Source organism: Anarhichas minor, unplaced genomic scaffold (assembly GCF_050575085.1).
Source record: "Anarhichas minor isolate MPS153535 unplaced genomic scaffold, ASM5057508v1 ptg000007l, whole genome shotgun sequence".
Classification (NCBI taxonomy): domain Eukaryota; kingdom Metazoa; phylum Chordata; class Actinopteri; order Perciformes; family Anarhichadidae; genus Anarhichas; species Anarhichas minor.
This window is the reverse complement of record NW_027466453.1, coordinates 2,243,051-2,312,500: the sequence shown is the minus strand read 5'-3', so window position 1 is coordinate 2,312,500 and position 69,450 is coordinate 2,243,051. Positions and strand designations below refer to the sequence as shown.

General features: G+C 40.4%; 4 protein-coding genes across 7 annotated transcripts in view; all 4 read right to left on the bottom strand.

Moving 5' to 3' along the window:
* The window catches only part of mpp2a (MAGUK p55 scaffold protein 2a), a 39,131-nt gene extending 24,996 nt beyond the window's left edge, over window positions 1-14,135 (bottom strand). Inside the window, exons 1-3 of one of the 4 annotated variants that reach the window (XM_076082470.1) lie at window positions 14,055-14,112; window positions 4,300-4,365; window positions 3,891-3,939 (exon numbers count right to left, since the gene is read on the bottom strand). In XM_076082470.1, coding sequence (XP_075938585.1) covers window positions 3,891-3,921 — 31 coding nt within the window. In that variant the 5' untranslated portion in view covers window positions 3,922-3,939; window positions 4,300-4,365; window positions 14,055-14,112. Of the gene's footprint in view, window positions 1-3,890; window positions 3,940-4,299; window positions 4,366-14,047 lie in introns of all 4 variants that reach the window. The other 3 variants (XM_076082461.1, XM_076082444.1, XM_076082454.1) reach the window with 3 other exon arrangements.
* A 6,500-nt stretch (window positions 14,136-20,635) lies between these two features.
* On the bottom strand, window positions 20,636-25,202 carry pyya (peptide YYa). The gene is made up of 3 exons (XM_076080027.1): window positions 25,024-25,202; window positions 20,774-20,854; window positions 20,636-20,660 (listed from the first exon to the last, which is right to left on the bottom strand). Exons 1-3 carry the CDS (start codon window positions 25,200-25,202, stop codon window positions 20,636-20,638), a joined length of 285 nt encoding a protein of 94 aa, XP_075936142.1.
* Window positions 25,203-50,012: 24,810 nt separating this feature from the next.
* Window positions 50,013-57,451, bottom strand: lin7b (lin-7 homolog B (C. elegans)). Its single transcript, XM_076082435.1, has 6 exons — window positions 56,721-57,451; window positions 55,551-55,669; window positions 54,430-54,501; window positions 53,109-53,318; window positions 51,382-51,545; window positions 50,013-50,651 (listed from the first exon to the last, which is right to left on the bottom strand). The coding sequence occupies exons 1-6, from the start codon at window positions 56,794-56,796 to the stop codon at window positions 50,630-50,632; spliced, it is 663 nt and encodes a 220-aa protein (XP_075938550.1). The 5' UTR covers window positions 56,797-57,451; the 3' UTR covers window positions 50,013-50,629.
* Window positions 57,452-57,573: 122 nt separating this feature from the next.
* snrnp70 (small nuclear ribonucleoprotein 70 (U1)) lies at window positions 57,574-68,733 on the bottom strand. Its single transcript, XM_076082424.1, has 10 exons — window positions 68,537-68,733; window positions 68,008-68,161; window positions 67,849-67,911; window positions 64,995-65,049; window positions 64,836-64,900; window positions 64,680-64,742; window positions 64,004-64,085; window positions 60,255-60,356; window positions 59,087-59,186; window positions 57,574-59,002 (listed from the first exon to the last, which is right to left on the bottom strand). The coding sequence occupies exons 2-10, from the start codon at window positions 68,152-68,154 to the stop codon at window positions 58,201-58,203; spliced, it is 1,479 nt and encodes a 492-aa protein (XP_075938539.1). The 5' UTR covers window positions 68,155-68,161; window positions 68,537-68,733; the 3' UTR covers window positions 57,574-58,200.
* Between the last annotated feature and the right edge of the window lie 717 nt (window positions 68,734-69,450).

Sequence of the window (69,450 nt, the reverse complement as noted above, 5' to 3'; positions counted from 1 at the left end):
TCACGTCTACACATGGATACATGTAGTTAATTCGCGACACGTTTGGTGTGAACGCAGCATTAGGAAAGATTTGATTGTAGACATCCTCAGGCCATGAGTGTTAATCAAGCATGAGAAGTTTGGGACCGTTTGGAGCAAGTCCAGTGGAGTTACATCAGTTTTTTTGATGGGGAATCACGTAAAGTAGCCACCCGCTACGGCTAAGCTATTTGGTCAAACGTAAAGCTTTTGATAACTTTTAATCACAACGGTCTTGAGATTGAACTGACAAAATTTTAAGTGGATCTGACAAAGTGTCTAGGAGGAGTTCGTTAAAGTATAGCGACTAGAAATAGGCCAAAATCGATCGAAAAATGACACAAAAATCAAAATGTCCGACTTCCGGTAGGGTTTAGAGCATGGTCCCAAGAGACTTTTCTATATCAGAATTATGACTTTCTATCATAGTTATGACTTTCTGTCTCATAACTTCGACTTTCTATCTCATAATTTCGACTACGGGGATATCTTTATTATTAAGTCTAACTTTTAATAATTGTTTTTTTAATTTAATTAAATTTTTTTTTTACTGGCGGATTCGCGGGCCACATAAAATTACGTTGCGGGCCGGATTCGGCCTGCGGGCCTTGAGTTTGAGACCCCTGCTCTAGGGGATACATGTAGTTACCAAGTTTCATACATGTAGGTGAAACGCAGAGCTGGGGCTGCTCCACATTGATGTATGCTCAAGCTTGAAGTAGCATCATGCATATGTAATTTTTTGCAGATTGAATAATGTACCTTGGACTTATAACAACTTTACTGTTCATGCCGAATGAGGCAAAATGGCCGCCACGCCACGTGAAGGTTCTTCCATGAAAACTCACGAATTTAATAACTTTTCATCACAAAGGTCTGAAGAGCATCCTGACCAAATTTGAGGTTGATCCAATTAATTTTGTAGGAGGAGTTCGTTAAAGTACAAAGGCTGAAAACCCCAAAAAGTGACAAAAAACAAAAATCACAAAATGACGGGTTTACTGTCGTGCCCCCTAGTGGGTGAATTAAATTGAAATGTCAGGGTATGTTACAGGATGCGATGTGCATATATGCTCGAAATGCTCGGGCCCTAATAATAATAATACCCCTTACAATTTCAATAGGGCCTTCACTGGCCCGACGTTGTCGGTTGCTCGGGCCCTAATTAAAGCTGCAAACAGCGATGAACGGGCCCTCGCACCTTTGGGCACGTCGGGGGTACTTGCGAGACCTCGGCTTACGCGGCCGAGAATGTCTGCGACCATCGGACAACGCTACCAAGAGTTAGACGTTTTTTTTTTTGTTACTGCATGGAGTATTTGATCCTGGAAATTATGCTTTGCAAATAGTCCACCACTTCCTGTAACCACTGTGTGGCGCTAAACAACACGCGTCAACATGCATTATGTTGCTCTATATCAAATGTAGACAACATCATGTAAATGTCATGTGAATCGGATATTGTTTTTCAAATAACGCTGATTTTCCTACTTAGATGGAAAATTGGCTTGTAGACATCCTCAGGCTATAACTGTTATCAAGCATGGCAAGTTTGGGACAGATTTGAGCAAGTCCAGTGGAGATACATCAGCTTGCTGTTTCATGGGGAGTCACGTAAAATGGCCGCCCCGCCACGAACAACGGTTACACGATTGTTCAGAAACCCTCACAAGTGCTGCATTTAGCATGAATAAATATGCTCAAATCATAACATGGCAAACTAAAGCCCATCAGGCAACAGTGGTGGGCCGTCAGGGCCTTCTCTGCTGGCCTAAACAGAATCACAAAGCTATATCTATTTTATAATTTAATAATTTCTTAAATACACTACATGTATTATAATTTATAAAAATATTTTCCCATTATCTTATTTTCTCATTGCACAGCTACTGTCTTCCTCTGTTGCTCTGCTTCCAGTGCAGCTTGTTTTAAGTAGAGCTTTTATCCAATCAGATTTCACCTCTGTGTCTCTAGGTAAGAAGAGAGGCCCGAGGCCTGCAGACTCACAAGTGCATCCATGTGCAGTTTAAGTGAATGGGGACGATATTGTTGATTGTCATATTCTTCAACCAATCAGATCTTTAGTTTGACATGTTGGGCGTATTCTTTGACGTATCAGAGCCTGCTAGCTGGCCTATAATGACGTCAGCATTACGTGCAGCTCAGTGTCCATCTACAGCTCTGCCGCGAGGTGCAGAGTGTGCTGTGATTGGTCAGTGGGCGATCACGTGACTATCGTGAAACGAAACTTAACAGCAGAGGCATGTCGGGTAGTGAATCACATCACGTGATGCAGCTCAGCCAATCAAATATGGGCATTCTGACTGAGTGAGATGTACCACACACCATGACACAGGGGACTGAGACAAGGAAAGACATTGCAGAGTAGTACGTAAAATGTTCAAGTTGTGAAAGTAAAATCATAAGACTATCTCTTTGGGCCGCGACTTGTTATTAAGGAATGATGGTGGGTCCCACAGCCAGACCAGCTGAGAACCACTGTCCTCCATGAGCGCAGAAAACATTCTATTTTCCTGAATATAAGCTTCTGCATTTTCCAAAGGCTCTAGTACTATTCAAACGTATTATAAGTCTCGTACTGAACGGTATATACATTTAATACGTACATAGTTACAGCCTTAGAAACGAATAGTAACTGTGGCGCCATCATGTGGTTATAAGGTGGTATTTCAGCTGCAGGACAACAGTGAAGGCCTAGGTATAAAATGCACGGCCTGCCACTGTCAGGCAACAACAGTTTGTCGGCATGCTAACTTCATGTTCAAGGGCTGTACCAAATATAATTTTTCTTTACATTCATAGCTTTTATTGAGGTTTTCGAATGAAGATTTGATTGTCTGTCATATTTCATGATGTCAACAACCTTAAAAAAATAAGTAAAATAGGATTTTGAGTTATTGCGGTTATATAATTTATGGTGCTATTCGATTGGTGCAAGAATGCCCGTTAATACTTGCCTCTCTTCAAATTCTGACCTTAGTGAAACTGTTGTTTTTGAAAGGCTAAACACCCACACATATGGAATAAAACATTATTTCGTTCGATAAAAACTTGATATGAATTTTAGATACGATTATCTTTTTTCCCCATTCAATTTTGACTAAGGACTGAGACAATTGAGAATGACAAGGTTATGAATGAAGCTTCAAAGCTGTGAACTATTGGGTACAGCCCTAGGTCAATGTTCCACTGCTTTGCTTATTGCTTCAGCAGAATGCCTCTCCTCTGTCTTCATAACAGTTGATGTGTTCCCAATGCTGCTTGCTGATGTAGATGTTTGACATTGTCATCATAGGTGGAATCATCATTGTGATCAGCTCTTTTATCATATATCTTACCCATATGTATGGTTTTATTCTCAGTGTTTCCTATTAATTAACTAGACAGCATTTCCTCTGCGGCTCTAGTTCCGCATTGACGAAGAAAGTGGCCTGCGCACCCCCATGTCAGCTTTACAGCTCCCCTTGCCCAGACTGCTGGGATTGATGGAGCCCCGTTTCCCGGCACGACTGTTGCTGTCATCAACATTCATATTTACACAACCAATATGTTAATAATTAAATGATTTACTCGAGCACAGTGTAAAAATACTTTTCTTACAAATAAAAGTCCTCCATTACAAATGTTACATGAGTAAAAGCCCAATAATATTAGCATCAAACATAGATTAAGTTTCAGAGAGAAACCCTACTCTCATCATTTAAGTAAAAGATGACTTTTGAACTTAGTCAGATATTCTTGTTCCTGTTTTACCCATTGAACAGCCCTTTGGTAAATTGGATGTGAGGTAGGAGGTACAAACAAACACATTGGTCATAGGACATAATGAGGAGGAAGGTGTCTGATCTCACCAGGCTCTTTCCTGGTGGAGGCAACAGGCATGGTAAAGCTCCAGTCAATCTGAGAAAGAAAGGAAAAATAAAGAGTGAGAGAGGGGATAAAATAGTCCATCTATTACAGTAAATTAAGTGTTTAGTTTTAGCAGCTTAACCATCACACTGCTCCAGTACAGCTATAGCACAGTGAAACAAATAAAACCTCCACTGTTTTACCACAGTTAAGGGAGAGGTTTGTTCATAGTTAAAGGAATGGTTCAACAGTCAACACCACTATCATGTATGTACTGTGAAGATAAAGCTGCAGCCAGCAACCAGCAGCAGTATGTGTTGTTGCAGTTTGTACAACTGTGTACAGCAGTTGTATGTAAAATCCTCCTTTTCCCACCACAACATGGGACAATAAACACATTCACATACGTACTGCAGGCAGTGATGCCAGCAAAGGAGGGCGGAGCCCCAGCAAATGTTCTGAAATTGAGCCTTCATACTGAAAGAGCAAGAGAGAGATGTGAAGAGAGGGGAGGGGAATGTGGGCGTAACTAATCTATACATCGCCATGACAACAGACACAATACAATTGCAATTTGGGGAAAGAGAGGAGAACAAAGGGGGAATACCAACCATTCAACTCTATATGAAATCCCTTCTACTTGTAAAGCTTTAACACAATCTATCTAACTGTCTGTCTATCTGACAAAGCTGCAGCTACAGCTCGTGGCTGCCATGGAAACCTGCCCTCCTTCAGTTTGGCCTTCACACACACTTCCATTGTTGCTCACGCTAGAGTACACATTACACAACACGCCAGGCAAGAGCACGAGAGTGGAAGAGAAGATGGAGTAAAAAGAAAACCTGTAAAGACTTCAACACATGAAGAGGATGTAAATCATGATATCTGAAAAATGGCATTAACATCTATCACCCATTATTACTATCACTATTTTTTTTTCACTGATTACATGCAAGCTGATGACAGCAGGTGTGGTGGGAAATGCTTCAAGATACTACTTCTAGGTACAATCCAGTTGCAAAAATGTTAGCCATGTCAGGATCCAAGAAACTAGAGTTTTCAAAGAGATGCAGCCTGACATAGGAACACTAAAGCCGGCTAAAATGGAGATTCATCAAGCCGTTACCAATATCAGTATGAAGGGTTCACATTTTTGTAGATGAAAATATACTTTTCAGTGCTTGCTTTCTTGTCAACACTGATTCTATCAAACACATCTCGAGGATTTATTGTTGCTCACACTCTTACTAATTGGCCGACATATACACTTACACCAATATATCTGTGGTAAGCTAAAATAAAATGTATTAGTGAGGGTTTGCAAAAAATATATCAGTTTTGTTCTCTAATATATTCAATATTGCAAATGGCCTACCTAACCCTACAATATTTAACAGTAATGTGGCCTAATTTATTTTATTGTAATTCAGGATTATATTGGGCATCACTCATTTTACTGATTTAAATACAAGCCTTAAGAGAGAATTTAATTTGTTTTATTACTAGGTAATTCAGATGTCTCATTGTCTCAAAGTCAAAATGTATTATTTGTACACACATGAAAAAACACAAATTGGCACTCACAATTCAGGGTAGTTCAATAGAGCAGGTTATAGAAACCAATATCTTGGGTATTACCCTTGGTGAGAAAATGTTTTGGTGCGGTCTAATGGTTCGAGGTGCAATATTAAAAAGGCATCACTCATGTCACCAAGCACATTACAGCAGTTTGGACAATGCTTGGTTTTGGCCCATCTAGACCATTACCCTACACTGTAAGAAAAGTCAGTGAATTTTACAGTGAAAAACTGTAATTAGCTTCACAATATAGTTGCTGTTTATAAAGTTATTTACCGTAAACACGTTTATAACATGGCTGTTATTTCTAAAGCAAATTACCGTAAACAGGTTTATGAAATCTGTTTTTTATAGTAATTTACCGTAAACAAAAAACAGTTCTCAACTGTGAAATCTACGGTTGCAAAAAAGATATACCGTGATGTATTATACATTCTCACTTTATTTTTTACGGTGAAGTTCTGGCAACCACAGCTGCCGGTAATTTACCGTATATTACACAGAATTTTTTTTACAGTGTACAATACGGCCCAGAGCAGCATAAAAGCATCTGCTGTAGCTTCAGGTCATCAAGAAAACATGTCTGGTCCTGAGCTGTTCATTCATGTTCTTCTGTGGAATGGGTACGTTCTAAAATAGGCCAAATTGTCTGTTCTCAAAAATAACTTTTACTACGAATAAGCAATACAAAACTAGACAAGTGACAATGGATAAGCTCTCTCACAAGAACAAAAAATGTAAAGAAAACGTATAATAGTTTTATAAATTGTATAAAATTGTGTTTTGTATTAAACTGGGCCTAGTGCTATGTATAAACATACCTCTTTATTGTGCATTGCGCTAAGCTATTCAAATAATACACAGGTTAATATATTCATGTTTTTATTTTAAACATGTGCAAGGTACAGTGAGTAGGGAGGCCGTGCCACTGCCATTTATAAACATACCTTGTCAGCTGATACAAATGCCAATATCAACATTGTCTGTCAATTGCATGATAATCAATGCTACAAGCATCAAATTGATGTTTTCATTTTAAACATAAATGTGGAAACAAACATTTGTGATGGCCTATTAGTGCCACTGCCATGCATAAACATACCTGTTATCTTGCATACAATACTGAACTATTACAATAATGGACAGATTCATGTTTGGAAAAAAATTAAATAAAATTGTCTAATCAACTAATCATTTCACGGACCCCCTGCAGTACCTCCGCGGACCCCTAGGGGTCGACGCAAATAATTCATAAATAAGACGATCGCATTCCGCCGGTAGAAATGGATCCTGCGCTTATAAACAGAACACAGGACACAGTTTGTTAACAGACTACAGAGAGAAAACACCTCTACAGTGGTGATTACTGTGTCTTTATTAGTTATTAGTATAGTCACTATTATTAATTACAGTGATCATGTGAACAGACACAAACTTCTCAAAAGTCTCTCAAAGCCGACTGACAGCTGATCCAGCTGTCATCATCAGCCACCGTCATCAGAAACAGACGTCGCTTCACGTGACGCAACTGAGGAAAGGAGAGTCTTAAAACATATTTCCTCGTTCCTCTCTCCTCACATGGTTTCCTCCATGCATCCCTGGTGGGAGGGACTAAGACGCAAGGAAAGGACCCAAGTGAGGGAAACGGGGATGCAATTAAGAGACTTGGGATGTACCCGAGGAAAGAGACCGAAGAGTAGGAGAATTACGTGAGTCAGAGAAGTTATTTCACATGACGTTCTCCAAAAAGAGAAAAGTGGTCAGAGAGACCAGAGTCTTTAACCAAGAATGGACAGACTCTTATAGGTTTATTCTTCCCACGGACAGTTCAGAGACTGTGGAGATTATTAAAAGCGGTAATATGAAGTGTCACTACCAGACAAAGCACAACTCTTTTCAGCAAACGTACCCACTCGCATCTGAAATGAAGACACAGAAAATAAACCTATGAGCCCAATATGATCAGAATCTTAACACATGAATTCACTGACCAACAATGATGTTAACAGAGAGGAATAGAGCTGAAACAAGTAGTTTTATAACCACAGATAAAGTCCATGCTCACTAATTTCTCTTTTTAGAAGATGAGAAAAATATAATATTGTGGCTTTTTTGATTGACATCACTTCACGCCTGAATGAACTGAATTTAAAGCTGCAGGGCAATTCAGTGAAATCATTTTTAAGTACTTCCTTTTTAAAGATGCACATTTTTCAAAAGCTTTCTGTTGTATCTGTTATTATTTAATCCAGCCATTATTTTACTTGAAATCAGAAGAACATTTATTTATGTATGTCTATGTATTATTTATAATCCATCCAGTTAAATTTGAAAACTGAGAATATATATATATATATATATATATATATATATATATATATATATATATATATATTCGTTTCTAGGGCTGTAACTATGTATTCGTATTAAACCGTTCGGTACGAGGCTTACAAACCGAACAATACATTTGAATAATACTAGTGCATTTGGAAAATGCAGAAGCTTAAATTGTGGGATCCACCATCACCCCATAATGATAAGGCGCGACCCATTTTTCTCTTTTGGAGACCATTTTATGATTTTACTTTCACAAATCGCGTCATGATTGTACTGCTCTGCTGTCTTTCCTCGTCTCAGCCTCTTGTGTCACGGTGTGTGTACGTCTCACTCGAGTCAGGAAACTTGTCAGAATACTCATATTTGATTGGCTGAGCTGCATCACGTGATGTGATTCACAACTAGGGTTGGGTACCGAAAAGCGGTGCCAACACTACTCTGATGACTCCGTCCTGGCAGCAGGTAACGATAGACTCGGTCCTCCGCTCCTCACTCATAGTATTATTACAACGGGGTACTTAGCGCTGCCGCTCATAAGCACAACATCCACAGGCACGCGAAAGCTTCTTCTTCTTCTGCGAGGAGTAGTGGCGGTTGGCAAACGACGAATTGGCGCATTACCGCCACCAACTGGTAAAATAAAATAAAATAAGTCAGGAGAGCTGTCGTATTTTGCCAGAGAAGGTAAATATGCTCATATTTCTGCAAAATAATTGCTGAAGTTTGAAGCTGTAGTGTGTGTACAGAGTGTGTGTGTGTTTTGTATTTATTTATATTTATTTAAGTATACTGTAAACTGTTAACAGTTAATATATTGTTCATAGTTTGAAGTTAAAAAGTTTGAAGCTGTAGTTTGAAGCCAAGTGTTTTGTATTTATTTATATTTATAGTATAATTTAAACAGTTAATATATTGTTCAATTTGAAGAAAAAAAGTATCGGTTCAGGCACCGCTTAGGCACCGGTATCGTTTTAAAAGTATCGTTTTAGCACCGGTATCGGAAAAAACCCAAACAATACCCATCCCTATTCACAACGCATTGGTCGGTGTTTTTCCTGCACCGCTGAACAAATGCCGTAAATGCTGGAATAAGTCCGCTGCATAAAAAATATCCTCCAAAATAAAAAGGACTACATTATTATTTTTTTGTCAGGCAAAGGGGGTCCACCAGTGTAGAATCACTGATGTAGGAGACAACGGTCTGTGTGACCTCTGAACTGGAACAAAAAAAACCACAACAAAAAACAGCTGGGGCTCCGCAAGTGTTCTGGGAGGCTACGCTAACTAGCTTAACGGGAAAACAACAGCAGCAACACGCATTCTGCTACACACTCAAGGGCACGGGCCATTCAGATAGTAGATGTAAAACAATAAACGCAGTCGACTTACCAAACTCCATCCTCCTTTCTTTGTTGACAAAGAGTTTCATCCCAGTTAAATCCCAACTCACAAATCAGTTTCTCCTCCTCCATTGAGTGTTAAAAAAACAAAGCTAGGTAAAAAAATAATAATAATCTACACCGAGCAAAATGCAAAAAATGTCATAATTTCTTCCATATCTTTCGATTTGAACTCTCACTACTAAGCCTCTGATGTTAAGTTTCGTTTCACGATAGTCACGTGCTCGCCCACTGACCAATCACAGCACACGCTGCACCTCACTGCAGAGCTGCACATGGAAACTGAGCTGCACGTAATGCTGACGTAGTTGTAGGCCAGCTAGAAGGCTCTGACACGTCAAAGAATACGCCCAACATGTCAAACTACAGATGTGATTGGTTGAAGACTGACAATCAACAATATCGTCCCCATTCACTTAAACTGTAAAGGGATTCACTTGTGAGTCTGCAGGCCTCGGGCCTCTCTTCTTACCTAGAGACACAGGGCTGAAATCTGATTGGATAAAAGCTCTACTTAAAACAAGCTGCACTGGAAGCAGAGCAACTGAGGAAGACAGTAGCAGTTATTGCTGTTAAAAATAACCTTATTTGTTTAAAGTGTTCGCAAACCAAATGTTATTGCACTTTTGTTCATATAGCAGTACTTTTAAAATAAAAGTGCGCAATACACTACTTTTGAATTCATTATTGAATGTTGAGCATAACAATGAGATTAATGGCAAAAAAATAATGCGATTAAAAATTGTAATTGTTGCCCAGCACTAATATATAGATTAGTGCTGGGCAAGTTAACGCGTTAATTTCGCGTTAACGCATTCATTAATTAACGCCGACAATTATTTTATCACGCGTTAACGCATTTTTTAAATTCATTATAATTATTATTTTTTTTTATTGAAAGACAAGAGACAATACATAGACATAACAACAAGAGGATGAAAGAACAGTGGGATAAAAGCCAGCAAACATCCTATAGTCAGTTGTGTATATGTGTGTGTGTGTGTGTGTGTGTCCTTGAGCCTTTTGAGATGGGAAAAAATAAAAAATTAAAATTAAAAAACAACAAAAAAAAACAGGTAAGTATTTTAAATTTATTATTGACAAATAAAATATCTGCAGCAACTTTCCTGCACTTTCAGTCCACTCTGCACTCTGTGAGGTTAGGGTTAGGGCAGAGAGGTCATGGTAGGGTTTCTACAGTATTACAGCAATGCCTATAATATTATATATGTCACGATCAGGCTTTGCCCTGTGTGTTCTGTGTCTTTGTGTTTCTTTCTGTAGCTCTTCACTCACCTAATCAGTTATTGTAACAGACTGTCTCATGTTTATCGTTTTGTATTGGAGATATGATGTTGCCGTAGAGAAAAGGCGACTTCCGCTTCTGGTCGAGGGGGGCAGAAATAAAGAGAGAAGCTGCACCAGCTGTTGCTCTCCCTGGAGACTACTGGACATCGCTGCGGTAAAGTCAGCAGACACTCAGATCTCCGTGGTCAACTCAGCAGACACTTACATTTTAGTGCACCTATATGCTGAAATTCACGGTAAACGTATTTAAATGGCACAGATCGGGAGCGAGCGAAGGACTTTGAAAGTTAGCGGAAAGATTAACGTGAGACAACATCCGGTTTCTTCAGACGAACATCCGGTTTTCAGAATAAGATGCCAACAAAGTATGAATTATATTCACATTAAGTATAAAACATGCTACCTGCATCTCGTGAACCAAACGTTATTGCCCTTTTGTTCATATAGCAGTACTTTTAAAATAAAAGTGCGCAATACACTACTTTTGAATTCATTATTGAACTTTGCCATAGCAATGCGATTAATCGCAAGAAATCCATGCGATTTAATATTTTAATCGTTGCCCAGCACTAATATATATATATATATATATATATATATGGCACTAAATAGCGCAAGTTAGACAATAGTGTAATGTTCCGGACCTTTGCACGAGGAGATTTTCTCAATCTGGACCTTTTGGAATTGTAATTGAATACCCCTGCTCTAGACCTTTATTATATTGCTTTCTTTACCACTTTTGGAATAAAAGGAAAGTTAATTACCAGCGCACCACCTTTACTTTTTCTGTTACTACAATTGCTACACCGGCCTCCTGTCATGTGCTAGAGGGGAACGAATACTGGTGCTGGTCGGTGGAGCAAGTTACGGTCAGTGGCACAGGTAGCCGCCGCATATGACCGCAGCATGCTACTACAATAGCCAACAGCAATACCATTGATAATCAATAACGTTATAGACCACGGACCCAGACCTTTACTCAAAAAAAAATAAAAAAAAGATAGCTTACTGTGGGCAGACCATGGATGTGGTAAGAAGCAGGGGCCGACTGCGTTGGTTACCACCTTAGTTTATGCTAGCAGTCGAAAGCTAATGGCCTGGTCTCTGTGTGCAGCCGTCAACGAGTGAGTTCACAGGGTTGATTCACCCCATCCTTGTCAGCATATGGCAAAATAAAATAGAAGATTCTAGTAATAGTAGACAATGTAGTTACAGTAAAAGAAAAAGTTTGGGTGCTGGTATGCGATCATTTTATTCCAAAAGTGGCAAAGAAAGCAAGGGTGTCACAAACCGGGCTGAACGGCCATGACAAAAAAGGGAGACTCATTCAATGAAGCAGTTTTATCAATTATTTACACCGTCACGCGCATGCCCAGTGTACGTTAATGGTCACGTGCTGTCTGTCTTCGAAGGTTGCCTTGTGGATGCAGATCAATTCGAAAATGATGCTGAAACGCCCGTGTGGACGGAGATAGTTTCTATTTGACAAATCTGCTTCCAAATAGAAACGGAGTAGTATGGATGTAGCCTCAGTTTAAAGAAATATAAAAGACAAACATAAACTAACAGTGATATGTGAAGTAGGGCTGCACAATTAATCGAATTTTAATCGCGATCACGATTTTGGCTGCCACGATTAAATGAGCATGATCGTCAGCGATATTGACGTTTAAAATGCGTGCTCTGCTACATATCAAATCAAGCGCTTCCTCAACTAACAGTCTGCCGACCACCAGGGGGCGAACGAGATGGGAGGTGTCATGCGCGCACCCTGCAGACTCCACTATTAGTAGAAGAGTAGAGAGACAGACAACAGAACAGAGAGCAGACGGTCACGGGTGTCGTGTGAAAGCTAAATCAAATGTCAGGAGCAGAAGGTGAGGAGCTAGCCCCTCGAAAAGGATCATCATCCGTTGTCTGGAAGTTTTTTGGATTTAGGCCAAGTGATGTTAACCAAGAACAAATCATATGACAGAGTGCGTTAGAGTTGTGTCTGCGCAGCATAGCAATACAACTAACTTGTTCAACCACCTGAAAAACCACCACAAACCACAGTACGATGAATGCATTAAGGCCAAAGCTAACGTTACCTCACTGAATCTCCGTCCATGTCCAACGTCAACCCAGAAAACCATAACAGCGACCCTGCACAGCGCGACAGCGTATCATCCACCTCCCAAAGACACGCTGAAATAACGGATGCAATCGCATTTGATTTGGCCAAAGACATGTGTCCAATAAATACTGTGAGCAACACACATATTTATTTTTAGTTAGCCCTTTATTTTGGGTAAAAATGTTATTTATATTTTGCTTCAGGTGAATAAGAACCGTATAAGTTTTATATTGATGTAAAGACGTGTACATTAGCTGGAATGTAGCACAACATGGAAGTGAAAGCAGTGCTCTGTTGATTTAATTTTGGGTAATAAGCCTTGAAATGCCAGGTTAAAGAATACCCGCCCGTTAGGGACACTTTAAAAAGTAAAGCAAAGGCAACGAGGCATTGGTTAAAACCAAATCTAGCATTCTATTGGTTGGGGAACTTTGACATGAGTTATTGAAAACACCAAGAGCAGAAGAGAAATCTGAGAGCAGATGTTTCACCAGAACACAGAAGCATGCTTCCTTCTTCCTTTCCTTCTACCTCCATCCTCCCCTCCATTACTCTCTAATTTATTCCACCGCCTCCATCACTGCCCCTCCTCCCTCCATTCCCCACCATCATCCATCTGCTCACATGCTCCAATATGTAAAAAGATACACAGACATACACACAACCCATTACCTACATTGTACATCTTGCAGTGTCTCACAAACATAATATGGTAGCAACTGTGTAGTTGCCATCAATGCGTGGAAACAATTTGTTTTAAATAAAAGATACAATGATCCCCCCCCCCCATATTTTCTCACCTTTTTACCCCATAATATTTGATATGTAATAGGTAGAGTGTTTGTGTCTGAGTGGGTAGAGGGTGTCAAGAGCGTGGACACGGGTTTTTTGACGTCACCTGAACCCAGTCAGTACTGTTTGTAGATATGTATCATCGGCTCCTCTTTGTTAAACATTGTCGAATGTAAACTTTTGTATTATTAGCATGTATGCCTCACCTAATAGGCATACACATAACTTACAGACACATACATATATACATACATACATACATACATATATTAGTCTCAGGGGTCACATATAACAAAGCATGAGCACACACGCGCGCGCGCGCGCGCACACACACACACACACACACACACACACACACACAGCCCGATTAACAAAATGCTAACAATACACAAGTTGGCTATCTTAATACTGTCTAAATCTCCTAGCGTTCTAATACAAACAGTACCGCTTGCACTACGCACCATTGTCATGGCAGTCCAGTGTGTAGCGTTAGCTGCTCTCTCACTAACGTTAAACGAGCGTCAGTGGGAGGAGAAAGAATAAAAGAAGCACAATGTGCTCCACAATAACAGTAATAGATGTGAATACAGCCGCCATGTTTGTGTTGGATAAATTGCAGTTCACCTACCGTTTACCTCAATTAGACGAGCTTCCCGCTGACCTGTTTGTGATGTCTCGTGCGCTTCTTGTTGTCGTCTGGCTTTCCCCTAACCGTCAAGATATAAAGCCGTCAGTGGCGTAGGACTTCCGAGAAAATTTCAGAATAAAACACTTTTGGCAAATATGCCAGTATATAAAGTTTCATTAGAAAACTAAATTTAAACTACTTATTGTTGTCACGAGATTAATCTTGTATGGACATGTAAGACCATATGGTATACACTATGAAGTAGGCACTAGGTGGGAGTTAAACATGTTAAATATATCATCTACATTTTGCAGGCAGATTCAACATGGGCTTATTTCCGGTTAAATTCAACAAATTCCTTGGATGTTGGCACCTATCGATGTGGTAGTATTAAATGATTATTAAAGGGACAGTGCCTTGTTTTGTTGTTTTTTCTCCTCATTTAAAAAAATAATTAAAAGTAGCCTAACCAAAGCCATAACACAAACTCACAGATTGGACTGGAGCGAATGACAGCGGTGGTCTGATCACCTCGAGAGCACAGTTTTAAAACCGTAATCTGACAAATTGAGATTCGAGGCATTAACATTTCCTCTCATTGAGCAGTTAGAGTTCTTTGAGTGGGCCTCAGCCAAAAGAATCACTTGTGATAGGTCTGTTGTAAAATATAAGCCCAAAGTTTCTTGAGACATTTTGGGTCTGAATAAAAACTCAATGTTGTAAAAAAATGAAGAGAAAAAAAGAGTTCCTAGGCAGCTCTGAAGTTGGAAGGATGCTGTAGCAGTATACATAGTTCTGACCTTATGTGAAACCAGTGCAACAGCAGCCGGCAGTGGAGAGATTTGAGTATTACACTTGAATTAAATCAACTTGTGTGTCAGCTGTGGTGATTTGATGGGCTGCACAGTGATGGGTGTTACTTCATGTTACAGCTAAGTAAAAACATGGCAATATGGGAGTAATATCTTGGGAACAACAGGATAGTACTAGGGTACTTGATGGTAACGTCGGGGTTTTTTTTAGATAATGGGGCAAAATATGAGGATAATAATGTGTAAAGACATCGCAAGGTAATAATAGGGCATAATTTATACCATGGTAATAATGGGGTTATATTTGTGTTTCCTCCTGGTATTTGCCTAGTATTACCCAAACAAACCAAAGAAAAAAAAATATTGTAGTTTTATCTGGGATTTGTGCGGGATAAAAATGTGTTTCCATACCAATGACAGACAGGCCATATAAGAAGCCAGTCTTATAGATGATCCCAGCTGACTTTGGGCGAGAGGCCAAGTCATCACAGGGCTGACACATAGAGACAGACGACCATTCACCATCACGTTCACATTCACCAGCAATTAACCTCACCTGCATGTCCTTAGACTGTGGGAAGAAGCAGGAGAACTTGAATAAAGCCCGACCCTGCTACTAACACAGGAAGAACGTACTCCACACAGAAGGGACCTAAGCCCAGAACCACCTTGCTGTGAGGCAACATTGTTAAACACCACCGTGCCACCTTTCGAACATGTCACCAGATAATTAGACAATTATTTCGTTTTTGAGCTGTTAAAGAGGACCCAGAGTCTCTAGAACCTTAGATTGTAACCACTTAGAACATGGTTCCACCCATGGTGGCATTTAAGGTTGGCAGCTTCTGTCTCCACCTAGCATTAATGTTAATGCTAGTGTTTCTGATCTATTGTTACCCCCTGAAGAGGCTAAACGTACTGCAACTAATCCGTCCATCAGCCTGTCCTTCTACTGTCTGTCTAGACCCTAAATCTCTCTCACTATGCTGAGGAAGAAGCATGACACAATACTTTTATGTGCTGTATAGCGTTATTGGTTGTACAAATTAATGATCAATTGATATCAAAATATTCAACGGTAATTAATAACTCAATTATGAATTATCAACCCTTGAAGCACTCAGCTTCAGCTAGGACACAATTAGTTAAATCCTAGCCCTATTTTTAGGCCTCTGCTCGAAAATTGCATACCCATACTTAAAGACTGTAGATCTGAAACTACAAGGTCTATTTTAATAATTTTGATGGTATAATACAGGTAAAACTTGTGAGAGACTTGTTCAGATGTGTGAAGATGTGTATATGTTACTGGTTAATAGTGAATGAAGATGGCACACAGCTCAAATTGAAAAGTTTCAGGTTCGCCTGAAAAAAAGCACTTTTATTGAACATTGTTTTTGAAATAATGCAGATTGAAGCCTAAAAATACTCCACAGTCATAGCACAACAGGTTTGTGGTCTCTCCAAGCTAATTTTACTTAGATTGAGTGAAGCAGGCCAGCATAATAGGAGGTCTGAGTACAGAATTTCAAGCCAAATTCTCATTTCTCTCTCATGCTCTATTCTAATTTTATATACTATATAACTACATATTAACTATATATTCACTTGCTTTATCCCTAAGAGTGTTCAATACATCATAATAAAGCAGTTTGGCATAATTTTCAGCCATGTTCAGCCATGTTCAGATGTCATATGTCTCATCCATGAAAAAATCTCCTCTTAGTCTGTAGCTGTGTCTCAATTCAGGGGCTGCATCCTTCGGAGGACCCAGCCTTCGCGGTCTACGTGGGCCGCGTCCTTTGAGGACCGCAAAGGCTAGACCGTGCGGTCTCCGAAATGAGAAGGCCTACGCAACAGAGGACTTCCTGTTTGCGTCAACAGCTGTTCCCGCCCCGCCCCCCTCTTGCTGCTCCCGTCCCTAAAATCCCTGCTCAACAGGATTATATATATAATATATATATATAATATACACACTATAAATATAAATATATATATATATATATATATATATATATATATATATATATAATCCCTGCTCAGCAGGATTATAAATATATATACATATAAATACATTAAACTAAAACCTATTCAGTATATATACTGGAAAGGTTTTAGTTTAGTGTTTTAATCAGTTTTTTTTATCATATATTCAATAATTAATTCATAGATCTTTTTCATAATATTGTTTTTCTATATTAATAATCAGTTAATTAAATCAGTTACTAATAACTAATTTTCAATCAGTTATAGTTCTGGTAATTAAATTAATTTATCAATAACTTTATTTCATTTCATTCACACATACATATATATTTACATGTACATACATATACATATATATATATACATGTACATATATATATATAGCAATCCTAAGGCAGAGGAAATCAATCAAGACAGTTAACATTAACAGCAGCAAAACAAATGTCAGCAAACGTGTTTATTAACTCTCAGTAACACATGTGCATATACTTTATATTTTTTAAATAAGTTGATGAAAAGAGAAACATTTATCAATAATGTTCACACAGGGATGCAAACTTAGAAGATTGACACATTTTACACAGCAGAATATATACATATTCACATAGAAATCATTTACATGGATGTCTTATGTAAATTTAAATAAATAAAATAAAAAGGTGACATCACAACTGTCATCTCTGTGACAGCAACATGAACACATGAGAAGGATCTACTGGTTGTGTTATTAGTGAAGGCTTTGTACAGGATGAGAGCTCATGTAACTGTAACCTTAAGTACAGGATGGTCAAATGGAGATATTACAAATGGACTAATGTCTTAATTCAAAGCTACGGCTGCTGAATGTTTGTCCATCGTTCTCCCCTCAGCTCCTGGCTCTCTGTAACAAAACATGAACAGAATCAGCAAAATACTCAAATTCAGTGTATTCGTGTAGTTAATCTCAACGTTTGAAACGTTACAGCACTAGTCGCAGCGCTGTGACGCAACCGGTCTACGAATGCAGCCTCCGAAGGATGCAGACCCTGAATTGAGACACAGCTCGTGACTCGACTCCGTATCGAGCACTACTGCGGAATCATGTATTCATCCGCCATGGTTGCTGCCGGCTTTGTGATGAAAGATGAATTTCGGGTGCATAGTACGCCGATTTTTTTGGAGAAAAATCCTGATAATGTGATAAATCTTCTAGTTTATTGAATTAGTTTGTGTATAACTGTGTATAATTGTGTAAAATGGCTGGCATGATGATTTTGGCCGGACTTTTTTTTTTAATTCAGTATTTTATATGTCTGGAGCATTTTTGATATTTCTTGATGAAAAGTCCATTCGGAACTTCGGTACCGGTACTCGACCCCCAAATGGGGTCGCTCGTAACCAGAAGGATTATTAAGTAACAGATTTTAATTTTAGAATTACATTTAGGAGGCCACCCAACTTCCAAAATGTTCATTTTACAATTAAGTCTCAATCTCAGGGTTGCTATGAAGTTTTTGACATGGTCTGACATATTATTTAATTTACACAAAAACAGATGAATACGTTTTTTTATTAAAAAAACATATTTATTGATTTATTACACACTAAACAAACAAATAAATAAATAATTGAGGAATAAAATGAATGATGATTTCTTATAGATGAATGATTCTATGAATCATTGTTTTTAGATTTTTTCTACAGAACTGCAACCAGAGTTGATTATCATGAACTTCTATACTATTTATAAACTCACATGCTTTCAAATTTAGAGATTTGGTAGACCTCAAACTTTCACTATTAATGTATTAAGGAACAATATATTTAGTGAGTCAGAAACCCAAGATGAATTTTGTATGATTACAAACCACAGATTATAACAAATGCTTAACAAAATTAATAACAGTTAAAGAGTCAATTTTAAAATGTTTTACAAAAGAAAGGGAAAATGTAATTTAAAAATATATCAAAAATACAAGGATTAACTCAGACATGGCATTAGTGTGCATTCACATTTCTATCTATGTGCCAGGATCTTATGAATGATTAATATAAAAGGATAGCCCTACTTAAGGCTTGATCTACAGCTTAGCTCGATACAAGGTCCAAAACCACGTCAAAGCACTTCTTTACATTATTAAACATGTTAGCTCATCATGACAATTAAAGTGCATTATAATTTGGTAGAAACATCAGTTTCTTTTGGTGTTTTATTCACAATTGGATGTGTCTCTGTGTCCTATCAGCTCCTCAGAAATGTAGATGGTTGTAAAAGGAGAAAGGTGGCCTCATAACATTTAGGTTTAGCCCTTACAAGGGTCTAGGTATACTTCATAAACCGGCTCGGGTGTCAACAGAGACACTGTCCCTCCTCTGAGTTTATCCAGGCCATGAAGTAAATTGAAGGGTTTTCTCTCAGCACTGTAAAGATTCTCGAAGAAGTTCAAAAAAAATAAGAAAAAGGTTCATCATCATCCTCATTATCATGTTTTAATGCTTGAAAAATAATTCTAATGTTTTAATGCATGAAAATAATTCTGAAGAAACATCCCCATATGTCACAATGTGAAATGCAAGAAGCCCGTAGAGGCGGCCTGTCCTCTCAACAATAATCATAAGTCTCAACTGTAATGTGCTGATGAATGCTTAACAAAGAGGAAGGTTATTTACTTTATTGCACTTTATAGTAATAATCCTTCATGCCATAAAACAATCCAGATTATCCACTGTGTTTTTTTATTCAAGATTTTTCTTGTCACTAAACCCATGAAAGGACCAAAACCTACAATCAAAGTCTTCTACTAACAAGTATTGTGTGTGCATCCAAAGCCTGAAATATCTTCTTCCTACAAGAGTGCAATAGAGCTTCATTGTTCAAAATAAATTATTAAAAGCTTGACTCAAACCCACATAGACCGTTCTTCTGCAACAAATAGTCAGTAAGGAAACAAACGTGGATTAATCCGCTGTTTAAAAATAGTTCCAGAAAAATGCAGCATTTCCTCCTGTTTAATTAAGTAGATTTTCTAAAGCTTGCAGTAACCTGCTGTTTCAGGAAATTATATAATTATATATAATATATAGATATTCTTTTTCAAATTAAAATGACACTATATATTGAGAGCTTTATGACTTTAGGAGGAGCCAATGGGCTTGGAGCTGAATGACACACAGCGTGTAGGGAGATCAGAAAGTACTGAGAGATGGACTAACACATTGTTGGTTTTGGTCTTTTTGTGGTATTTGTAGACAACAAAAAAATATAAAATTACACCAGCCATATCATTTAATACACGAGTAAGAGTGCCTTTCAAGTTTCAGACTATATAAAATGAGTACAACACAGCATCAGTACATTAATCCCCAAACAAAATTTTGATTCATCAACAAATTTTAATCACACAGAACAGTTTTTAATCATTTATTCTGTTACTTTTTACAGTAGCAACAGTAAAACAATAATTTTCTCCTCTAAAAAGAGTTGGACAGTAAAGGGACATTAATCGAACACACACAGACACAGGTCCACCTTTCTGATTAGTAGCTCTGATCTCATATATATATATATATATATATATATATATATATATATATATATATATATAAATAATAAATTATGTACAATTGTGTTGAGAAAGATGTGAGACAGTGACAAGAGAGACAAAGACAGCTTGTGATCCGGTCAGTGATGGTCTTCAGTTCAGGGTCGGTTTCAGGGGTCAGAGATGAGAGGCACATGTCGGCCCCTCCAGGTGCATTGTGGGATGCACCCTGAGGGAATGCTCCATGAGGAGGGAGAGGGGCGGCGGAGTCACCACATGTAGGAGTTGTCGTATCTGTGGAAGAACACAAGGAAGTATGTGTAAGTGCTTGTATAAATCATCAATATTTATATGGATTCCTTACAGGTCACATGACTCCTTCAGCTTAAGTGTTTGAAGGTCTTGACCTTGATCTCTGGTCTCTGTTGCTGTCGCCACCAAACAGCAGCTCTGCAACCACATCCTCCTGAGTTGAACGCTTTCCATACCTGGGTAAGGGAAAAGGAGAGCAGTCTTTAGCCAAGCTAACGAACTATTGGATAGAAAGCTGAGAAATTTGGTACATATTTCTATTTTGACCAGACGATGAATCCAACTAACTTTGGTGATCCCGTGACTTTTCATCTACAGCCACCAGCAGGTCAGACCTTTTAACTTATCCAGTTAATATCTCAACATCTTTTCGATGGATTGGTATAAAAGTTTGTGCCTTCATGGTTTCAAGAGGATGAATCCTAATGACTTTGCTGATCCTTCTCTGACTTTTCCTCCAGCGCCACCACAGCGTTCACATTTGTCGTTTTGTCTCAACAACTTTTGGATGGATTGTCATGAAATTTGGTAAACACATTCATTGTACCCATTCACGATGAATTTTTGATCCCATCACTTTTCAACTATTGCCACCATCAGGTCAATTTGGTAAATTTCAATTACATCTTATAGGAACAGTGTGTAACATTTAGCGGGATTAATCCAAATGAATCACTACGTTTTCATTAGTGTATAATGACCTGCAACTAAAAATCGTTTTGGTTTTGTTCGCTTAGGAAGAGCCTTATATATCTACATGGGAGCAGGTCCTCTTCCACGGAGTCCATGTTGCACCTTCATGTTTCTAGAGCAGCTCAGAATGGACAAATCAAAACCTAATAATTGGGCCCTGGTACTAAATTATTGGAGACACTGAAGTGAAAATTACTTGAGTTGACGAAAAGTTAGCTCGTAAAAGTAATAAAACAATTGCGAGTAAAAAGCAAATTCTATCAATATATTTGTTCAACAAGTATGAAGATGTTAAACGGAAACGATACCTATTTCAATCGGCTCTGTCCGCAGTCTCATCCACTGCCTCTATGTTTACACAAGCACAGCACACTAGCTTGGCTCATAAGAAGTTTTACAAACAAGCTAAAACAAAAGCTGTCTGTCTGTAGTCCAACTGTTTATCTTAGTTTGTTCTAGTAAAATGCTCTGCTAGTTGAAACAAAGCAGCCCCTCCTTTGTCCGTGCTGCTGGATGAGGTGATTGTGCTCTTAGTGATGGCTATGTAAAACTGAAGTAAGAGGCTTTATGTTACTTAGAATATTTTGAGCTGTCACATGCTGAGTGGTACTCCTCATGACTAATATACTGACATTCATGTGTAAAAACCAGTTGAGTTCCCCTTTAAAGATACCTGTCTTTGGTTCAGATAAATGAAAGCAGCATCCTTTTTCTAAATCAAGACTTCTTTTCCCATAACACATTGCTTCCTGTCTCAAACAGGACACCACTTCTCTGTTTAAAACCTTGGATTTTGGTGATCGCAGTAGCCCAGTGGGAAACTAAGCGAGTTTAGAGAGATTATATTTTATATTTTGAGTCATTCAAGACAATATGTCTTTATGTCCTCTTTATTGATTTACCAATCCTCCATTTGATCCTAATGCTTCAATTTCGCAGTCAGATTCCGACTGTGCATGCAAGAGTGTGTGCGTTCAAATGCGGATCTGGATGAGTCTTATCATTCTCACGATAAGGAAACCAAGAGAGCTGCAAATGTAAAACCACAGAGCCGTTTCACACAAAGTTTACTTCCCAATGTGTGTGTGCGTGTCTTTGTTTTTGTGTGTGCGTGAAACAGTGCTTTTCAACACAACCCCTGCGGCGCCTGCAGTTCCTCTGATTTGCCATTAACCACCTGTTCCACCTCCCACTATGTCCCCAGCACCCAATCTTATGCTTCGTTACACACACAGGAAGGTGTGTGAGTGTTGCCCTGTGGGAAAGCAATCAAACAACTGTGTCTCAGCTGTCGCACAGTGCAACACATCAGGATCTTTCCTCTCTGATAATGGCCCATCAGCACACATATATCTCCCTGGTCGGTCCTGCTCTTATTTTCTATTTCTCTGAATGTCTTTCTTTCCATTTGACTATCTTTCCCCATGTCCTATCCGCTCTGACTGTCTTTCTTGCTCTTTCTAACCAATGGTCAGTTTGACTCTTTTTGTCTTTTCCTCTCTCCAATGCAGTAATCTTGATCATGTTTCTTTTAATAACCCCAGTTTTTACTTCTCCTGTATTACCATTACATCTGAGTCACAAAGCTATTTGAGTTTCCATAAAATAAATAGCCAGCCATCTTTTTCTCAACCATAACTTCTGCTAAATGTATTTAAATTCAAAGCAGTACGTACTTTCAAGAAATTTCCTCTGAAAATCAACAACTGCTTATAAAATGAACTGAAACTATAACAAATAATTTATTTTGCTATTTTCTTTACAATTAGTACCTTGTTTCATATAGAAACGACGAGGAAACTATAAATGCCTCAACTATCTTCAGAAAATGAATTATTACAGGAGCAAATACAGGATCAAATCTGATACAATTTGAATTGTATATCTGTGAGATGTTGAATGGGAGCTGAAGCAGTTGAAGTGTTAGTTGATGCTGAATCACAGTAAGTGCTCTGATTTTCATGTCTTCAGTAAGACACTGTAAATTTCTCCATTTATACAATGCTATGAACTGCAGTATATAGTTATGCACCAAAGGCACTTGACTACCCAAATCCATACATTTTATCTGGAGTGCCCAGCCTAAAGCTGACAGCCATCACATTCCCCATCACGTTATTTTATACAGTCAAACCTTCATAAAACCATTAGTTACCTTTATCACATATATGTCTTCATCTGCAACTCTCCAGTGAAATGTGAAAACCTTCTACCTAAACCAATTGACTTTTTATGGCGATGATGAGTCTTCTTTAAACCAAGTATCTAAATATCAACGATCTATTTGGCTTTCATGAGTAAGAACAGATAGCTCATGAGCCAGACTGCTTCAAATCAGAAAATATAGCATCTGACAAGCGACTTTTATACCTGAGAGCAGCAGGCCTTGGCTCAGGCCCTGCTAACTGAATTTGGGATTCTTTCTTGGGTTCATCTGTGCCGATTTTATTGCTCTGGTCCCGTTGATTTGGAGGCCTGGCGGTTTTGGAGAGTGGCCAGTAATCTAATTTATGAAGCTGCCCTGTGTGGGTAAAGGGTTGGGGATGGATGAGGGGGGACTGCATCACAGAGCTTCAGGTTTTAAGTACGAGCGGGAAACTCATGCAACTCATTCCCTGTAATGACTTGAATCAAACAAAATTAAATACAGACTAAAGGAGCAAACGGGAAGAAGTAAAAAAGGCAAACTCAGTTCAGCTGCTGTTACACTTTTATTAGCTTAACGCCAGAAAGTCAGTTTGGGGAAGGGTTCGTTTAATTTTTGGGGATCTAAATTTGGAGAAGGATGATGCATACATGCATCTATCTTCATGAGGACCCTCCATAACTTTAAAGGTGCATAATACGAGATTGGGAGCATTGCGATTGCCTCTCAACGTCTCTCAAGATGGCAACGCCTGAGCCTGCGACTTGTAGCTAACGGCGCAAATAGTACAAACTATGACTAACGTGCTGACAGGGCTAACGGTGTTTACATGAGGGGGAACCGGAGGGTGGACAATACACTTCTGTGACGACGCTGTCGATAGAGATGTTTTTTATCAGCTGCAACTGTATATGAGAGCAGTGCAGAGGGGCGGCATGAGCTAACCAGTGAGGCACGCTCACATGCACGAACATTACTGTAGTCATAGAAGTGCCCAGTTTACTTCATATAGATTAGTCCTTTATTAAATAAATACATTAATTGTCTGTAGTTGATTTGTTTGCCATTGATTTGGCTTTTTTTCACTTGCAACGTGTTCATAGGTGGCTACAGTGAAAATGATTCAATTTCGTTATTGAGATCTAAAATGGGCTACACTACCTTAATGTTGGATTTTACTTGAGTCAATAAGTCAAAACATTTTGGAGGATCAAAACAAAAAATCATTAAGTTTGTGGAGTGCCTTGCTTTATCAAAAATATTACAGTATAATAATATAATTAGGATATCAAAATGTAATATCAAATATCCAAGATTCAGCCCTCCTCCCCACACCAATATGTTATGTACAGTCCCTAATCTAAACCAACCTAAAAGCTACACCCTGATGATGTTATTTAGCTGTCAAAAATACAGAAATACAAGACGAAACAAAAGGAGTGCAGGCTTATGCAGCACAAATACCTGTACAATGTTTATGTACTGTATGTATGTGTGTGTGCATACCGCTGCCTGGTGATCAAATTGATGTAGTGTCTCAAGGCAGTGTAGTACTTGACCAGTTCCTCGGGGGGAGCGTCTTCACCGGGGTTCTCAGGTTTGGGGGGGTAGGCGTCCGCCAGTGTTCCCAGACACACCAGCACACACAGCACTAAGGCCACCAGCACTGTCCATGGCTTCAGCATCACGGCCTTCTGTAACAGGACAGCAAGATTAAGACGACTTTTGAAAGTTAAGGATCCAAAGTTTTGAATCAACTCCAGTAGAATAATACCTTGACCATTTTGGATTTCTTTAAAAATAAATTAATTGGTTATTTCATTTTTTTTTAATCAATAGTTGGTTTTGGTAATTGTAGTATGCCAAATTCTTATTTTTTATTATATTATTGGTCAAAATTAAACAAGTTGTGAAAAGGTTTTATGAAAAAATCCCTGATTATCTGATGAAAGATGTCACCTTTTATCTTAGAATTAATCCCAGAAAACTCTAAATAAAACAGAGAGTGAAGGAGGTATGAGAGTTGATAAGGACATTTTCCATTGTACCATTGTATCTATCAAACCTCTCCTGAGGGGTGCGGGGTGGAAAACAGTGTCATTTGTTTTCCTAGGGAATGCCTGTTCAGGCTAAGTAAATAGAGGTGTGTGGAGGAGCTAAACAAGTTATTATGTATCATGTAACAAAAAACTCTTATGCTTTGGATTGACTTATTGTCACAGTGGTGTTTACTTCCTGAGGAAGATGAAGAAAATGGATTGACTCCAGATGTGGAAACTAATTTCACACATAAGGGAATTGGATGTTTGTCATTAAATGGACATAAATGCTACATATTTAAGATGATTTGATAATAATAATGATGTTGCAGCAGCTTAATTTCATGTGTGTATATTATGAGGCAGTTATATTTTTCTTTTATGTGAGCGTTACAGCTATTATTATTATTATTATTATTATTATTGTTGTTGTCATTAATGTTAGCATTATCATTAAGACTAAAACACCAAATTTGACATATCTCCAAATAGAACACATGATACTCAATTGAAAAGGAAACTAAACGAGAATCTCATAATGACTGGGCTCGCTGCTCAGTAGATTCAAAAACATCAAAAAGAAAGCTACAGAAAAACAGAAATTGAATAAAAGCTTGCAAATTTACCCCGGCTGCTCAACAACTAAACTAAATAATTCCAAATATCTATTTCACTTCACCTCAGGAATAACGGGGCTGAGTACCGTCGCGAAACAATGAATTAGGTGTAGATACAACTACTCATTGTAAGTATATCCGCAGGCAATAATAAATACAACTGCAGACGTTTTTGAGATTAAGTAAATTTGTGAGCATCAAGGGGTATACTTTATTGTTTTGCTGCCCCTTTATCTGCTCTAATGCACTCTTAAATTAATTCTCATTATTATAGGCTATTGCAGAGCGATCCAGGTTCACGGGGTGATGTCTTTGCGCTTCTTTCTACTGCTGCATGTGTGATATTTTAAGAAGAAATAAGGCTTGTTTAACTGAAAAACAGCAAGTCAGCTACATGTCTGCAACAATGTAATGTCAATATATTACAAGGAAGAGCAACTATCAAGATTTGATTAAATATGCTGTCATGTGTCATGTGACGGCGGATACGGTTTGGATTTGTTTAGAATCCCCGCGGCGCTGTCCGAGGTGCTGAACTCACTCCCTCGTGGAAGTGATCTTACTTCATCTGAAACTGAATGCACAAACAAGACCTCGCAGCTATTGGACATTTAACACGGAAAACTTACACTAAAGACGAGGCTTAGCATAACATTGGAGTTAGCAGTTTTTAGATATCTGAGAAACTGCGTATTCTGATGTAAATAAAGTTGAAAAACTTATATTACTCTTAAACAATTATTCCGATTTAAGGTATGTGAGCTTTTCAGTAGGCTACTTGACGGCGTGCGCTTTATTTTATGTCTGAAAATGTAATGAAAAATACATAGGCTTAACAAAACATTTTGACAGAGCAACAGTGTTTTTATTTAGAAAAGAATTGCTCATAATAATTTAAATGTGTCATTATATTTTAGGGTCTACATGTATTTCTCTACAAAAAAAAACAGTGTTATGATATAATTTCTTCCAATGCAATTGAACTTCTAATAAGGACCTTGCGCATGATACGGGAAGTAAAAGTGTCTCAAATACGCTTTTTGGTATTGGAATCAAATGCACACAGCTCAACGTAGTGAAAACCTGTGAAAAGGGGTGCATGAATGAGAGTAAGAAGCGTGAAGACTTACTTTGAGGAGACTTTGAGGTTACAGGTAGAAGTCGGTCTCTCACAGCAGAAGAGGTCTGTCTGTGCCTTTGAAGATTGGTTTCTTCTCTCTCCAAACAGTTTTTGCTCTGCAGGTGTCTTGGTTTCAAACTCCAACAGAGGGGATTTATATAGTTTAGCGGCACCGGAGGAGGGAGGGGTTACATCATAGTGTGTGCGTCCTTTTGTGCGCGTGTGTGCGCATGCATGTGTGTTTGTGAAGCAAAAGGGTGCGTGGAGAGGCAGAATGCGTCAGATGGTGATGATGGTGGAGATATTATGCGTCACGCAGTCAGTCTTGTGTTTTTGAAAGAGTTAACAGATTATATTTTGGTCCACAACACTCAAAAGCTGCTTCAGTGAGGAAAAAGCAAAAAAAAAGTAAATTGTTGATTTCCATCTGCTTCCGCAGAATACACAAACTCATGCATCATCAATCTCAAACATTGTCCATCCTTGCTGTATTGTCCTTTACATCAAGATTCCAAATTCCTACCACCTCTAGTAGTTTGACCTTCCTAACAAGAAAGGAGAAAAAAGCAAAATCTAGATGGAAAATAAATGAAACATCTCTTTACATGTCCAATCACTCAACCAGCAAGTCTAAAAGGGAATATTTCATGAACTGCCATCCTTAGCTGCTGCAGAGGGGGATGGTGTGTTCAGCAATGCAGGAATAAATCTCTGACTAAAATCATTGTTCCTGGTCAGCTTGACTATCTGTCTACTGTGAGAACATTTTCAGTTTGATTGAATTAGATGTGGAGATGTCAGCCTCTGTACCTAAGTGCCTGAATTGAAATATTTGATCTAAAAATACGATACAGAGGTTTCTCAGTTTGGCAAAGATGATAAAACATGTTGTTTCAAACTGGTCTGCGTCCTGCCACTAGATGGAGCTCAGGTATTTATGCGGCAACAGTGAGGCTGAATGACAGACTGACATCAAGTTATTTCATTGGAAAGGGGTCATGGTGATGCAAAGTCTCAGCTCTCTGAAGCTTTGACGCACAAACACTGTGCACTATGACTTTACACATCATTTGACTTTTGTTACTTTCATAAAAAACCCTTCCCAGCATCCGGCTCAACCTCAAGGGCACTAGAGAGACAGGCTTGGTCTCCTAGAGAGCATGGGATTGGGAAGGAATGATACATGAATAAAATACAATACAGTAGAAAACGTTTATTGTGATCACTTACAGGGACAACATATGGAAAAAAAATGATTTAATCATGATACTTTGCGTCGTGGTAACCTGTTTACATCCGGCTGGCTAGGCTGGTGCTGCATGCACATTAAACACGAGAAAGTCATTGTCTCCAATGAAAATTTTAGTCTCCTTGAAGATTATGACAAACTGGCAAAAACAAGCTAACCAGATGCAGCAGCAAAACTTGATTTTCCTCAGGCTACCTTGTGTAGTCGACTCAAACTACGAGAAACAGTCATTGCTGCTGGTGATGGAGACAGACAACAGGGTTGAAGCCATCCTGCAGCGCATGTACTGGCAAGAACTAGTAAAAGAGATCATATTACTCCCGTATTAGCTTGTCTGCACTGGCTCCCTGTAAAATCAAGAATATATTTAGAATCCCTCACCTCACCTACAAAACCCTAAATGGTCAGGCTCCACCATCTTAAAGAGCTCATAGTACCCTTTTACCCCACTAGAACACTGTCCTCCCAGAATGCAGCGTTACGGTTTGTAGAGTCTTCAAAACTAGAATGGAACCAGCTCCAGGAGACAGAAACCCTCTCGACATTTAAGAGTAGGCTTAAGACTTTCCTCTTAGAAAATGCATTGCAGATAGGGCAGGCTCAGTCTTGCCTTGGACCAGCCCCTGCTGCTAGCCTAGACTGCCAGGTGACTTCCGATGATACACTGAGCTCCTCTCTCTTCCTTTCCCTTTCCATCTGCCTGAGGGATTTACCCACAATTCATAGCGTTGTAATGTTAAACACAGAGTTACCAGGATGAGCCCGGAGAGGGCATATTACATTTACACAGAAACTTTAACTTTGATTAGGATTTAAGATGATACATAGTAACGCATGAAATCATGAGGACTGGAAGCATATAGGCTTCATTACACCTTATTAATTCATCAACCATTTATTTTAACTTTGCTTATTGAAGCGGTTTTGACAAAAGAGATGATTTGACAACTACCTCTCGTCTCGTAAGGGAAGAGCCTGAAAAATGGTCAAATCAGGGAGTGAAAATGTAAAATAAACATGTATAGCATAAGCATGTTTTGGTGTCATCAATGTAACATGTTGCAGAAAAGTGCTACCCATTTGTATTTTTACCATTTCAAGCCCTTGCAGCCCCTCACACTCAGCCATTTACCAGGGGACGTCAGGTAAATCCCTGAGGGTTCAGGGTTTAAGAGGGGGCATTGGGATTGGGCCAAAGATATGACTGAGGTCCTGGTGGCCATCTTTGATTTGGCCATGTTTGTAGTTTTACATGTGACCTTAGTCGCCATTCATGACCGTTTGTCACACACACACACACACACACACACACACACACACACACTCTTGTTTGGTTTGTGTAGTTTAGTTATTTCGTTTGATTAAAATTGTGTTTTAACCAATAATGTCTATAAATAAATGTTATTGGAATGTACATGTTGGTCTGTTAATGGTGAATAGAGTGAATACTGTTTACCTCTGCTGTGTCAAAAACAACAAAATCCTTCAAATTTGCTAGCTATTGACATGATACATTTTGGTATTAGCTCATTTTTTTACATTTTCAAATTGATAGTTTAAAATACTTTCGAGACTTAGTTATTTTTCATAATTACTCCTGAAATTGTATTACTCGCTATTTTTGCTATATTATGCCTTTTTGAGCTACTGCACCTATCATTTTGATGGCCCGTTATTACTGTCAATAATCAATAATAATCAGTCTATAGATATTAAAATAATATGTGATATTTGCTCATAACCAGACCCGCTACTCGTTCTCAACGGAAGCAAAGGATGACTAAAACTATCTTCCATTTAATAAACTAATTTCATACAAAAATGGCTACGAGAAACATGGGACAGTTGCTCACTCTTTTCTCTTTAAGCCCCACAAGCTGCTCTGTTTGGCAGTGTCAGTCAGTTGGTTAGGTGGTTGATATACCACATTAATCCAAACTGAACTATTTCAACAACTATGGATTGTCATGATATTTTGTAAAGACATTGATGCACCCTAGATGAATCCTGACTTTGGTGAGCCACATCAGATATCTATAATAAAACTAAAGCAAGGATATTGGTAATCAAAACCCAGCACTCATTTATTTTATCATATGTAATCATCTCTCTTTTTCTCATTACTGTGTGGTAATAACACAGAGCTTTGGTCAATCAAAGCAAACACACACAGAAGGTATGTATAAGACTTGACATAAAACAAAACTCCAATATTAGTAGAGAAAAGCACAACCAGATATCAGTCTGCACTGCAAAGCATGAAATCCAATCGCTTGAATGTAATTATTCTGCTGGATTATGATTGGGTTTGAATAAAGATGATTTGCTCACTGTGATGGGTAACCTATTAGCAAATTAAAACATATATATATAAAAGTGTCATTTTTCACTATAATTGTTAGTGAGCCGGAGCAGAGTGAAAGGAATAACACAAAAAAGTAAATAAAAATTGTATTAAACACCTTAATAAAGATTGTATTAAACATCTGCTCTTTTCTCCCATATTTTCTCTTTCTCTGAGACTCTCTGATTGGACTGGCTTGACGTCAGACACTTTTTACCTTACCCCTGAGAAATTCAAGTTTAATCATTTACCGCCCTTGATTCTTTTTTTTTTTTCAGTCAGTCATCTTTTTATTTAGAAACACATAACAAAAAATAGTTATACTTTATATTCTCTTATTTTTTCCAAACAACCATCCATTCATCCAGCGTAATCACTCTCTTTCACTGTCCCTGTATTACACTCAGAAAGTCAATAAAAGCAGTGGAATCACGTCAGAGATTAGCGCCTCAACCATAGTCTAGTCCCTGAGCAAACACAGGAGTCAACTGCCTGTGTGTGTGTGTGTGTGTGAGTGTGTGAGTGTGTGTGTGTGTGTGTGTGTGTGTGTGTGTGTGTGAGAGTGTGTGTGTGTGTGTGTGTGTGTGTGTGGTAACAATGTAGAATGTGTGTTTAGAGAAGCCAGCACACCATAGTTCCTTCCACAAATACTTTTACCTGTGATAATGCTTTACTAAAAGGGCAATTACTGCAAGGCGTGTGTGTGTGTGTGTGTGTGCGCATATGTGTCTGGGAGCCACGTTTAAGAAGCCTAGATTAAACGACTAATTGGTAAAATAGTCGATAGATTAATCGATTGAAAATTAGTTGATGGCTGACCTAATACAGTATGGATTTTCTTCCCTCTGTGAGGTACTCCACTAATTCTGGCAATTCTACTGCAATTACTTTTGAGTAAAATGTTGCTTTTCTAAGGACTGTCACCCCAAGTGTGTGTGTGTGTGTGTGTGCGTGTGTGTTTTCTCACAGCAGAGTCAGAGTCAGAGTCAGAGTGCAGTCCTTAGTGGGTCTGGATGCAGATTAAAGGTGGCAGCTGTTTCTTCATCTCTCTCTGCCCTGGGCTTACTGTCTGTCTTTTGGGGCAGCACCTGCTGCAGGTCAGCCCCAAAGCCCTGATGCATTTGGACACACACACACACAGACAGACTACAAGAACATTATTTTGTTTTGTGGGTTTATTGTGGATGTTGGTTAACCTCGTATCCTAGCGTTTTCCTGGGCAGCACGATTGGGTTACTGGAAAACAAGGGTGAGTGTTTGGCGTTACATGTTGGCATGAGTGTTTGACAGTGTAGATGTTAAGGACTGAAGTCCTTTGACCTAAGAGACAAAAGGTTGTCTAGGAGAGATAGGAGGACTGGAAAACAAGGATGAGTGTTTGGCGTTGGATGTTGCAGACCTTAGAGGGAGGTACGCTAAGCATTGTAGTCCTTTGACCTATGCTGGAAAACAGGGGTGAGTGTTTGGCGTCTGCCTTCTTGGGGTTAGACGTTAAGCGCTGGAGTCCCTTGACCAAAGAGACTCTGAGTCCGTAAGGATAAAAGGAGTCTAGTGGAAGGCTTAGACTGGGTCTAGAGCAACGGCTTTTATTCAGATTGTGCCAAAAACGAATCTAGAAACTCACGGTGACGACTGTGTTTAAAGATAAAAAACGCGTTGCCCCATATAAAGAGAGAAAGCGTAATATTGGAGAGTATGTGCCAGGTTACTCCGCCTGATGAACCCAATGTCATGTTCATGGAAGGAAAATGTCGGAGAGTGAGTTGCCAACATCCAAACGAATGAGTGAATGAATGTGGTTTTCCGGCGGGAGGTTTATTCAGTCTCAATCTGATACAGAAATGATACAGAGTTGGGGAAAAAGAGAATGATATGAAAATAAATAAAATAAAATAAAGGTGAAACATTTGGAAATGATAAAAGTTATAGAATGAGCCTGAGCAGCCTGATGCCAATGTCTTACCTCCAATAATGAAATACATGTGGGACAAAGATAATTAGACGACCAAACAATTGGAAGAATGGATAAAATTGGGGTTCCCTGAAAAAGGCAGTTTTAGCCTACGACAAAAATTGGATCAACTCAAACCGTGTCTGGAGCAGAGAGGAAAAGGCGAAGCAGAAACAGATGAAGTAAGGTAAAGAAAGATATATATATATATTTGAATAAGACATATACAACTGATAGAAAAGGAAAATATACTGCTGAACTTTGTTTTTTTTGTTTTTGTTTTGTATTTGTTTTACATGGTCGAGTGGATCCTGATCTGGTCTCCGCAACGCCGCTGCTGTATACTCCCCTGGCACAAACAACATGACCGCCAACACCCCCCCACTCAACACTCCGAGGATGAAGAAGGAGACTCATCCAAATCTACAGACACCATGTCAACGCTCACAACTACAGCCCGTCAATGAACACTGATGACAATATGAATCTGGATTATCTGAACGCGAGACAAAGGAAAAAGAGGAAAACAGAGGAGCAAAGACTTTGAGACCCACACACCAGCTGAAAACTTTGTGTGTCATCAATGTGGCCAATCCGGACATAGGGAGGGCTCAACAATCAGCAGTCAAGTCAAGAGAGGAGGAGCAGGCGCGGCGGGGCGGACCCCAGTGATGGACCAGCGACGAACACACATTACAACACTGAGGGTGAGTTAACTTTAGATTCTGCCTATGACAAACTTGTACATTCAATACACACATTAGAAATCATACAAACACCACTCACACCCACACACCAGATGTACTCGACCAAAAATTAAGGTTTTAGAAAGTTACCACAAGACACGTTAACTATTAAAGATAAAAGTATGACATACCAATTAGTGAAACTTACACAAAGCCCTTGTCCTGTATGTTAGATAACATCACAGACAAACATTCATTTATACTGTCTGATCACTGCCCTATACATTTAGTAGGTAGAGAAATTATGTATCATGGACATTTATTGGACAGAAAATGCTGCTGGTGTCTCTGTTTCTCTGTCCCCCACACAAGCTGAGTTGTTTAAGGGGGAGACATGTGTCTATATGCACGAGGCCCATAATTGGAGGCGGAAGGACATGTCTGACTGGCTGTACAGTAAGACTCAACTCACCTCAGTATTAAGGGTGACGTATACAGAATATGATGTACATCAATGTTAACAGTAAAAGAGTAACTCAACTTATGTTTGATAAAAACACGCACACAAACTGATGCACAGACAGACTGACGGTAAAGAATAATGGATAGAAATATTAGAACTATATCAAATAGAATTGTGGGGTTAGAGTTATTCAGGGGTGTGATTTTTGTGTGATTTTGGAGCATGTACAAACAGAATATCTATCGGTACCATTAACGATCATAAGATCCCAAAACAGGCTTACAGACAAAACAGCGATTTGTGCTATCAACAAAAACTATCCAGTTAACCTGTTAGGCAGAGAAGGAAAGTGGTTTGAATAAACGATTGATTGTTGTGTGCAAGAGGTTTCTAACTCACCAAATTATTACTACAGTCTTGATAAACTGGGTCACGGTCACAGCAAAGGCCGTGCTCTTGTCTAAATTCAAACAAAATAAGTGAGACATTTTCTCTCTCCTCTGCAGAGAAAGAGGCTTTGAAAACAATTAATGCAACTAAAATAGCTAAATTCGACCCACCAGGGGAAGAATCTTACCTTATGTGGATGACATTTTGATATGCTCTAAGACACAATAACAATGCAAAGAGGACACTCTTGCACTGCTAAAGTTTATCTGTGAACAAGGTCATAAAGTAAGCAAAATTAACTCCAGCTTTAGAAAGAAAAAGTAAAATATTTGGGTTATGATTTATCTACGGATGGCCGATCACGAGATAACAAAAGAAAAGAAGCCATTCTCAAAGCACCGAAACCTTAAACAAAAAGACAAATGATGTCATTCTTAGGAATGACTCATTTCTGTAAAAGTTGGGTTCCTAATTACGTTGAATTAGCTAAACCTTTATCAAAATTGATTAATGATAAACCTATGGCAGCACACAACAAATTGTGCTGGTGTCTTGAAGCAGACGAAGCTTTAATGGTATTAAAAAAGATGTTAACAAGTTCATCAGTGCTGGGATTGCCAAATTACGACAAATATTCTGCTCAGCAGTGGGAAAATAGAGAGATGGTGACATCAACTAACAAACCTATTACACAGAGAATTGATACCAAATGACCAATTTTCTTTTGAAGTGCAACATTTAGATCACAAGATCTTAAAAGACATGCAAACAAATGCTCCACAGTAAGAAAAAAAACTTATTGGATAAAACAAAACTGCAAAATAAACAAAATTTCTGGAAATGACCTGAGGTCAAACTAATATTACCTAAGACCTTATATAGATATACGGCTCTTTTGAGCCATGGGTAAACCATGCCTCAACGGGAGGGATGTTATCTATGATAAACAGGGTCTTTGCAGCATATGGTTTCAAAAACTATTAAAAAACAAAAACAAATTCTAGCATGCACTGTATGTGCAAAATATAATCCATTTCAAGATATTTGCATGGATTTAATTGAACTAAACCAATATGAAGAAAAACTTTGACTAAAGACATACAGAACATTTTGGAATACCAGAAATAATTTAGTGTGATTAATGATGTGCATATGTAAACCATTGAGAGTACTATGTGTTAATGTTTTGATATGCCCCTGATTGACGACAGGCTACAACGAAATCTGCGGTTTCAACACCTTAATTATTCTGTCCGCACGTCAGTAAATTTCTCTAGTCTCACCTGCCAATGTTAACCAAATGCACTAGTGAAATATCCAGATGATAATACGTGTCAATCCTTTTGTTAGACTGTCCCTTAATGCGAGCCATCAACAAATCAGTGTCCCATCAACTCCTCCTGTATTCCCCTGAGCACTCTGTTCAAATGACTGCACAATTAGACACTTTTCCCAACTATGATACAGACTCATCCCTGACACACTTTAGCGATGATGACGAGGCAAGTGTGTAAAGATTTTGTTTCCTCTACAAGCTCGGTGTTCTCACCACAGAAAAACAGCCCGCTGTTTCTACATCTGCTGTTTGCAAAAGTTCGAGCAAAGTATCAAATTATCCAAAAAAGCACAGTGTGGGCTTGTGCTCATAAACAGAAAACCAGAGCAGACGGGCAACAGAAGCTAACATATTTTTACAGTATGTACAGTGAACATTTGCCAGTCTGTCTACTGCACAGCACATACATTCAGGATGCAACAACTAAACAACACCTGTCTTGCTTTCTCTTCATCCAAATGGTTTCCAGCAGCTCCGGTTTGAGGTGAACGGGGTTCTTTCCACATGCAGCTTCAATATCCACCAGCACAGCGATATTCTAGGAAAAGGAAAAGGTGAGCAGAGCTGCAGGGAATTAAGAAAAAATATATAGACACTCACGAAGAAATAGCAAGATCACACCTTCTGTCTGTATTCGGCCTTCAATTTGTTGTTTCATTATAGATTAAGTTATCCAGTTATGAATTCCATTCGTATAGACAGTATATAAGTTGCCAGATCTCAAAATGTATTCAATGTACAATATTATAAAATTGAGAAGAGGACCCGCTTCCAATATAGATATGAAAGGCTCAGTCTAAGCTTTCAAAAACACGATTATGAGTTTAAGGTGATTATACACTAATAAATGTTAGGAAAAATAAGTATTATTTCTACAAAAAATGCTAATGCCATTGGATCGCCCTAAATCCTACACACTGAGCCCTTAAATGATCTCTCTTTTATCAGTGGATCAATGTATTAATGCATTTATTATTGTTAGAGAATTGGGCTTCTATAAACAGGAGTCTGTACCCCTGACCTTGCTCCCTCTTCAGGTTGTAGAATTCTGGTGGCAGCTCGAAGCATGTGGGGTTGGGAGGTGGTCTTTCCAGTTCAGCTCTGTATGGCTACCCTCTCTAAATACAACAAATCATTTATATGAAATATTTGCATGTTTAATTCTATATACGTACACAAACATGTAACCTGTGTAACAGTGTCATGACAATTTCTATTTCTTCTTTTGCAGTTGTTACAGGTATCTGGTTGGTATCATACAGTTTATGGTCAGTATCAGCGAGGGCCGTGGCCCCCCTTTAAAACCGTGCATGTATTTCGTACCGAAGTCCTTCTTTTCTTGGTCACGGAGCAGCTTCCTGACGTCCGTGAATGCAGCTCTTGGGATCAAAGTTATTGTGTTGTGGGAAATATGAACATGAATAACTTAAAAATCAGAATCACCTTTATTGGCCAAGTATGTGAAGCCTACACATACAAGGCATTTGACTCTGGTTTTTCGTTGCTTTCAATGTAGAATACTGCGTTGACTGGTTGTGAGTAAGCTGCCTCTTTCTGGGTCTCCTGCAGAGTACTCCCTGCTGTGAATGTGAACATATGCATTATTAAGAATAATGTCAGTGCGTCTCTATCAGTGTGTTTACGCATCGTTGTGTTTGTGTCTGATTGTATCAACAGCAGCCTTGTAAAGGTTAGTGTCGCTGAAAGCAGGGCGGAAGAGTGACAGGAAACATTTAACCAGCACTGATAAAACACACAGTGCTGTTGCTGTCACTGCATGTCACTTGGCTTTGCCTCACACACTCACACTCACACACATACACATACACATAACAGGTTCCATAAATATAGATATCTTGACCAATGTAAGCACGTGTATGCACGCACAAACACACACAGACACACACAGATTGAAGTCCATCTCTTGTCTTGTTGTTCAGGTGCCTTTCAGAGTTTATTTAGTCTATGATTCTTCTATCTGTATCTCCACGCTGTCAGGACAATATGACAGCCAGACTTTACTGATAACCAACCATATCAGGATAGAACAACACATCCCTCTAATGGACCCTGCTGTGTGTGTGCGTGCGTGTGTGTGTGTGTGTGTGGGCACGTGTGTACTGATGTGTGTATCTGTCTTACGCCAAGTTCCTTCTCTGCATGTCTCAGTTACTAATGCAGCATATTCTAAAGTTAAATTACAATATGTCTAAAAACATGCCCCAAACTCTTCATTAAATAACTACAGACACTAAAACGGCTAAGAAAAATGAGCTCAAATTTCATTGCCATCTTATTACACTTTTGTTTTCCTTCATGCAGTAAATTCAATTCTATCTCACTGCTAACTACATTATCTGCTCCTTTTGATTAACAATGTAGTGCTATCAGTCTCTCATAGCCTCTTTTAATATCAGCATCTCAACAATTAACAACACATGCTCTTATTGAAAAGTACTATACATACTAAAGAAAGGAAAATCCGAAAGAAAACCTTTGTCATGAGCTGTTTTAAAGTGAATACAAATGCAAGTGAAATATGAGCTTGAGAAGTTTTGACCAGTGGTGGGCCGTCAGCCTTCTCTGCTGGCCTAAAGAGAATCACAAAGTTATAGCTATTTTATAATTTAATACATTTTTTTCACAAATACACTACATTACCATTATCTTATTCTCTCATTGCACAGCTACTGTCTTCCTCAGTTGCTCTGCTTCCAGTGCAGCTTGTTTTAAGTAGAGCTTTTATCCAATCAGATTTCACCTCTGTGTCTCTAGGTAAGAAGAGAGGCCCGAGGCCTGCTATGTAGACTTTGCAGTTTAAGTGAATGGGGACGATATTGTTGATTGTCATTAACCAATCAGATCTTTAGTTTGACATGTTGGGCGTATTCTTTGACATGTCAGAGCTTCTAGCTGGCCTACAAGTACGTCAGCATTAACGTGCGGCTTGATTGGTCAGTGGGCTAGCGTGACTGTTGTGACGCTAGCGACATCAGCCCTGACCCAAGGATTTGTGCGACACTTTCAGTCCAGCAACTACGAACGGTATTCCGGGCTATCAGCGTCGGAGAAGCATTGCACATTTTATGGCTGGGAATTTGTTTTATTTGCGACTGAGCGTCTTGCTGTTTGGAGCTAAGCTGGATTCGCTAACCTGAGTTGCCAAACCAAGGCAACACGACACCATAGCACGGCAGGACACTAACAAGCTACGGTGCTTTTGAAAACTTTTGCTGAGACCCGAGTGGATCTACAACTCAACGAACGCGTTCACAGGAGGACCTCTGGCTGGAACTGAACCGCACCGATGTTCTGTACAACCGCGTCATTAAACTCTTTGTAATCAAAGAAAGGAGGATGGACTTTGTCTTTAAGGGAACAGCAGCTTTGGTAAGTGAAGTGCTTTGTTTTTACATCTGCAGTAGAGTTACTACTGTGTTCATTTGTCTATGGTGTTGTTTTTATGATATGGTTAATATTGTTCCCTCTGATGTGAATAATATTTTAATGGCCCGTGCTCTTGAGTGTGCGGTGGAATGCGTGTTTTAGCGCTGCAGTTTTGCTGGATTGATTTGTCAGGCTTTGATGTCATATAAATATATGACTGGTTCTTCAATTTTTAATTTTTTGTACAGCCCAAAATCACAAATCACAAATTTGCCTCAGAGGGCTTTACAATCTGTACACATATGACATCCTCTGTCCCAGGACCCTCACATCAGAACAGGAAGAACTCCCCCCAAAAAACGCTTTAACTGGGAGAAAAGAGGAAGAAACCTTAGGGAGAGTAACAGAGGAGGGATCCCTCTCCCAGGATGGACAAGTTGTGAGTTTGTTCTTGTCATTGTGTTAATTACATTGATTTTGACTATATGCATTGTCCGTTAATGACGAAGCATCCCGTCATGCGCATATTCATGTGTCTTAGTTGGTGTATTTGTAGCCCTCATAGATGTTGAGCTTCATGTAACATTTTATTTCACTTGTCAAATGTTGCAGTGGTATGTGAAGATGAGGTTTTTACACTAAACAAATACTAACCATAGCTGTGGGGTCATAATGAGGTTATTAGGAGGTGGTTCAACTGTAGTAGGACAGCACTGAAGGCCCAGGTATATAATACACGGCCCACCACTGTATTTGGCTACACATAGACGGACAACAGGGTACAAACCAGCTTTTTTTGAGCATATCTTTTCCCCAATCGAAGATGTTCCAAGTGTCTTGTTCACCAGTGTGATGGAACACAAGATCAACAGGTGAACTAGTCCGACATCTGCTGTGATGCGGGCAATATACTGTAATGGGCTGTAATGGTGAAGAGTTTGACCTTAAGCTGAAGCTTAAGGTTGTGAGTCTTCCACAATCTGCTAGCTGTGAGTGCTAACAATAACCATGTTCGCTGTTAACATTCAATATATGTTCATGTTCATAATGACAAATTTGGGAGAGTGGCCCACTCATGAAAACATTGCTCCGTTTGGCTACTAGTGTTCAAAAACAAATGAAAAACTTCCATCATTATCTGCTACTTTTTGCTAAATCCTCATCTATTGTATTGCTCTGTTCATGGTGTTTTTTCTGAATACTATCCATTGCATTCTGGGATAACCTCCAGCCCACAAAGATAATGCTGGTTTCATGCAAAGTACTAGAATAAGTGGATATTGTTTTGCAGTGTAAAACAACCCCATAAATAAAATGCAGCTTCAAAGCCATGAAGCAGACTTGCTTGTTTATATAATTGTCTCGTAATGGGGCAAAAGCAACAGTACATGCTAATGCCCCATTGGTCACCTTTGATGAATCATTTGCCAGCATGTCATAACTCTAATGCCATTTGGTGGACATCTTGACCCAAAAATGAATCACAATAACTGATAGAAATCCCATCCACTGTTGCTCAGTGGGAATCAAATAGTGTGTCTTACACTTCCCACGCAATACTGTGAACAAAGCAGCGTCTAACCAGATCATCACTGTGGAATTATCGGTCATGAGAAATTAAATCAGTCAAAAAAGTCAGTCAAAACTGAGATAAATATTATTTGTTCTATTTGATTGATTGATCCGGCTATAGAATGAATCTGTATTAAGTTGTTTTGCATTGAGCATGCCATGAAGTCTGTCCTCCAGGTTAGGTACACTGATGTAATGTTTATTTAAGTCATCAATCACATTTGGCAGTGATGGCCTTCTTGTCTTAGTGTGATACCTGGAGAGTGAGGAAGAAATCACAAAATGAAGCCTGTAGGATGAATGGCTCAGCACTGCACACACCAATGCTGTTGTGACATCGGTGCATTACTCAGGTGTGATGCAGCTGTGGGCAGTGTTGTGGCATTAAAACTTGACAGCCCAGAGCTACGCAGGTTATTGTGCCATGCCTCTTCCTCTGTGCTGACATAGTATGTTCTTATTTAATAGAATTTCATATTGAGTACTTAATTTGTAACAGAAGCATACGTTCTTAACCACTGGTGACACTGGCACCTGTAACCATAGTAATTGCCACAGGAGCCGCTGACTGATTTTCAACCATACACTGTAAATAGATGGACATGACAGCTCCCCAAAAGTGAAGCCAAAGAATCTCGATCGCCCCCTGGTGGCTGGCTGCAGTATAGGTGATAAACCCTGATCCCTCCATGTTATTTGATGTTACATGAGCCAAGCTAAATGCTAATAGATTTGGATTTGTATAGCTCCTTTTTAGTCATCCGACCACTCAAAGCTCTTTTACACTACATGTCGTTCACCCATTCACACCCATTCATACACTGATGGCAGGGGCTACCATGTAAGGTGCCACCTGCCCATCTCACCATTTATACACTGTAAGTACACATCAAATTTTTCCCAAAGATTGTTTCTGTCTATTTAGGTAGTTCTTATCACGGTGATGTCAAGTGTTAATTTTTCTGATGAGTTTGGTTTTATTTAGTTATTTGATGCTATGACGTCATGATGGACAGCAAATCCTCTTTTAAAACGTGCATTACTGAATTATCAACCACCTCCCATCCTCCGAAGCGAGGTAGTGGTGATGTCCCAGCACGCCAGGTGTCACACACATTTTTGAACACACAACGTGGAATGCTGACACTGTCAATCCACAGACGTGCGTGAGCCTGCTAATGGAGCATGGCATAACCTGCTGATATCCATAAACTCATGGATGTAAAGGCCAATTTCAAAACTACACACTTCAGTACGCCAACCGACACACATAGTATACACTAATGCGTCTCTCTCTGGATGGAGTGAAATGTACGAGCGGTGTGGAAAAGAACATTCCTCCTTCCCTCCACAAACCGTCCACGGTGCTGAAAATGTGAAAATGTTCACCTGAACACTTTAATTAAATATTTCTCATGTTTTATGATCCTCTTCGCCTATCCTGAGTTTTCCTGATTGTAGTCTGCAACATTTAACCTGACTCTCATGTATTACTGCTTGCATTGATGCTACTGCCATACTGCCATATCATTTTTCCAAGTCCAGCTTTTGAACCTCAGCTTTTCTAAAACCATATGGCCATGGTCACAATCACAGCCATAGCGATATAGCTTCAGCAATAGCCAACAGCAGCAGAAATAGCTACAGCAATAGCTAACTACAGCCATAGCTGCTGCTCAAAGATGTGTATAAGAAGTGGTTGGTGGACTATAGTTTTGAAGCCTTGAGTTCAGCATTTTGGCCATTGCCATCTTGGTTTTACCATTTATTTTTGTTGTACCCACAAGTGACATGAGAGGGTAGAGGTAAGTACAACTGAATGCTGCATAAGATATTTTTTAGGAAACCAAATTGTTGAAATTAACATTCATGAACAAACTGTGAAAGGGTAAAGTCCATGGACAACAGCACAGACAATTCACATAGTGAAGGCAGTGGTATAGCGACATGTCAATCACAAGGTAGACACACTGTAAATCATACCCTGCTTTATTTTTGTGACCATAATTTAGAAATAAGCATCATGCTTTATTGAAACTAGTGATTGAGTCCTTAAGCTGTTGACAATGTGACCATTTTCATCAAACTTCTTTTTGCAATCAGAGGAGTCCGCCTTTGCGGACCATTTGAAAGAATACAAGTTTAAGGCGCTTCTGCATTGGCTTCCCTTTTCTTACAGCCGGAGGCTGCCGCCTGCTACAGCCACAGCAATATCTACAGCAGCAGCTACAGCTATAGCCACAGACACAACCCCAGCAATAGAAACATTTACCCAACTCAACCATTTTTGCAGCAACTTGTTTTTATCTGTTCTATTTTGTTTTGTTGACGAAAGTTGGATATAAATGACACAAACAGAGAAAATATTTGCTATATCAGTATAGTTTACAATTTATGTTTTGTAGTTCACGTTTACATTTTTTTTGTTATATATATATAATGAAAAAAAAACGTAGTAGTATGAAAGTGGGTTGAGCGGGTTGTTTCTCTCTGAGCACAGTCCACTGCTCCTAATGCTAATGCAGTGGACAAATGTCATGTATATACCTGTATGTATATGACAATACCTATACATTTAAAGTGTTTTTATTTTTATAAATGGGTTGAAAAAAACAATACATTTTAAAACACTTGTTTTCTTTTTTTGGATCTTTTTTAAGTCTTTAAATCTATATGTATGCCTCTCACTCTCCCTCTGATCTCTCTGATCCTCTCAAATATTTTGCAATTGTCATCCCAGAATAAAATGTCTTCACAGGCTCTACAGGGGCTTGTTGTGTGTAGGTGTATGTGATTGTGACTGTGCATGTATTTGTGTATGAGTGTATGCATGTGCGTAAGTTCTTGCATTACAGTCGAAAGGACCAAATGTGCAATGACGTCCTCCAGAGTCAGTGCTTTTTTTCTGGCAAATGGTTAATACAGATCACATCTTGTTTTGTGTGCGTGTGTGTGTGTGTGTGTGTGTGTGTGTGTGTGTGTGTGTGTGTGTGTGTGTGTGTGTGTGTGTGTGTGTGTGTACAAGTGTAGAGAACAGCGTGCAAGACTTGCAGATGAGAATCTCCAATACTTCAGCGCACACACACACACTTTGTGGGAAATATTTTCCATGGCGACAGTTATGAGGTCATAATGATGATGGATTCTCCAGCCCTGTGTGGTGGTAAACTTTGTTTCTCCTGAAGACACTGGCAGCCAGTTCACTCTAAACATACAAAAGTCTCATCTCAATAATCTGATTTGAGCGTGTGCCTGTAGAGAGTTCATTCCTTTGGTCGTCATACCAAATGTGAAAAACCCTTTCAGTGATGTTAGCAGTGAGAGCAAACTGTCAAATATGTGTGAAAATAAGAGGCTTGGGTATATTGTAAATTAACTACAGAAGATTGTAGATATATCAAGGCCCACTCAATTTACTAATTAATTCCCATTATTTTATTTTGGTGACATCTATAATATAATATATTTTTTTCTGTAAGGTTAATTCATGTAAATGTTCCAAGTCTCATTTGCCAAACTGACTGTATACAAAATGTAAATTCCTCATTTAAGTATGAAAGAGAGATATCCAGTGTCCAGTAGTAAAATAATAAAATAACAAAAATAATAGTCAATTAATATAGTCTCATAAAATACACTAAACTATCAATTTGGAAATCTGATAAACATTTAAATTAATAATACATCCAAAAATGTAAATGTCCATAGCTAAAGGTTGAATAGAATAGAATGGAATAGATTGGCAGCATTCACTCTTACCATTAGACAGACCAGAATATATTAACAACGCTTACTACAAAGCAGTGGCGGCTGGTCAATAGAGGGCGCTAGGGTGCCGCCCCCCCCCCCCCCCCCCCCCTTGAGCCACACAAAATAAAAAATAAATATAATAATAATAACAAATTACAGAAATTGTCAATATTTGTGTTTTTGAAATATGGAATGCACCCAGTAATATGTGTAAAATATGATATCTGTGAAAAATATATGCTTTTCCTGCAGTGTTTTCATTTATTTTTATAACATACACATTTTATTGTTTTCCAGCTGCCTGTAAAACCTACTATGAATTAGTACGCAGGAGGTTGCAGTACAGCCAATCAGACCTTGCAGCTCAGGAGGCAGCCTGACTTTAGCCCGGACTCGATGGAGAAGGAAGAGGGTAAGATCAAATACACCTTTATTTTATTTTCACAGTAAAAGTACTGAAACAACAAAGTTTAGCATCTAACTAGAAATGCAAAACAATCAGTGCAATGTAATGTACATAATGTGTAATATATAGGATAAGGATTGTGTCGATGTGCACTGCTGATGTCTGTAGTGACTGTGTTACAGCTGCTGGAAGCGAGGCAGAGAGTACTAACAGCAGATGACGTGGGCTTCTGGAGGGACGTCACTATTGATATGACGTGAGAGGTGGCTGCGGCGCATGTCGAAGTGTCCTTGGGCAAGATACTGAACCCCGAATTGATGTGCCATCAGTGTATGAATGTTTAGATCTTGATGACTTGTCACTATTCATGGTATTCTGGATGTGTGTGCGAATGGGTGAATGTTGACATGTAGTGTACAGTGTGGTTGGAAGACTAGAAATGCGCTGTATAAATGCAAGCACATTTACCATTTATATGTTCTATGAGGAGGACTGCACTGGATCGTGCAGCCTCCATCCTTTCGCAGCCAGGAGCTCATCGACTTGTGTGCCACACTTCAAGCCAGACTAGATTTGAACTAACTCTAAGTACACAGCTACAAATCACCAACTTCTTTACATCGGACCCCATTCGGACAGAATGTTACCAAATGTATTCGACACAGAGGTGGCAAAAATACATTTCCAACCTCATTTAATGCCCCTGGTTTAGCTTTTGGCCTAGGCTACTGTTCCAGACAGTAGGCCCAGTCTTGTGTCCCAGTCCAGGTCAACAGATAACTTATTTGAGAAGCCACCACGCAAAAACAGATTTTCGGCCCTGTGAATGCCCTCAAACTTCACTAGTCCCTGGCAATTAACGGTTATTCACAACCTCTGTGTTCACCATAAATTATTGGAAACATACCCCTAGCGGAGGAAGGGAGGGAGGTTCTACAGTATTTGTTCTATAGCAATGTTCTACAGTATCGAATGCCTTATAAAAGTCAAGAAATACTACAAGGGCATCAGTTTTAGTGTTAACAGAGTAATCAAGTAAATCGAGAAAAAGTCTAATGTTACTCACTCTTAAAGCCTGTTTGCGTTTCAGAATTAGAATCAGAATCAGAACCGTTTATTGCCAAGGAAGTTTGCACCTACAAGGAATTTGTCATGGCGGGTGGTGCATAACATTTAACAATAAACAATAACATTAAACAATCAACAACAATCAACACAGTGCAAGAAATAGAAACATATTAAAATGTACAATAGAATATAAAATAATATAAAATAAAGTGCACAACAAACAGATAACAGGACTGTAAACAAGTGAAATGTAAGTGAAATGTTAAAAGTGTCAAGTGTGTTTAAATAAAGAAACATAGAGGGGAGTGACCGGTAAGAAATTGTCCTGGGGATGACAGAGTCAGTGGGGGTCCTGAGCTCTGTTAATGAGCCCGACTGCCGATGGGACAGGGTGATAGGGGCAGGTGGGGCTGCATTCTTCCGGAAATCCATAACAATCTCCACTGTCTTTAGAGCGTTGAGCTCCAAGTTGTTCAGACCGCACCAGGTCACCAGATGGTCAGTCTCCCACCTGTAGGCGGACTCATCCCCACCAGAGACGAGTCCAATGAGGGTGGTGTCATCCGCAAACTTCAGGAGCTTGACGGACTGGTGACTGGAGGTGCAGCTGTTGGTGTACAGGGAGAAGAGCAGAGGGGAAAGAACGCAGCCTTAGGGGGAACCGGTGCTGATGGTCCGGGAGGCTGAGACGTGTTTTCCCAGCTTCACGTGCTGCTTCCTGTCAGACAGGAAGTCTGTGATCCACTTGCAGGTGGAGTCGGGCACGTGCAGCTGGGAGAGCTTGTCATGCAGCAGAGACAGGGTGATGGTGGTGAAAGCAGAGCTGAAGTCCACAAACAGGATCCTGGCTTAAGTTCCTGGGGAGTCCAGATGCTGGAGGATGAGGTGAAGGGCCATGTTGACAGCGTCATCTACAGCTGATCAGCACAATGCTTCAGGGTGGAGGGGGAAACAGAGTTTGGGGCGGCTGCTTTGCGGGGGTTCTGTTTTTTAAAAAGCCTGTTGACGTCTCACTCCAGAATAGAGAGAGTCGTCACTGGGGAGGGGGGTGGGGCGCTGGGATCGGTGGTACAGAGGCATGAGCCCCTGCTGAGCTGGGGGAGGGGGGCCTGGTGGTCTGGTGCTGGTTGATGGAGCTGTGGGGGATGGAGTCAGGACTGTCCCATTGTCTTTGAAATCTACAGTAGAACTCGTTCAGCTTGTCTGCCAGGCGGAGGTCATTCATAGAGTGGGGGGCTTTAGGCTGGTAGTTGGTTATCTGTCTGAGGCTACATCCATACTAAAAAACTGAGTTTTAAAACAAATACGATCTCCGTCCACACGGCGTTTCAGCATCATTTTTGAATTGTTCTCCGTCCAGACTAAAACGCCTGAAAACGAATATCACGTGACTCTTCACGTACACTGGGCATGCGCGTGGGTGTCGATGTAAACAGGAAGTAGATTGGTTGCTTAGTTTAAAAAAAATACGACAGAGTTCGTGGAAAGTTTTAGAAGTTTTATTTTTCAGACGCTCCCGAGGACGGATACGTTTGGAAACGATGACGCCCACACCCGTGTTCGCTACTTGATTGGTTCTTAGCAGTCATGACGTATCCTTCCCTGATTCGTCACTCTCCTATCACGTGACCCTTTCCCGGAAATCATAAACAACAACATTGATTACCGATCGACTACCAGGTTAATGGACATGGACAAGTGTTGCTGACCTTGTTGTCTTTACTAGCAGCTGTTGTCCAGTTAAAGTCTGCATTATTACGGAGGAAGCAGCTGTTATTGGAGCGATTAGTGAGCGGCGTGTCCAGCGGTGTTATCAGACCTACGGAGCGGCCGTCTGAAGTCACGGTTAGCGGCTTTAGGGAGGGTGATGGACACAAAATGGAAGACATTCCTGTCCTTATTAATCCTTATTTTGTTCTCCACATCTATTGTGAAGTCCGCAGATAAAATGTAAAGGAACAAAGCAGTAATTGCTCTCCAGTAGGACAGATAGTTAAACCACCAGCAGAGCTACGAGTGAGAACAACAACAACGAAACCGAGAGGGAACGAGTGAGATGTGTGTTGACCACATTTATGGACCCATAATCTAGTAAACCTTTACGTGTAAGTGTTGATTTTAAAGTAAATTTGATATGTGTGAGAGAGAGAGAGAGAGAGAGAGAGAAAGACCCGCAGTGCTGTAACTAACGTTACGTCTGAAAAATAAAACTTTCCACGAAATGTGTCTTTTTGAGTTCATAGAGGAAGATTTTAGATCTTAAGTATCAAACACGACATTTCATTATTAAAGACTACTTTATTACTCTGTCGTATTTTTTTAACTAAGCAACCAATCTACTTCCTGTTTACATCGGCACCACCCGCATGCGCAGTGTACGTGAGGAGTCACGTGATATTCGTTTTCAGGCGTTTTAGTGTGGAACTATGCTGAAACGGAGTGTGGACATGGCCTCAGAGTGGTATGCTCCGCCTCCCCCATTGAAGTGGTATGTTCCCTCTCTCCAGTATCATTCATGAACGCCACAAGAGTTTTTTCTGAGTTCCAGTAGTTAGGCCAATTAAGCCCAAAACAGGTGTTACTACCTTTGTTTGACTGTTGCGTGCGTCCATTGAACTGGAAGTACATTAAGTTCCATATCTCTATGGTGTATGTTCAGTATTCATCCTTGATTTGGAGTTTCATTTCTGTTACTGACCATGCTAATTAGGCTCACTTGAGTGTCTGCTGTGTTAGCTTCCATTTGGTGTAGATAGCTGTCACCATTGTGGCCTCATGGTTCTACCTTGTGGCCGTGCTAAGCATAGCGGTGCATGCCATGCCCTTCTTTACAATGTTTAATAGTTTCCCTTTGTTTAAGGCTCGTTTTGGTGTGACAAACAGAGAGACTAGAAGATATGTAATCGTTTGGAGGGGACTTCTTTGTCTCTGATCATTTCTTAAATTCTGAGTTCAGGCTGTGGTCACAAATTTGGGAAAGCAAGTAGGGCAGGGACAAGTGTGGCCTCTGTCAGCCAAAGTCCAGGCCACTTTGGATTTCCTTGTGCCAGAAACGCAGTGGCAACCCTGCCATTTTCTGGGAATATGTGGTCATTATCGTGGGTTCTGTAAGAATTTTGATAGGTTTCCCATAGCCCTGGCATAACATGCAATCCTGTAATAAGAATAAGTTATTAAATAATAGTCCAATAAAAAAAGGGTTTTGTGGAAAGTCCATTTTCTTTGCATATGTTCACGACTCTTTAGTAGTAACTTTAGTCGACTCCCGATTGGTATAATTATGTGTAACCGCCGATGTGCATGTGAATCTTACTTACGCTTATCTTTAGCTAGCAGTTTTAAATAGGATTCAATGTTGCCCGTCTTGCCCCAGGAATGAATGTGGTCATTTCGGAGACCGCACGGTCTTAGCCTTCGCGGTCCACAAAGGACGCAGCCGACGTAGACCGCGAAGGCTGGGTTCCTCCGAAGGATGCAGCCCCTGAATTGAGACACATCTAGTGGCAACCAGAAATGAGACGGGCTTGCTGCTGTACGTCAGCACATCCACACAATGAAGACCAGTTCTCACGCGCTCTTCACTTATCTCCAGAATAGCTTTGGTTAGGAATGAGCCAGCACCGCTGTTTTCACTGGAATCAGGAAACCCCACGAAAACAAAATTGTTCGTGCAAGATCTCGTCTCCAAATCATCTACAGTGCAGCTTATCCAACTCAGACGTGGTGGGTCTTTTTCTCATGACTTTTGGGTACCCTTGAGGAAGTCTACCTCTTGCACCTGGGTTACAATAATGGGTCAATACAGCCCAGGCCGACTATTCTACTGCACAGCAAATTACAAGGCTGAAGCTGTCTTCCAACTTCCAATTTGCAGTTTTGGATTTGGCCTTTTTGTTTTCACATATAGAAATCAAGGTTTCACAAATTTGAAACTTCATTTCAAAATAATGTCATGTCTACTTCACAGCCAACGTCAGCTGTGTGTACTGGAGGAAGATTTTTCAACATCAGAATGAGAATCGGAATCAGAAACGGTTTATTGCCAAGTATGTTTGCAAAAACAAGGAATTTGACTTCTTGAAACATAACCCATATGTAGCAGGAAAGATGACCAAAATTAATTAACACAGACTTTATTTCATGAATAATTATGCAAATCAATGAATACACAAATGAATGTTGTTTTTTATTCTCAAAACTTTGACTGAGATGACACTTGCCAGCTACTGAATCCAGTGTAGTTCTTCATACTGCTAATGGTTAGTTCTCTAGCTGGGACATCTGATGGAGAAATGGTGGGGAAGATGTTTCCACATGCTTCCTCTGCTACTGAGGTCTAACTGCAGACAGTGGACACTGCTGAGGAGTGCAGTGCACTACATGACAATACAAAATCAAAACAACTTGAGAATATAAACCCTAGGTTCTAGTTAAGCCACACACTACAGAGAATGTGTTTCCCTTATGTAATAGCATGCTGAGGATGATTTCACACTGGAGAGATGAAATTACAGGCATGGTCTGACAACAAGCTTACTCTGCATTTCTCTAAGAAAGAGGGAAAGAGGGAGGGGAAAATATCCTAAACTGCAGCGTTGGCTTCATGAAGAAGTTCAGGTAATAGGTGTTGGTAGGCTACTTTGGTTTTTTGCTTCTCATCTACGGTCTTGCCTCCTGCTAGAACAGAACAGTCAGGAGGGTTAGACGAGGAGGTTGATGGAGGCATTGGATTAACTAGCCCCTGGACTCCAGAGATCTGCAGGAAGAGCGACAGAGAATTATACTGCATGCCAGAAACTATACTACGACATGGCCACAAAAACATATCTTTTTTTGTGTCAGATGGCGAAAAATGTAATAAAGGTTACACTTGTTGCATGCTTTAGTATAAAAACGCTGTGAAACAATCAAAAAAACACCGCTTCACTGTCTCTCTCTTGCCCTCCCAGCTCTCTTTTTTTAAATGAGTCGGAAAGCCGACAGAAAACCCAACTTTCAATGTTTCAAAAACAAGAGATATGCTCTCCCCTAGTCCTAAAAAGATCATAAATCAAAACTAGAGTACTTCTTTGTTTATGAATGAAGTGATGCACAAGTTGAAGCAGCAGCGCCGCTGTTTGTGTTCAACCAATCAGCGACGGTCCGCCCTGCAAACCCCACCCCCTAAGTTCTTACGTACTAACTCCGACCAGGACCTTTTTGGGGGTTGAAATTTCCCCAGAACTTAATTTAGACCCTGGTACCTGCGGTCGAAATGCAATGAGTTCCTTAAAAGGTTCCTAGTCCCAGGGGAAAGGGTTTTTAGTGGCCCCTCTGGATCATTCTGCCCAGCTTTCCTTGACATAAGAGACATATGCCAGCTACCCGCATTCATTTGCATATTGAGATCAGATCATAATGCAGGTGATCGGAAGAAAGCTTAGTAAGAGCATGTGTAATTTGATTTGGGACACGCTGACAGTGTGATATCAACAGTGGTGACTCACGAGTAGCTGGTGTGCTGCTGTCGTCTTCGGGCGCTCCTCATCTTCTCAAAGCGAGCCTCCATTTCCTCCAGGACCTTCGGGGTATAGCGGACCACCAACTTGACCGAACCCTGGGCGGCCTTCAGCAGCTCCACGGCCTTCTCATGGTGCTCCCCCTCAACGCTCTGCATGGACACCGACACACAAGAGTCTCAGACCACATGCTATAAGGGTCCAAAGGTCTGCTGGACACCATTCCAACCTGGTCACTGCAATGGCTCCTTATACTGATTAACACAGTATCCCCACAGAGGAGAACTTAGCTTAGCTGTAGCAGACTTCTAGACAGCACAGCTCTCCAAATGTTTGTTAGAAGGCCTGTAAGTTAAAGTTTGGTCCAAAGTGTGTCTTTGGAGTATCCAAGAGAAAACATCTTTTGATCGACATTCAAAGTGACCAAAAACAGACCTTTGGTGTGATAAACTGACAATTCTGAAATGGTGCCATCATAAATACAGACCTCTATATATGTGGCCCCATTTACACTTGTAGATTATTAACACTCTTACAGTGTCTTGTATGTGGAGCTGCTGTTTCTTGTCTCTTCAATAGGTTTTTTAACTTAAGTTCATTTGGATGAACTGACCTTTAAATGCTACCGTTGCCCTTTTTCAGGAATCGTCAATACATGTTGACATGGTTGGATATGTTATACAACAAGACGCATTTAATGGGGTGACAGAGCCTTCTCCATATCTGCCCCCTCCCTCTGGAACTCTCTCCCCAAACACATCCGAGACTGCACTGACCTTTCCACATTCAAATCTCAAATCAAAACCCACCTGTTCAAAACTGCTTTTAGTGTGTGACCATTATTGTGTATTTTATGTTTTTAGTGTATTGCTTTTATATATGATGATTTTAATGTAAAGTGTCTTTGAGTATTATTAAAAGCGCTATATAAATAAAATGTATTATTCTTATTATTATTAATTGTTATTGCTCATCGCTCTCATGTCCAATTTCATATCCATCCTGGTGGGGTTTATTAGTAAATAGCTTTTTAATTGTCAGTTGTTCTATGTGCAGCTGCCAACAGCACAGAACTAGCAGAACCTGTATTAAAAGAAGGAAGCACATCTTATAATGTTCCCTTTCGCCAGGCTCTGCAGTTGTCAGCTTCCTATTTACATGACAGGGTTGCACAGTGTAAGCTGTCGTCCTTCACACTACATGTTCTCACTCATAGAACATATGAACAATATAAACTCTCAGTGAGGGTCTACACTCTACGCAGACTGACCACACCAACAAATATGTGTGATTACATCCATGTATGCAGACATGCAATGAGGTATAAACCACTGTCAGAGTCCATTTTTGGCCCTTATAGGTGCCTCACGTCAGCTGAAGCTGGTGTTTGGCGACCTCTGGTGGCCGAGCTCTCACTTTCTGTAGTGACACAGAAGTGTCATTTACTGCTGGCTGTGGTTACACGTCCAACAGAATGGAAACTTGGAATCAGAAGAGTTGGGGAAACAGTGCATATCAGCTGTATACTTTTTCACTAATTATCAACATCTAGAGTAGACCCTCAAGTATTTGGAAGTGAATTTTTATTTGAGTTTATTTATAAAAGCCATTAAAATGTCATTAAAATAAACTTCTGTTGAACTTGAGTGTGTGTATCTCCTCTCAGTAGAGGAGACTAGTAGACTAGTAGCTCACAGCAGGCCTGAGCTTCTTACCACTCCGTTGACTGACAGCAGCTGGTCTCCTCTCTTCAGCCCTCCTTGGCGGTCGGCCACACCCCCAGGGATCACTCTGGAGATGTAGATGGGGGAGTTCTGCTCTTTGCCCCCCATGATGTTGAAGCCCAGACCCTCTTCTGTCTTGGGCAGCTCCACCACCCTTGGGTGGGCGTGGCCCTCGCTGGCTGCAAAGGCTGCCACTGTGGCCTGTTTCGGATGATCAGCATTAAAATTGACTATTTCACATAAAAATGGTAAAGAAAGGAGTTTTCGTTCCTTTTATGTCCAGTTACATCACAGAATGTGAAAACACAACGATGTATTTTTGTGTCTGCACAACTACCATCACAAGCAGCACTTTTCTGACCTTCTACTTGCCCCTCTGTGTTGTGTTTGGTGCACAGGGTGGAGGAGAGGGACATGCAGGACAGAGGTTCATTCAAATGAGGCAATGCAAAGTGAGCTGTTAGTCAGACAAACGTTTCTGGCACAAAGTCCCTCTGCTCCCACTTTTGTCAACAACAGCAAATTAAATACTTGCAGCAAATGCGTAACAATAATGTAATCGTGCTTCAGGGTTAAGTTCACATTTGTCAAGTCTGTCTTAAAACAATAGTCACATGCCCATATGGACATTGAAATAGGTTTCGCCTCCTGTTCATACTCCTGTTCATAAACAGATCCCTTCCTAACATGCTTCCAATGGAACAGACAGAAAGTAAATATAAAGCTTCAGTAGTTCAACAAATCAAGTGTCAATCTTCCGAAGTTAGTCTGTTTCGTTCAGAATCCCCTGCATCCACGAGAGGAATGATTACACATTCATGCTTTAAGACAGCTTCATAAAAAATGAGCATCAAAGAGTAACATTTGATGTTGTTTAAGCAGCAACTCCAGTAAAGCAGTGTGCATGAATGAGTGATTCTTACAGTATCTGTTATCCATGGACGCTTTCTGACAAGTTCCTCCTTCACCTCATTAAATCCCTGCAGCTGTCTGAAGGCAGCAGCCTCCAACCATCCACTGTGTTTACCTTCATTAAATCACATCCACATGACAACAGGCCACACACACACACACCACACACACCTCCATGAGAGTACATTTATTAATCACCTATATTCCACTGCACCCAGCACTTTTGCCCTTTGTGCTCCTGGACCAAAATAGCAGGTGAGCTGGGAGACGCCCACTCAGTCGATGAACTACCACTTAGCGCTGGTTGCTGTGCTTGTGCAATTAAAATAGGGCCCAAATGTCTCTTATACAATGTATATTGTGCAATAGTGAAGTAATCTTTAGTTATTAGTTTGCATACCTTGGCAGTTGCCTGTGCTCGCACCTCCGGTCCTCCAACAATGTCTAGAGTGTCATACAGCTGCTCATAAACCTGAGGGGCAACAGGGCAGAGCAGAGAGTCCCACCAACACATGAGTGTTGTAACGTGAAATACACTGGACAATATTCCAGACATGACAAAAAAGAAGCTTTTACAAACCAAGCCATATATTTGTGACCAAGAGGTCTCACTCTCACTACTTTGATATACGAGTCTTCCAGACAAACGTGGAGTCTAGAGGGGGCTTCCAATAGTGAGAGAAAGCAGTTAAAGAGATTTTTGTTTCTGAGAGTGAGATGAGAAGATGAGTCTCATCTCAGTATGTTACAGAGCTGCAGTCAGGACATGGTTAGCCTGAGATAGCATAATGACTGGAGGACAAACTATGCCGACCCAATCCCAACTCAAAGCTCACAAAATACTTAAATAATTGTTTATTTGAATAAATTGAATTCTGAAATGAATTTGAAGATCCTTTATTTAAAGGTGCAGTGTGTAGGATTTGGGGGCATCGAGCGGTGAGGCTGCAGATTGCAACCAACTGAAACTTGTCCCGTGTGCCAAGCGTGTGGCCAACACGAAAACATGAAAATGCAAATGACCCTTTCTAGAGCCAGTGTTAGGTTTGTCCGTTCTGGGCTACTGTAGAAACATGGCAGCCAGCTCTGTGGAGGACCCGCTCCATATTTAGATACAAACAGCTCATTCTAAGGTAACGAAAACACAATCATTCGTATTTTTAGGATACACTAAAGAACACATGCTTAATAATAATATTTTATTCCATTTCTGACATCAAATTCCCTTAAATGCTACACACTGTTCCTTTAAGTCTCAGTCAGAATGCCTTCTCTTGATATTGACATAATTCTTTTCTGCAGTTATATGTTCTACGGCATGGTGGTTTGGAGCGTCTTACGTATTTGGTTTTAATGTAATGTTTTAATGCATTTGTTTTTAACTGACAACTGAAATGTGAAGTCATTGCGTGGGGGAGTAACCGTGGTGGCTGGATGAAGGCTGACACAATGTTCAATACATTAGGGAGGAAATACTCTGAGTTATTTTTGCCCCAGACTTCCCAGAACTCTTTGCTGTACCTCTCTGATGGCAGCACAGAATTTGCTCTGTAGGACTCTCTGCAGGGCCTGCAGTTTGGGAGGAGGCAGCTCACCGCTCCGCTGCAGCCGGTCCAGCAGCTCAATCACCCTGCACACATCTAACACACACACACACACACACACACACACATTCACACAAGGACGGATTATCAACAGGGCTAAGCAGGAACCACAGGCCAGTAGGCCACAGTGTGGCAATTATGAATACTATGGGCAATAAAGCACAACAAAAAATATAAGGTTATTAAATTTCCATTATATTTGTCACGTCCAATATCACAATTTGCCTCAGAGGGTTTTACATCTGTACAACATACATCCTCTGTCCTTGGACCCTCGCATCCTTTGAGGAGGCTGCTAACCATGTAGGAGCATTCAAGAAACGCTTCTGACAGTAAGCTCTGCTTCTTTCTGAGCCACCTTCATAGAACACTCCTCGTGAGTTTATTGCGTGGTTATTACTCAGGCACGCGACCACACCTATATCGCCTGTCGGCCGCGCTGTGAGGTTATATAGACTCAAGAAATAGGAGTCAAATAAACAGTGTGCTGCTGTACATCAGAACGCAGTTCGCTCCTCCATTCAAACGAACAATGAGGGAGAAGACTCGACCGCACCTCAAACAGGCTTGCTGCGTCCACGCGACGGACACCATATTCGCGCGCGCTGCACGGTTTCGTTGTTTTTTTTAAGGCACGGTGACAACTCGACATTTCAGACCCAGCCAAGCTCAGATCAGTGAAATGATGAGATGCATATTGTCGGAGGCGCGTGCGATAATACGTCCTCCGTTATTCGATGTACAGATAATAAATGTAGAACAAGCCAAGCATGTTTACTCAAAAATGATGCCTTCAATTATATGGCAGTCTCAATGGATTCTACGTTTACTACAAGAAAGAAACGTGCACGAGTCATAGCCCTTTATAAAGGCCCTTTTAAACGTTTGACACGTTCAACGAACTGCGACATGAGGCTTCACTAATGTCAGCCTACCTTATTTAAACAGCCGACACATATTCAAATGAGGACAACGCCGTTATTTTCCCATCATTAGCTTCATTTTAGACAAAGTACCGCCTCTACATCCGCGAGGTTAAACAGGTGATGTTACTGAAAACCTGAACGAGAGGCTCCGTTAATGTTACCTCTCTCCAGGCACAGCGGCTCCGTCAGGGCCGCCATGTCTGCGTCCTTGGCAGGGTGGTAGTAAGAGGACATCATTGTGAGCCCCTCCGCGTCCAGACCGATAGCCTACTTAACTCTGCTTAGACGAGCAAGGGGTCTGGCTCACAGCGATGCGTGGTCCATCTTCTATGATGACATGGTCAGCAGACTGTAGATGAGGAGCCGATACGGACGGTGAGCAGGACAGAGGATCGGGCAGTGTGCAGCCTGACGCACCGCAGCTCGGCTTCAACGCGTGCTCACATAGAACGGGTGTTTTATGTGCTCCTACTGCGCAGACTGAAAACAAAGATGCTAATTCACTCCGTCATTCTTACATACAAATTCCAATATCAGGTCTGTATTCCGAATAGGTGAAATTATTGCAACTATAAACTAAGGAATTATTTCTCACAATAATTTGATAAACAGTTCCAAACCAGTTTTTAGCCCATCATACTACATGTAACTTTACTTCGTTGCTGACCATTTCTCATTACATAATGCAGTAGATTGGTTTTACGAAACAATCAAATTACTGGTTTCCATTCACGCAGTATGAAAATCCGACTATGGAGAATTGATATGCTATACATAAATTCTCTACCTATGTGGACCGCATGTCAAAGCAAGCTACTGCGCCGATGCGTCTCCACTATAACAGAATTATCATGCAACTAAATTGTAAGAAAAATAATTTAAACACTCATGATAGATGTCCAGCTCTGTCTCTTTATACTACAAGGTGGAGGATGGAATGGTTACATTTAAGGTCTGAAAATAGAATCAGAAGTTAAAGTCACAGGATGTGTTATGAAAGGCATACAAATAGGATGAGCTCTGGCTTTAAGCCACATCTTTATTAAAATGACGTTGCAAATCTAACATAGAAACAGCAGACATAATAAAAATTAAAAAAAAAAGAGAAAAAACTTTATTCCAGAATGAATAAACAGAACAGCCCTCAATAGCCACACAATACTACATCTCCATCAATTTCACATACATTGAGGGGAAATTTGTCACTTGGTTGTGAGCATACAATCCAACTGTTTTATGAATCTGGAAATAAAAGACAACACAATCTACCCTTCTAAAACCGAATGGAGCTTGTGTTTCTACAGTTCATCCCAAGCCAAGTGGAAAAAGAAAAAACATCTAGAGTGAATCAAGTAAAAAGTAATCTGGTAACATTTAGTGGCACGGATTAGTCAGACAATGCAGGAAAGCTGCAACTTCTGTGAGACCAAATCAGTTATCAACTGTGCGTGCAACAGTATTAAGAGGAATATTTCAACAGATTATTGACAGACAGGAGGAAAGCTAGCTAGAAGCCTGGTGCTGAAGAGGCCCTGACATCATTTAGGCTTCCTGTGTCTTGGTAAAAAGTTAAGGGCAGAGTTAAAGTATAGTATGAAACAACTTATTTATGAGTGGGAGTCTGCTGGGTGAGGGGCTGTCTCAGTACTCCTCTCCCCCCGCTCCCTCCATCTTGTAGCCATTTTCACTGGAGCCATAGCCATCAGCCGATGGCACCGACTGCTGGTCCATCATGCCATCCTGACTGTACTCCTCCATGTGTGGCGGCGCTCCTCCCTCATCCTCATTGGCCATGTCATCTTGGGGGCCCGTGTCATCTCGTAGGGAGCCATGACGCTCCTCTCTGCGGTCCCCCCTGTCCCTCTCCCCCCGCTCCCTCTTATGTTCCCTGTCTCTGTCCCGGTCTCCCCTGCGCCTCTCTCTGTCCCTGTGGCTGCGTCTGCGCTCCCTGTCTCTGTCCCTGTCCCTACGCTCCTCCATGCCCTCACCCACTTCTCCTTCATTTTCCTCCAGCACCCGCTCACCACCTTCAGGGGCCCCGTCACCCTGGCTGACCTCCTCCCCATCTAGCCCCTTGCCTCTCTCCCTGTCTCTCTTGCGATCCCTGCTCCTGCTCCTTCTCTTCCGTTCTCGACTCCTCTCCCTACTCCTGCTGTCTCCTCCCGCTGCCGCCACCGCCCCACGGTCCTTCTCCCGCTCTCGACGCCGGCTACCACTACCACCACCACCACCACCGCCGCCGCCGCCGCCACCGCCGCCGCTACCGCCGCCGCTACCGCCACCGCTGACCTCCTCTGCTCCTCCAATCGGTCTCTCTCGCTCTCGCTCCCGGGATCGAGTACGCCGACGGCGTTCACGGGATCGGGACCTGCGGCGCTCTCCTCTGTCCTTGTCCCGGTCGCGCTCTCGGCTGCGCTCCCTCCGCTCTCGGGGTTCCCGATCACTATGAACAGTCAGGACAAAGTGAAGACTGTTATACACAGCAGTATTTTATACCAAATCACATATCTTCCCTGAAAGTACTCACCCCACTATGGGGCGCTCTTCATAACGTGATGCATCATCTCGGCCGGAGTGCTTAATGTTGACATCAGCTCCACCTCTTCTAGTGCCACCCAATCCACCACCTAGTTAAGAAAAACAAGCAAAACATAAGATGAAGTCAAGTATGGACCTTTAGACTTAAGTCAACACTGGTTACAGGATGTGTATAGAAAGACAACAGCACTGTGTCAAAAAGAACACATGGCTTCTTTGGTGTGGATGTGTTCCTACAGCTAAAACAAACACCAACCTGGATGTCAAATTTGAAGGATTATCAGACAAAGACAGCTGTTTATAACCTAACGGCAGGAGTTTACAACACATCAATCTCAACACTTGCATAATGCTAAAAATGTATCAGCGTTGATCAGTCGTTTTCTCGAGCATCATTAAATCAGTTTCAACTGAGTACCATGTTCAAAAAAAGAAGCTAATGATTGATTCAGGAAACAAACCATATGTGTAGTACGGTCGCTACATCAAAAAACAACTGTCCACACTGAGCAGAGTATGTACAATTCACCCGAAGAGTGACAGATTTCTGAAAGAGTGCCTACTACTGTATATCTGTATGTGTGAACACGCAGCGTTAAGCTCACAAAACCTTTGCAATTACACAATCAGTGTGTGCCTCCACAATGTCAAACATTATTTTTTAAGTGAATAAAAAGTTATAAAAAAATAACAATCCACCCTCCAATTAACACAAGAGCTCTAAATTGAGCTTTTAGTGTGCTGTTTTTTGTAAAAGGCGACCCCACCCCCAAGTGTCCCTGTAACAAGCGTCTGGCGCTCTCATTGGCTGTAGCTCCCTGACAGGTCAGATATTTAGCCTGCTAGGTGATGCTTCTTTTAACAGCGAGCACAGAGCCAACGCCACCTCTAGCTTCTGTCAGGAGGCTCCAAACACTCGGGGCTAAAGTCTTATAGTGTTAACTACACTAGCCGTCTCAGAGGGCCTCTTCCACTTGACGGTGTGTGTGGGGCATACTTTTTTTTTGGTTACAGTGCTGTGTGAAAAAAAAAGAAAGCTTACAACAGGCGGTAAATAATATTCATGTGCAAGGTGTTTTCAACAAAAAAACAAACATGAAATCTAAATCAATCCCAGCACAGAGCTCTGAAGTTTGAAATAAAAAGAGGCAGCTGACCCAGCCTGCGAGGATGCCATCCTTTCACAGTGCGTCCACGTTCCACGTCAACCAGTACTCTTCTACCGTCAATCTTCTTCCCATCGGCATGCTTGTAGGCGGCTGGAGAAGAGGAATGGGGAGAGGGAAGACAGAGGTGAGATAGGAATATGACTGCATCAATGTGGCCAAGGAAACAAACAATGCATTATTATACTGACCAGGAGCAGGCGAGGCCGAGATGGCTGCTCTCTGGGCATAAGCCGAAGGATAATGGGAGCAGACTTCCTTCCACCCGATGAGTGATTGATATGTCACACTTTTAACTGCATCATTTAAATACCCAGCTTTCAGTTCTTGTCTGCATTAAATAACAGTATATTGTAGCCATCTTAAGTTGTCCTAAGTAGAATCATGCGGCCTTCGTACAATTACTACTTAATAAGCAAGTTTCTCTGCATTTTTTCATAAATGCTTTATCTGTCACGCAGGTTTGACTGTGACAAGTTAGACCACAGACAGCTGACATGGCATCTTAAATCAGCTCATTACACATTCTTAATACTTAACCCAACCTGCTGAGATAACTGACATTGGAATTATCTAGAATTAAAATCACAGCTATTATCATAACTGTTATGTATTTGCCGGTGACAAATATCAGATTTTTCTTATTGGTGAAATGTCATTTCTTTGAAAAACACAAAATCCTATCATGGCAGTAAAGCACACGTTTGACCTTAAATACTTTACAAATGCTTGAGAATAAACTGGTCAGGGGAATAAAGTTTACCTTGCACTATTAACAGCAAATATTTTGGTATGGCAGTAATATGTTTTGTTATAGAAGCTGAAACTTCTTACAAGCTTCATGGGAAATCAACATGAGCTTGCATCAGCATGACGTCTAGCATTTGGCATATTTCCAACCTCTTTGTCCCACACCTCATTATACCACACAACAGTCTTTTGATCCATCTTGCATAATGACGTGGAGAGATGCAGGTGGCTCATCCTGGCTGCTACACTGGTCTGACGCCGTGATGATCGCTGAGGGCAAAACTTGCGTCCAAGAAGAGGGCCTTACCAAAACCCATCAGTGATAGCATACAGTCCGAGGGCCTTACCAAATCCTCACATACATTCTGAGGGCCTTACCAAACTCCCTCACTCATACTATACAGTCTTACCATAGTCCCTCACACATGGGCCTTATGAAAGTCTCTGCCCCAGTCTTAGAGTCTTACCAACATCCACCAGCACCAGTACACATACCGTCGCAACACCTCTTATCTGGGGCCTTACCAGAACCCCTCCACTTCCTGTCACTTAGGATGACAACATCCTATCCAATGATAGGGCCTTACCAAACCCCCACCAGTCCTACCAAAACTGACCAACTGAAAGAAAATAAGCAAAGACAAAAAAACGGGGCTACCTTCCTTACAGGAGTTGCGTTATTACAACCCCAACCAACTAATGAGAAACAAACTTTTTTTTTTTTTTTTTTTAAACCAAGAAAGTCATGTTCAACGACACACTGGCATGTCTTGGATCTAAAGTGGCCTGAAATATCAAGTCCAGTGTCTAAACGTATTAACTGACATGACATACACTGAAACTTTTCTTTAAAATAACCTTACTATTGTTATGAATTAATATGTAGGGATACATTAAACTAGTATCTACCTTAAGTTATGTAGTGAATAAATGTATGAATTGCTCATTTAGCAGAATTACCAAGAAAATTCCCCTCATCTGCCATTTCTATTAAAGCCAGCTCAGACCTATTTGATTGGACAGTATAATGCACCGACTTCTGTGAGATTTGAACATTTTAAATATTAAATGCCGTTATGAACTGTATTTAGGGCAGAGCGATATGGAGAAAATGACAATATCTTTTACCATATACTTTGATATTGCGATCTTTGGTGCTTTCACCAAATATTTACACGACATTTCTCAGTGATGTAGATATAATTTAAGTGGGTAAAGGCAAATAATGGAACAACTAGAACAGTCTGTTCAGTTTAGATATCACTTCAGCGTAATGCAGCCTTCAAAACCAGGAAAAGACAACACTAGTGCCATATTACGATATCCAAAATCTAAGACAATATCTAATCTCATATCACGTTATCAATATAATACCAATGTATTACACAGCCCGAACATTGTTACGCTAATTAGGCTCTACAACCTGCCAGCCTAACAAATGTTTGTAGAATGAAGTGTTAAATGGCATCAACAGTATGGGTCGATATGCACCGAGTTAATGCCCAGCTTCTGTTATTTACATAACGCCTTATTTAATCGGCACCGATATTTAGCAGAAAAACTTGACTCCATTTCTTTACCGAGTGCCTTCCCTGCTGAGCTGTGTTTACACGTTACTGACATGTACTGCTACGCAACCAGACAGACAAAACGGCATCACTAAGATTGTGAAAAGCGGCTACATATTCAGTCAATCTGCACAGTGTTAATCATATCTAACTCCACACTGAGTGACAGCTGCTTAACACATTTGGATTTCTCCTTCTTGTTCACTGACCTTGTGCCCCCCCACACCGCAAAGCTATTGCGACGCATGAGCCCTAAGTAACTGAGGTGGCTTTGACAAAGGGCAGAATCATTGGGCAAACTTTAATACACTAGTGGTCAGGGGTGCGTTCAATGGTCAAAGTCTAAAATCCAAGTAGTAGTAATTGCACTGAAAGCTCTTTAAGGCTTGCAAAAAAAATGACGCTTTACCCATTGAACGTAGCTCCTCTTCCCTATGTAGGAGATGGAGGGTGGAAAAAAATCTTACCCATCATACAAACCCATTATACCAACCATATACTGAGCTGTGGTAGTAGGGTGTAGATGTATCATAACCATCATCATCTGCCAGCCAGCTCTGGCCAATAGCCATCACAGATTGGCGGCTGCAGTGGCAATGAGAACAACACACAGTTAATATACTGTTTAGCCCCACATCCCCCCTCATTTCACCCACTGCTGTGACTACACGTTTGCTGTGATTCAGCAACTCTGGTCTTGAAGAGCCGATCACACTAATATCCCAGAATGGTGTCATTGTGTTAGATGGCACCATTCACTTGTCTAATAAGACGGTACACCATTACTCGCTGTGGCGTCACCACCAGCTTTAAATATCTCACTAGTGTGGTGTATTTAACTAATCTCACCATGACCAGGGTTGAAGACCACCAATAAAAACTTTGACAAACAAGCTACGATAGCTACGATCTACAAAAGATGGGTTTCCATAAAATCCCATTCAGTGCTTGGCAACCAGTGTGACCTTGTGCTTACCATCACAGTCCAACCAGGAGAGCTGCTCTTCCACAGAGCTACAATGCCTAACTGTTAAAAGACAATGTGCCCCTTGACAGGCAAAGATGTTCAGGTTCACAGATGAAAGACACAGTTCTACCTCTTGGTCGTCCCACTTTTCCCAGGATGCTACTGAATGAAGTGGTCCCCTCCTCTCCCAGACTATTAGTCAACTGATGACACGCATCAAACACAGACACACACATCACACAACCACCAGACTCTGATTCCAAAATTTAGAAGTACTCAGATATCTTTGATTCCACAAACATCTATTTTGTCATTAGGTAGTAGTCACCTTCCTAAAGTGTCACCCCAGTATCATTACCAGAATACCCACATAGAATAAAATGACAGGGGGTTCAACTGAAGAACCACCCTGCATGTCTTCATGAACATGTGACCATATATACATTGGTACTCACAGTGCATGTCTCGTTCATGCTCATACTCAATGAATGCATAGCCGCGTGGCTTCCCCGTCCTCTTGTTGTAGACTATGTAAATCTGGAACAAACAGGAATGGAGACATGAGTTGGCTGTGGAATCATCACTACACAAAGACCTGACAATCCACAACAGGCCACATCAAGTGTGTGCATACATCATGTGTAACACAACCCAAAGCCACAAACTTATAGCTGAATCAAACTTATCTTACCATGTTCAACAGAAATACAATATATGCTTCCTAAATGGGCCAGTCATTGCAGGCCAGTGGTGCTACACTGTACAAGCAGTTACATTTTATATTTCAAACATTTTTGTGAAATGACTAACAATTTAGAATTTCCAATACACCGACATAGCACAACAAAAATAGGGTAAAATAAATTAAAAGTACAGTGTACAAAAGTTGGTGTGGCACTGACATCTTAATGTGTCAGGTGTCCCCCGAGATATCAGATAGTTTTGGCATGACATTGGCACAAATTGTGGTGTCTTAGCCTTTTTTGCCAGCAAACCATGTAACAAATTCAAATGAATGGATTTCTTGGTGTTAGGCTTACAGGGATACATACTGTATATAGGATATATAGGATGTCATTTAAACAGTTTGTACACAGATCTCGACAAGTGAGAAACAGTAGCTAAACATACCCGTTTGATGGGGCCATAGACCTCAAACTCACGGCGAAGCTTGGACTCTGTCGTATCATAGTTCTACAGCAAAGAGAATACCATTAGACATCAACAAAATAATAATTTGCTTAATCTACAGACGTGTTGCAAGAACGCCTAAAATCACACACTCACCACTCGTGCAACAAACAATGTCTTGAAGGCATCCCCTTGTGCATTGGGGTCATTATGGGGGTCCCCTGAAATAATGCAAATAGAAAAGCCGGTTAGTTTAAGCCAAGAAACCATATACAGTGAAAAGAGCTCGTAATGTATGTCACTGTGAAAACTTACAAAGCTTGAGTTCTGTCTCCACCACTGCTTGTCTCCTCTCGATCTTTTCTCGCCTCTGCAAATGCCAAAAATGAACAGGAAATGGTTACTCTGGATCACTCAGTGAAGGCTCACTGTGAATAGCAAAGCTCATAAAGATGCTAGGGCTGGCCTTTGATCACTGTCCCAGTCTATGTGCAGCGCCATCAACGACTGCAGAACTGCAGCCCCTTGTGCAAAATGGAGTGTATGCTCGGAAGTCATGATTTCACACACATTTATTGGCTACTTTATTAGTGTGACCGTGGCATTGGCACGAGAGGTTAAAAACTATCCTACATATTATATACATATTCATTTTGGAGAGACACTTGAATAAAGTTAAAGTTTAAAAAAAAAGCAATGTTTCCCAGTAATATAAAGTAGTTATTAGAGAGGGAATTATTGTGGTTCGACTTCCCAACAATAGCTCTAAGCAGCTTATAATACATAATTAAAACTGCTAATACCAACAATATTTTTATCAATAAAATTACAATCTTTTATGTACTAATCATTTGAATTGTGTGATTTTATGTAAATAACCATTATAGATGACTATAATGCAGTGGTGGGCCGTCAGGGCTAGCAAGGCTTTCTTTGCTGGCTTCGACAGAATCACAAAGTTATAGCTATTTTATCATTTTTCATAAATGCACTACATGTATTCTAATTATTTTTCCCATTATCTTATGTTCTCATTGCACAGCTACTGTCTTCCTCAGTTGCTCTGCTTCCAGTGCAGCTTGTTTTAAGTAGAGCTTTTATCCAATCAGATTTCACCTCTGTGTCTCTAGGTAAGAAGAGAGGCCTGAGGCCTGCAGACTCACACGTGAATCCCTTTACAGTTTAAGTGAATGGAGACGATATTGTTGATTGTCATAGTCTTCAACCAATCAGATCTTTAGTTTGACATGTTGGGCGTATTCTTTGACGTGTCAGAGCCTGCTAGCTGATCTACAAGTAAGTGATTGGTCAGTGGGCTAGCGTGACATGTTGGGCGGTGACAATCCCAAAATCTGCTGCCTCTGTAGAGTAGACACTTTCAGCCCTCAAACGCATTCAAGAAATACAACTGGGGAGGCTCGACTGTCTTCACTGGCGTCCATGAATCGAGAAGGACTTCTTACAGGAACTAAAACACACGGATGTACTGAACAACCGTGAGATTAAACTCTTTGTTAACAAAGAAAGACTTTGTCTTTAAATAGTGAACAGCAGCATTGGTAAGTGAACTGCGATTATTTTTACATCTGCAGTAGCTTTAATATGCTTGTTTAAATATTATTATTTGTACAACTTGTTCTTATGAAGATGGATTTTTATGTGATAGGAACTATTGTTACGTCCAATGTTGTCCCCAGTGTCAAAGTTAAGTTTGAGTTAAAGTGATCATCTTTGAAGGTTCATGTGTTTAAGTGGACTCATTTTCCCTCTCGGTGTTGACAGATGAATAAATCCGTCAGTAACAAGAACTATGGAGTCGTGTATTTCCTGGAGGGAGTGACAGGAGAGTTACTACTCTGTTAATTTGTCTATGATGTCGTTTTTATATGGTTAATATTGTTCCCTCTGATGTGAATATTTGAATGGCCCGTGCTCTTCAGTGTGTGGATGAATACGTGTTTTAGCTCCGCAGTTTCTTTTAATGCATTGTCCGTTAATGACGCAGCATCCCGTCATTCATGTATCTGCACTGCAGTTAGTGTATTTGTAGGTGTTGAGCTTCATTTTTACACAAAACAAATAATAACCGTAGCTGTGGAGTCATGAGGAGGTTCAACTGTAATAGGACAGTACTGAAGGCCCAAGTATAAAGTGCACGGACCGCTACTGCTATAATGATGATAAAAGACATCCTTTGTCCTCCATCTAACAATCTATATCGGCCAATGTAGATCAATTGGTAGCAGTGGCAAAAAAGACGTTATTGGGGCATCTCTAAAAGTTTGTTCCCTGTTCTTTTGTGCTGATTATCACCAGAGTATCAATAAGGTACGGAGTTAACGGGTCTGCGGTCTGTGTTTTAGAATTACGGAGTGAGATATCCACGAAAAATATCAGCGTCGTACACCTCCTCTGTGACTGTGCCTGTCTTTGCATGAGGAGTGGAGTCGTGCTTTAATCTGACACACCGACTCCGGCTCAGTACAGCGTGAGACACACATCATGGCGGAGAACAAAAAGATCTAACGTGTGGTTACATTTTACTCCAGTAGATGATATCTCTCGTTGTCACGAATGCAATAAACCCTCACAAGTATGGGAACAATTTATCAAAACATTTGACCAACAAGCAGAACATAAATCTGTAGAAACACACGGTTTTGACTGGTTGGTGAACAGCCGACCATCCTCGTCCACTGCAGGTACGTTAGCGATGCCATACACAGTTTGCTAATAAGATGTCTAATAAATGAAAGCTAATCACTTAACTTATTGTTTAGTCGCGAATGTATTTGAAAGATTTCTTAACTTCTTGTATTAATGCTCAAGAAAATATATTTGTACACATACAAGAATAATAAAGCAATTTGTGTCTCACAATATAATCAAAAATAACTGATAAGAGTCTTGATAAGGAAGCAAACCAATAAGCCGAATCATGAGTACTAATATTAATAAAATCCTAATTATCCCTGTCGGTGCCTAATAAAGTGGCCACTGAGCGTATATGGCATAACAAACCTACAATTTATGTCCTATTTTGTTTATAGCACTGGGTACATGCTTGAGGAGCATCTCAAGACAGAAGAATCATCTTCACAGAAGGGGAAGAGTCTTAAAACGCTCCTTGTACTCAGCACATGTCAAGGCTCTTCATTGCATGGCTCACCTTTCTCTCCAGCCGCTCATCGCGCGTCTCTGCCCTTGTTGGTGGTGGGGCATCTCTTGGATCCTGATCACAAAATGGAAAAAAACATGACAAATATGGTATTGAGAAAGAATTTGGGCATAATTCAAAGTATACAATTATAGAAGATTAAATATTCACCTCGAAATGCCTGATGAACGGTGCAATGCCACTGTACGGTTGGTTGTGGTGTTTCTCGTGGGGCAGCTTCTCCAGCTGTGGCAGGAAAGGTATCGGGTCCCGCGGTGCGAATAGGGCCAGCAGATTCGGGGGTAAAAACTGCGTCATCTTTCACCTAAATTGACAATATCGTGTAGAATTATTACCATAAACATCTGGACACGTTGCAAAATTCTACCAGTAACGTTACTGGTAGAAAACGGAAGCTCGCAAGGCAGTCAACTGTTAGCTTCATGTGGCAATTGTTGTCTTCTTTCAGAAGACTTCCGTAAAAGCGCGTGTAATTTGTACGTATTAAAATTTGGCCAAACCACATGCTCTGTAAAACGTTACACACCGCGTGAACAGTGTACATACTCTAGAAGTTACACGATAATAGTTTTCACACCGGCTATCAACTCAACAGTGTAGCCTTGAGACTTCAGTAATGCCCCTTGCGTTAGCCAGCAAGCTAACTATGCTAACAAGGAGCCTCGAGCATGGTTCTTACCTTCTCTCCTCCAATGTCTTGACAAAATGTCAGACCATGAACCAGAAGAAGCGTGCGATATATGCAGGTCTCCTGGACCAACTCACTCAAGCAAAAGTCGACAAACAATAAACTAAATGCGGTACGCTCAGGGTGCCAAGGCCGTATGGCGACAATTACTTGAATGTGTGCGAGCTGACAAGCTGCTTGTTTCTGAAAAATAAAATGGCGGGATGCCGTAAATCGACGTCATCTGACGTAAACCTCACCGGGAGCAAATCAATATACCACACATCACCATCAAAATGCTTCGATGTGGATTTGAACCAAAATTCAAGTGCAGCGCGCTTAATATGATATTCTGTCTGCACCATATAGCCTTGGTTATACGTGAATGAAAAGTGATTTTGCATTAAATGTTTTGTTCTCAATTAAAACTGCTATTCATAACGCTAATGACATTCAACCACGAGATGTCGTACTCGCCCTGCGCACTGCCATTGCATTCATTTAAGTCAGGGTTCCTTAATAGGCGGACCGCGATCAGGATCCGGACCCAGGACCTAAAACCGATAGATAATTGAGAATTATTACATTTTGACGGAGCGCTTCTATTTTAACCGGCGCAGTTACGGCACTTGTTCAGCAGTGTCTGACACGTTTCCTGACTCGAGTGAGACGTACACACACAGTGACACACGGGGCTGAGACGAGGAAACAGAATGAAGGGCAGGAAAATTGCGGAAGTCAGAGAAGTTATTTCACATGACGTTCTCCAAAGAGAGAAAAGTAGTCAGAGAGACCAGAGTCTCTAACCAACAATGGACAGACTCTTATAGGTTAATTCTTCCCACCAACAGTTTAAAACCAGTATGTCTCACATGTTCAGAGACCGTGACGATTATTAAAAGTGGTAATATGATGCGACTCTACAG

Coding starts and splice junctions, on each gene's coding strand:
- lin7b (XM_076082435.1), bottom strand. CDS start 56,796: ATGATGTCCTCTTACTACCACCCTGCCAAGGACGCAGACATGGCGGCC. Junction 54,502..55,550: donor TCTGTGCTGCCATCAGAGAG/GTACAGCAAAGA, acceptor GTTGCCCCTCAG/GTTTATGAGCAGCTGTATGA. Junction 53,319..54,429: donor GAGCACAGGCAACTGCCAAG/GTATGCAAACTA, acceptor CATCCGAAACAG/GCCACAGTGGCAGCCTTTGC.
- snrnp70 (XM_076082424.1), bottom strand. CDS start 68,154: ATGACGCAGTTTTTACCCCCGAATCTGCTGGCCCTATTCGCACCGCGG. Junction 64,086..64,679: donor TCTATGGCCCCATCAAACGG/GTATGTTTAGCT, acceptor TGTTTGTTCCAG/ATTTACATAGTCTACAACAA. Junction 60,357..64,003: donor GCATGAACGAGACATGCACT/GTGAGTACCAAT, acceptor CCTCTTCTCCAG/CCGCCTACAAGCATGCCGAT.
- pyya (XM_076080027.1), bottom strand. CDS start 25,202: ATGCTGAAGCCATGGACAGTGCTGGTGGCCTTAGTGCTGTGTGTGCTG. Junction 20,855..25,023: donor AATTTGATCACCAGGCAGCG/GTATGCACACAC, acceptor TCCCTTACCCAG/GTATGGAAAGCGTTCAACTC. Junction 20,661..20,773: donor AACAGAGACCAGAGATCAAG/GTCAAGACCTTC, acceptor GTTCTTCCACAG/ATACGACAACTCCTACATGT.